The following is a 62139-nucleotide window of genomic DNA, read 5'->3' as shown; positions in this document are numbered from 1 at the left end:
AATTCTGTGAAAAAAAGTCAGAATCACGAGTTTATATCATGCAATTCTGTGAAAAAAAGTCAGAATCACGAGTTTATATCATGCAATTCTGTGAAAAAAAGTCAGAATCACGAGTTTATATCATGCAATTCTGTGAAAAAAAGTCAGAATCACGAGTTTATATCATGCAATTCTGAGAAAAAAAGTCAGAATCACGAGTTTATATCATGCAATTCTGTGAAAAAAGTCAGAATCACGAGTTTATATCATGCAATTCTGTGAAAAAAGTCAGAATCACGAGTTTATATCATGCAATTCTGAGAAAAAGTCAGAATCACGAGTTTATATCATGCAATTCTGTGAAAAAAGTCAGAATCACGAGTTTATATCATGCAATTCTGTGAAAAAAAGTCAGAATCACGAGTTTATATCATGCAATTCTGTGAAAAAAAGTCAGAATCACGAGTTTATATCATGCAATTCTGAGAAAAAAAGTCAGAATCACGAGTTTATATCATGCAATTCTGTGAAAAAAGTCAGAATCACGAGTTTATATCATGCAATTCTGAGAAAAAGTCAGAATCACGAGTTTATATCATGCAATTCTGAGAAAAAGTCAGAATCACGAGTTTATATCATGCAATTCTGTGAAAAAAGTCAGAATCACGAGTTTATATCATGCAATTCTGTGAAAAAAGTCAGAATCACGAGTTTATATCATGCAATTCTGTGAAAAAAGTCAGAATCACGAGTTTATATCATGCAATTCTGTGAAAAAAGTCAGAATCACGAGTTTATATCATGCAATTCTGTGAAAAAAGTCAGAATCACGAGTTTATATCTCACAATTCTGAGAAAAAGTCAGAATCACGAGTTTATATCTCACAATTCTGAGAAAAAGTCAGAATCACGAGTTTATATCTCACAATTCTGTGAAAAAAGTCAGAATCACGAGTTTATATCATGCAATTCTGAGAAAAAGTCAGAATCACGAGTTTATATCATGCAATTCTGTGAAAAAAGTCAGAATCACGAGTTTATATCATGCAATTCTGAGAAAAAGTCAGAATCACGAGTTTATATCTCACAATTCTGTGAAAAAAGTCAGAATCACGAGTTTATATCATGCAATTCTGAGAAAAAGTCAGAATCACGAGTTTATATCATGCAATTCTGTGAAAAAAGTCAGAATCACGAGTTTATATCATGCAATTCTGTGAAAAAAGTCAGAATCACGAGTTTATATCATGCAATTCTGAGAAAAAGTCAGAATCACGAGTTTATATCATGCAATTCTGTGAAAAAAGTCAGAATCACGAGTTTATATCATGCAATTCTGTGAAAAAAGTCAGAATCACGAGTTTATATCATGCAATTCTGAGAAAAAGTCAGAATCACGAGTTTATATCATGCAATTCTGAGAAAAAGTCAGAATCACGAGTTTATATCATGCAATTCTGAGAAAAAGTCAGAATCACGAGTTTATATCATGCAATTCTGTGAAAAAAGTCAGAATCACGAGTTTATATCATGCAATTCTGTGAAAAAAAGTCAGAATCACGAGTTTATATCATGCAATTCTGTGAAAAAAAGTCAGAATCACGAGTTTATATCATGCAATTCTGTGAAAAAAAGTCAGAATCACGAGTTTATATCATGCAATTCTGAGAAAAAAAGTCAGAATCACGAGTTTATATCATGCAATTCTGTGAAAAAAAGTCAGAATCACGAGTTTATATCATGCAATTCTGTGAAAAAAAGTCAGAATCACGAGTTTATATCATGCAATTCTGTGAAAAAAAGTCAGAATTGTGAGATAAAAAGTCGCAATAACCTTTTTTTATTTTTTATTCAGTGGCGGAAACAGGTTTCCATAGGGTAGTCTGCAAACACTAACAAAATGTTTTCATTCAACCTAGTTCTGCTACAGATTTGTAAAAGGTGAGAAATACAGGAAGGGCCAAAGAAACTGTTGAACTTGCTCCAGTACTCCAGTTTCTGATGGAGTCTCATCCTTCACTGTCATGACTCACAGCCTGACAAGATCACTGAAATCAGATCCTAGACGTGACTGACTGGTGTTGCACTGTTTCACACTTGCTCTCCGTGTATTGATTATCCACCGATTCCCCGAGGTCTTTGAGAAAGAACTGAACTGACATCTTTCCCTTTGGGATATGACCCTAATTCTCAATAGTGGTCCAAGCTTTCCATGCATATAATTGCAAATGCAGCTCATTAGTCAAATTGACTGCTTTTAAGAAAAATATATATATTCTTGCATGTAATCTCATGTAATTTCTCAAATATTTCAAAAAGGTCTTTATACTGTGAAATAGGGCATCTTGTCTGAGAAAAAAAGTCAGAATCACGAGTTTATATCTCACAATTCTGTGAAAAAAAGTCAGAATCACGAGTTTATATCATGCAATTCTGAGAAAAAAAGTCAGAATCACGAGTTTATATCATGCAATTCTGTGAAAAAAAGTCAGAATCACGAGTTTATATCATGCAATTCTGTGAAAAAAAGTCAGAATCACGAGTTTATATCATGCAATTCTGTGAAAAAAGTCAGAATCACGAGTTTATATCATGCAATTCTGTGAAAAAAGTCAGAATCACGAGTTTATATCATGCAATTCTGAGAAAAAGTCAGAATCACGAGTTTATATCATGCAATTCTGTGAAAAAAGTCAGAATCACGAGTTTATATCATGCAATTCTGTGAAAAAAAGTCAGAATCACGAGTTTATATCATGCAATTCTGTGAAAAAAAGTCAGAATTGTGAGATAAAAAGTCGCAATAACCTTTTTTTATTTTTTATTCAGTGGCGGAAACAGGTTTCCATAGGGTAGTCTGCAAACACTAACAAAATGTTTTCATTCAACCTAGTTCTGCTACAGATTTGTAAAGGTGAGAAATACAGGAAGGGCCAAAGAAACTGTTGAACTTGCTCCAGTACTCCAGTTTCTGATGGAGTCTCATCCTTCACTGTCATGACTCACAGCCTGACAAGATCACTGAAATCAGATCCTAGACGTGACTGACTGGTGTTGCACTGTTTCACACTTGCTCTCCGTGTATTGATTATCCACCGATTCCCCGAGGTCTTTGAGAAAGAACTGAACTGACATCTTTCCCTTTGGGATATGACCCTAATTCTCAATAGTGGTCCAAGCTTTCCATGCATATAATTGCAAATGCAGCTCATTAGTCAAATTGACTGCTTTTAAGAAAAATATATATATTCTTGCATGTAATCTCATGTAATTTCTCAAATATTTCAAAAAGGTCTTTATACTGTGAAATAGGGCATCTTGTCTGATCTTGTAAAAACACGGCTGAAGGTTATCCAAGATGTGGATGAGTTTGTTTCTTCAGGGGAACAGATTTGGAGAAATTTAGCATTAAATCCTTTGCTATGGATGCTCTGCAGTGAATGGGTGCCGTCAGAATGAGAGTCCAAACAGCTGATAAAAACATCACAATAATCCACACCACTCCAGAAGTTTTTAATTTCAAACCACTGCTTCCATCTAAAATATTACCCCTCAATCCATAATATTGCTTTCTCCAGAGACAATATTGGCTTGCATGAATGAGGAGAGAAGTATGCACATATCCAGCACCGTTTACATGTGGAAACACTGAAGGAAGTGTTATTATGCATTATGCTCTTAGATTTGGACATTTTAAATTGAAAACACCTTGATGATGGATTCGTTTCTTACAAAACACAGCTTTTTTGAATCACACAAAGTCGTGTGCAAGAGTCGAGTGAATTACTTGTGGCACACATTCACTGCAGAGGATCATTGGTGAGCAAGTGTTCTCTAAATTAATTTTAATTTCTCTAAATCTATGAATGTTTGGAAATGTAAACTGATATTCACACTACTGCAAAAGATAGAAATAACTGACTTAAAACCGTTTTTAGCTGCTTAAAATACTAGTGGCCTAATCATTTTGGCCACCACTGTATGTTGTTGTTATATTTGTAATTTGGGTCATGGTAATATGGGTATTTGTCATTTTTAAATAGGGGTGAGCGGGGAGATTTGAGCCTGCGGGGAAGTTGTTTCTAGACAACCTTAAACAAAATTGGTGAAGTTATCACATGTATTTGAAGAGTTGTCCATTTTACTCACGCTGTGGTTGAGAGGCCCATGGAATAATTGGTAACTACATTAATGTTCAAAACTGTTTTTTGCTGTTCAAAGTGATTTTAGTATGTCCAAGCTTCTTGTGTCTGAACAAATCTGAAATAATAGCACACTCATGTTAGTGCTTTAAGAAGTTATAATATGATAACGAAGCTATATTGTTAGCATGATGTTAGCTCTAAACTACTGGATGATACAAGTTTGTTGAAATGGTGGAAGTGGGGTAGTTTGAGTCAGAAGTCAATGGCTCACCCCTCCTTATGATTATAAAGTATTATTTTACTGTAATTCTACATTACACTGTATATCATTCATTTTAGTCCAAACCTTTTTTCTTTTTCTTTTATTTTGTTCTTTGTTTTGAACTTGATTTTGTTCAGAAATTTGAAATAGGCCTTGTTTATATGAAAATTGGCCTTTGAAGGTTTTATGAAATTGAAACATTTATGGGATGCCAGCCCAGTTCTGTCAATTGCAGTTATTATTATTATTTTAATTCTTCAATTTGAACTTTGTTTTTGTTCTGAAATTTTTAAATAATTAAAATGCCTTTTCATTCTTTTAATAAATCTTCAGCATAGTCAGTGGCACAGTTTAACTTAATTTTGCTTAATTTACTCTCTCCCTAGGCTCAATTTACCCCTCACTGGGGGTAAGTTGAGCCAAGAGACCACTTTAAACACACCGGCTCAACTCACTCCGCTCTCCCCTACATTTAAATAAACATTATATATATATATATACTATAAACATAAATCATTTAATGAGAAGAAAGATATTCTACTATACAATATCCTGACAATCTCATACTTTAGGATTTCACTATTTTCTATTATATTTGAATAGGCCTAATGCTTATAGCAGGTATTATGTTATCACATGAGTTTATGCATCCCAGGACATTTTGAAGGGAAATTTGTTTAAGAACATCTTAAATGAACATCGGAGGGAATTCTGGTTCATACTGGAAAAGAAATCACTGGAAGATCATGTTCAACGTATTGCATTGTGGGATACAGTACAATTGGTAATCAAAAAAGTTGCTAATGTTCTAAAGCATTCAGTATTTATTATAATATAGAATTATCTGTATGCAACCTTCCGAGAAAAAAAGGTACAAAAGCTGTCACCAGGGTGGGACAAGTTAGACACATATGCATAATATGCACAATATACTAAAATGTATTTTTTAGGGGTAAATACGGTACAAGTAGGCTACCTTTTGAAAGGGTGTACCCTCCCAGTGACAGTTTGTGTACCTCTTTTTTTCTGAGAGTGGAGAAATACTCAAATGACCTAATAATTTTGCTAAAACAACAGAAGCACACAATAAAAGCACGCAGTTCTTCCATTTTTGTTCTGACCAAAGAACAGATTTGTTTATTTTTCGAATTATTTTTCTACTTTTTTTTCTCATTATTTCACTATGTTTTGACAAAGTTAATACAGTTTACACAATATATGATTAAATGAAAAAAATTAGATAACCAGACACCATTTGCTGGATGTAACATGTGACATAAAAAAAATTTATGTGATGACATACTACTGTTTGATATGTTTATAGGCCACTGCAACTATTTCACATATATTTATTTTATTATTTATTTATTTTCTCCAATAACGCACGGTAAGCATTCGCTAGTACTACACTCCACACAGAGCCAGAGCTCCAGCTGCACTTTTGATTGGCGTTTAACGAGCGCTTCATATGATCCACAGAAGCACAAGCCCAATTATCACAAGAAGAGAGCTCTGCTTCTGCTCGATGTATTTAATTAGATGAAGCTTTATGACTAACACGACTAACAGGTGCTGTTCTGTTTCCTCTGACATGAGTCAGCAACCTGTGCTCTTGTTGAGAGTGCGTTTGGGAAGCTGATGAACGGCATCCAAGAATCCTGCATGAATATTTAATTGGAAAGTGGATGCGGCTTTAATTGTGTTTGCGGGTGACGGGCCGCATGACAATCCAAATACAGTCATCAGAGCAGAGCCACAGCAGGAGCCCCGACTGACTCACTGCTCCTCATTCACTCACACACACACACACACACACACTATAAAATGCCTTCGAGGAGAGGAATAGTTGGACTGGCACTTTTAGGTTCTCGCAGGCTGGAGACCAGTCCTCATTAGCTGATTAAACAACAAAGAGAAAACCAAAGATTTTTTTTTAAGAAGTAGCCTATTTCAAGTCGTCAAGATGCCCCCAGCGAATCCGCGTCTCAATCACACAGGTGAGAACTTTATGATATTAGTCATTTATAGCGTTATAAAATGACGGATAAAAGAAAATAGAAGTAAGGAATCTACATATGAGTAGTTCAGAATAAACATTGGACTGTGTCCTATATGATGTGACATAGCAACAATGTAGAAAAAAAACTTAACATACAAATAACATGAGAAAAATGTATCTTCATTCTTAGAGAAACAAATAGCACGAGAGGGGTTTATCTTGAGTGTTAGAGATTTGTATTATTTATTTTATTTTTTTTGGACATTTTTCCGTCACATCAACTACCCATATAATTTAATTTGTGAAATATATGCAATTAATTTAATAAAAAGAATATATCCTCCATCCAAAAATATGGGATATAAATATGCCATTAAAGCTTTTTGTTATATTATAATGATGCGCATAAATAAATATATATATTTTTATTTATTTATTTTTTTTTTAATCAATTTCCCTCCATGCTTCAAGACGTTTTGCAGATTCATGTCATTGTAAATTGCTGAGTGTGAACGGTGTTTGAAACAGGCAATACATATTCATTACGCGCTGGCGTCAGAGATCAATTAAATAACATTTACACGGCTCGGTGTCTCATTGTTTTCTTGCTCTCTGCTTGAGGTGTGAGAACAATAGGACACTGCGGACATGCAGTGAAGCTCAAACCAGAACTGCTGTCACCTCTTTGAACATTATCAATATCGTTAGTAGAAATACATTTTTTATAGTGAGTCTTCGTTTAAGACGCATCTGCTTTGGGTTGCACACATTTTTTTTTTTTTTTTTTTTTTGGCGTTTTTATGGCGTTTTATGCATATTTGAGTAAAAATCACGTTTTTATGAAGTGTCTTATATCTGATAACCACTTCCAGATTTTTCCACACACATTTTCATTCTTTACAGTACTTTATGATATCGTTTTGTAGAGAGAACTTTATCATGAATAAATGGACTGCCAAATTTTAAAATAACACAATGTTAAAAAATAATATAATGTTATGTTTTAAAAGAAATTAATAATTTTTGAGGTATGATGTGAGAATAGATAAACAAACGCCTCGGATGCAATAAATCAACGCTTTGTTGTGGAGAAAGTGGTCAGGCTTTTATTGCTGTCCCAGTGTCCATCCGCTGTGTGTGTGTGTGTGTGTGTACTTGTTTATGCTACATTGTCCCGACAAGGATAGTAAAACCTGAAATTTTTGACGAGGGAAAATAAATAAATAAATAAAAACAGTAAAGGATGTTTATCTGAAAGTGTAACAATACAAACAGTTTTTCTGTAAGGGGTAGGTTTAGGGTTAGGGGATAGAAAATATCGTTTGGTCTGTAAAAAAACAGTCATAAACGTAATAGAAGTCTATGCAAAGTCTCCACAATTCACAGAAACACACACAGTGTGTGCGTGTGTGTGTGTGTGTGTGCGTGTGTCAGCATGCTGAGGGTTTAAGAGGGGAGGGCATTTCCTATTCCCCAAGCTTTCATGTTCTCCAACTGCGATTGGCCCATTGGCGAATTTGGACCCTATCGCCACAGAAATGTGCAATTCATCAGCTCAGTAAAGTTAGACTTGACCTAAAGCTGAGGAGATGCTACAGTGACCCGTGTCCCATGATTCACTCAGGAATAAACACTGACCGCTGGTTTATGCTGTTTGGGGCCTCAATCAATGATCTTTCTTTGTGGTGTGAAGCAAGAAGAGGTTGAAGACATCCTGGAGACATGGCTGAAGGTGAGGTCGTGGGTGATCTTCCAGTGGGGGGGTCAGTGAAGAGAGAGAGAGGGATAAAGAGGAGGGGGTGGGACGGATCTCCTGCATTGTCTTTCAGATTTGGGGATCTTCACAAAGGGCTCTTCCCAGAAGCCCTGGAATTTGCGCGTCGTTACCGCTAAAATGTACCCAGAATCTTTTGTTGGTTCGTTTCTTCTGGCGTCGGTAAAGTAGTTTTTATTTGTTTGTTTTGGATGGAGTTTTGAGATGTGGAGGGAAATCTGAAGCTTTTTCAAAACTTGGGATTTATTCGGAGGTTGATGGGCGAGATGGGTGAAATGGGCTCAGTTTATGAGCAATATTACACAGGTGAGCGGGTGCGCATTTGTGCTTAATTACTGAGAAGGACGCGCACTGATAAATCAACTTTCATTTTTTTTTTACATTTTGTGCAATTTAATGCTAAAGTATAGCACTTTAAGGAAACGAAATTATATATTGATTTTAAAAAAATGATATCGTTTGATAGTCTTTTTTTTTTTTTTTCAACGTGATACAGCTAAATAGCCTATTGATCACCAGAGATTCACATGGGGGAAAATAGCATGGTTTCTCATGGTTTGACTGCGATATTCTCTGTTTTTGAATTTGCATTTCTCAGATATATTGGTGATTTAAGACATTAATGATATTTCCTGAGGGAAAAGGGTTAATTATTGCGTTTTTTCCTTTCGTTGCTGTCTACAAAATCTGCAAATAAATGAACTGAAAAGTTACCTGTTGAAGAATTGATATACAACCTCTGGACGGAATATGCATTTATTTGCGCTTTTACATAGGCTAAACAAACATTTTATTTTAGATTATGAAAGTACACATTTGGACAGTGTAAAATAAGCGCTGAACGAAAGCAAAGTATATGTTTGTAGGGAAATCCGTATCGCGTTTCATTCGCTAGTGTTTTGCGCGTAGCTCCTGTATTTTCAAGCCACGCGCGATGAATTCACTGCATGTAGAAACAGCAGCTTAAGAGCCCACACATTTTTTTTTTTTCCGTCCACTTTCGATAGCGTGATATTTTTGTTTGTAGAGTTAATTGAGACTGATTTTCTTGTGTGCTTTTTTCTAGGGGGCTGTGCAAAGACAGAGGAGGAGGAAGCCGCGAGCTCTGAGGAAGACTCGAGCTCGTTTCGTGGAAGTGGGGTCTGTAAATGGTTTAATGTGCGGATGGGCTTCGGCTTTCTGTCCATGACCCATCGGGAGGGCATCTGTCTGGACTCGCCCGTGGATGTGTTCGTTCATCAGGTGAGAGAGAGAGAGCTTGCCGTCGTTTTTAACGGACCGGACCGGACGTGTAAGGCCGTCTCTATCATCTCATTGCTTTATTTTCTCATGGCTCAGACGACGGGTTACTATGCTAAATTAAATATTTACAGTATCAGCAGGCCACATTTATAATTAGCCTATCTCCTACCATTTATGAAGCTATTATTTTGTGGTACGCCTAATTGTGAGGCTATCAAAACCTGCATTCTTAAAAATAAAGGGTTTTCAGTCGTTTAGCAAAGATACCTCTTTTATTTATTTATTTTTTTTCCCATCAGTCACCCTTTTTAGGCTTTATTCAAGGTTCTGGGCTGTATGGTGATTTGTTTTGGTCATGTGTTGGTTCTTGGGTTCTGTGGGCCTATTGAGAACGGTATTTCTTTCTTTCTTAAAGGTCTATGGCAATTTATTTTAGAGTTTTAAAAGCTTGTTTATTTCTAAAGCTAAGAGGGACCTTTATTTTATTTATTTTTTTTTTATCACATAATATATTGTCCTGTGGATTTTATTTTTGAATGATGTCAATATTTGTTTGGTTCTTTGGAAAATTCCACATTTCTGTTGGTGTTCATGGTAGAATGTTTTTGACTAGATTTATTTGAAGAGGCCAGAAATTTTTCATTTTTATTTAATACTTCTGAACTAATACTTCTCTATGTTCTGAACATTGTATGGAGTGTTAATTCATGGGTTTTTAATTTTGAAGTCCCCTCCCCCTCCCCCTCCCTTCAGTCTCAAATAGGGTGAATACAGGTACTGAGAATTTCGAGATATAGTATGGTAATATATAGTATATTATTTTAATTGCTGATATTTTAAATTATAATGCCAAATTAACTTTTTAATTAGCCATTATTTTTAAACAGCTATAGGGAAAATTAATAACATATTAAATACAACAACTGTAATATTTTAAATGCAACAGTGTAATATTTTGACTGTGGTCCCACTTTACCTTTATTCACTTGGTTTGGATGTATCTTTGGATTTGATTTTTAATTTTTATACACTAACATGCAGGTCTGTCTTTCCACATTCCTTGCAATGATTGGCCTTTAAAAAAAATGGCTTTTTAATTAATAATTTTTTTTTTTTTTTTGTGGAGTTGGGCGCACTGCTGTAGAACAAACTGTCCCAAAGAAAAGATGATATTTTCTGTCATGCATGTATGAACGGTCTCTCAGTGGGTTGTACACAGTCCGGTCTCAGCATGTCCTTGTTCCCTGTCTACTCTTTAATTCTGACTTCGATGTCTATGCCATACCGTCTTATAAATGAACAGTAAAGGCCAGAATATTACATTTGATGTCACTTTGTTCTGTAGTGATTGATACAAAGCGCTATATTTTAAAAATCGCATTGGGCAGTATCCTGTTTACAGTCGTGAACACTAACCTTCTCAATCAGCAATAATTCAACAAGCTATTGCCGCAGAACAACCAGCAAGTCGACAAACAGTGGATCGCCTATCACCCTGAGCCAAATGAGCTGCTGCCTCATGGCTTGAGGTCATTGTGTAAAATTACCCAGAGATTAGAGCATCTTACGGGCAGGCAGCCCTACACACGGTGTCAAGTGATCTCTCTGTCTCTCTCTAAGTAAGAGGTCTTTGGTTTCCTCCGGAGTGTCTGTCTGGGAGGATGAGCGGAGGGTGTTAGGGCTTAGCACGCTTTGACTTTAAGTCTCATTGACTGCACATTAGGGCGTAAAACCGAGATGGGAACATCAGCAGAGCATGGCGTGTTTAGTCTTCTTCCTCAACATCCAACTGATGACTGTGTGTGGTAAAGGGTTAGTCGTCCCAAACCTGTATGACTTTCTTTGTTGCCAATTGACTTCCAATGTATGGAGAAAAAGACATTTCTAAAAATATCAGAAAGTCTTACGGTTTTGGAACAAAATAATGGTGAACAAATGAATTAAACATTTACAAAATTGCTGAAAGTAATATATTAACTAATGCTGATTTACTTCAGTGACACTTTTTTTTTCCCACATCAAAAAAAAAAAAAAAAGAGAATCATGTGCATTGGTTTCACACGAATCAATAAACACAAGTTGTTCACACAACTTCAACATCAAGTTAAGCTATTTTTAAGTACTCTCCAAGTGATTTTGCATGGTTATCTGACAGGATTTAGTTCATTAAATGTGACCCTGGACCACAAAACCAGTCTTAAGTCGCGGGGTATGTTGTAGCAATAGCCAAAAATACATTGTATGGGTCAAAATTATCGATTGAATTATAATAATTAAAATTATTATTTTCTTTTATGCCAAAAATCATTAGGATATTAAGTAAAGATCATGTTCCATGAAGATATTTTGTCAATTTCTTACCGTAAATGTATCAAAACTTCATTTTTGATTAGTAATATGCATTGCTAAGAACTTCATTTGGACAACTTTAAAGGTCATTTTCTCAATATTTTGATATTTTTGCACCCTCAGATTCCGGATTTTCAAATAGTTGTATCTCGGCCAAATATTGTCAGATCCTAACAAACCATACATCAATAGACAGTGTATAAAATTGCAAAAAAAAGTGTATTTATTCAGCTTTCAGATGAAGTATAAATCTCAATTTTGAAAAATTGACACTTATGACTGGTTTTGTCGTCGAGGGTCACAAATTTGAGATATCACCGAATTATAAGGAATTACTAGTTAGCAAACAAACAGTTAGTGAGCAATAGCACATATTAGCATGCTAAATGCTAAGTCTGCTCCTTAAAGGGATAGTTCACACAATAATGAAAATTGTCATCATTTGTTCCAAACCTTCATTAATTGTTTCTTCTGCTGAACACAAATTAAGATATTTTGATGAATGTTGGTAACTAAACAGTTGTCGGTCCCCATTGACTTTCATGGTGTCGGAAAACAATAGAAGTCAATTGGGACCAACAACTGTTTAGTTACCAACATTTTTCTTAATATCTCAATTTGTGTTCAGCAGAAGAAAGGAATTTATACAGGTTTGGAACAACTTGAGGGTGAGTAAATGCTGACACAATTTAGATTTTTCAAAGGGATTTCGAAGTACCCCTTTAACCCTCTATGGCAGGGGTGTCAAACTCAATTCCTGGAGGGCCGGAGCCCTGCAGAGTTTAGATTCAACCCCAATTAAACACACCTGATCCAGCTAATCAAGTCCTTCATGCTTATTTGAAAACTACATTGTATGTGTGTTGGAGCAGGGTTGGAACTAAACTCTGCAGGGCTCCAGCCCTCCAGGAATTGAGTGTGACACCCCTGCTCTATGGCATAGTGCTGCCCTCAGGCAACAAACTACCTTTTAGGACCTCTCACCGCCCCTTTCATTTTTTTTAATAATAATAAAAAAAAAAATACATAGCCTATATAATATCACCTGGTCTAAAGTGAGTGTGGTCTTTTTTGGGGGTGTGGAGCCGTCCTTTTAGGAAGCAAAGCCACATGGGACACAGTGCCAAAAATTGGTATGATAAACATCAATTTTTAACCTGCTTAAATATAAATAACTTTATTAAAAAAAAAAAAAAAAAAAAAATATATATATATATATATATATATATATATGTGTGTGTGTGCATTAATATATATGATCGTTTTGTGGCTTGATATTTTTAACTGGTGTGTCTTATCATATTATTTTAATGTATTATCTTAATTATGAACCCTCACTGGTTTGTTGTGCAAACAGTTTTGCCGTTTACTGCACTTTGCTATTCTTCTCGTTATTTCCCTACAGCGGGTAATGCACATTTACAGAAAACGGCTTACGTCCACGTTGAAAAATAAGGGATAGTCTCTGCCTTCTTTTATCAAAAACACCAAAAATTACTTAATTTCAACATTTTTACTCTCCCTGTTAAGTTTCGGTCAGCATCAAAAATCATTTTCGATTACTTGATTGGTTCACATTCACCATACATAATTTAATCTAGTAGACTGCACATTGTAGAGAATTGCATTACTCGAAAGCAAAGAAATCATTTTGCTATGTAGATCACAAATGCGACTAGTAAATCGTATAATCTTTGTGTTTTTTTGTTTGTTTCTCGTCAGTGTAGTTTCCTCAACTGCTTATGTTCATATAAACCTCGCATCAAGGTTATCACTCATTGCTTATTTAAAAATGGCCAGACATCAAGTTAATTGGTTTGCCAGTGCTAGAAATCAATGCATGCATTCAGCACAACTCCTTAATGCTATTGATGTGTAAATGAAGGAATTTTCATTTTGGGGTCAACTATCCCTTTAAGATCTGTTCAACATTCAAATGTACGTTAACCCATTTGTAATGCTGCACAGTGAATTCGACCTTGGCTTGTTAGGAGGCAGATGTCTGGATGTTCTTGAGTAGTTTGGTTTTGATAACTAGCGCTCAAGCCTACCTGAGTCTCTGTGGATATATTGATAATTGTGGGACCTAAAAAGACAATGGCTGTCATTGTCAAACCCACAGGAGGAAATCCTGCCTTCCTTAGATTAGGGAATTACTGAATGAATGGTGATTGTGTGTGGAGATGACAAAAAAGAGAGGCAGATGGAGAGAGATTTCATAATTAATGGGGGAAAATATTTGAAAGACATGCTAAGTGAGAATGTTGGGAATGGAGACCAAGGAGATTGGAGAAAGGGGGGCAGGGAGGAAGGGAGGGAGTATTTGGGGGAGGGGGTCGTTAGCTGAACTCATTCATAAAAACCCTCTGTAGTAAAAGAGGAGGGCGAGTGGTAGAGAATGAGAAGGATGGAGCTGCGGATGGTTTCAGGAAGCCTTGGCGGGGGTTGGGAGGCGCTTTTGCCTGATTTCCAACGACCCACCCCCCTGCGGACTTCTCACCTGGTGTCGCTAGCAATGTTGGGGAAGCTACTTTGAAAAGATCAGCCTCTTGTGCCTCCGATTATATTTTTTAAAAACTCCAAAGATCTACCAGTGTAATTCACTTCAGATTAATTCTGGTGGCACTAGAACACCAAAAACACACATTATGATTGCAGGGCAGATTATTGGTTAGTGAAGACTTATTTTCATACATTTTCTAAACACTTACCATAGTGCATGATTTGTAAACTAATACATTTTTGAGGTTTACATGGCTTAATTGTCTCCATATACATTTCCTGACATGGTAAACTTGCTTCAGCATTTGTTGTGTGATAAGGATGCTGTGTGCTCTAGTGCGAATCCTGTGAAACGCAAGTCACAATGAAAGAGCTCAAAGCCTTGTAGAAACTAGCTAAATTGGCATGTTTGCTTTAGAAAATGAGTTTTAAACTCACATTTGCTTTTGTTAACACTTAAGTTGGGTTTAAGGTGGAGTTTAACGTAGGTGATTGTTTTCAAACACAATTTGCTTCAGATGAACCCCAATGCGTTTTATTGTGCTTTTTTTTTTTTTAATGAGTTTTACTATGAAAGTGTCACTAAACATGCAAGAAGTAATGTAATATGTCACAACAGTCATATATGTGACCCCGGACCACGAAACCAGTCATAAGGGTCAATTTTTGGGTGCAAAAAAAATCTAAATATTGAGAAAATCGCCTTTAAAGTTGTCCAAATGAAGTCCTTAGCAATGCATATTACTAATCAAAAATTAAGTTTTGATATATTTACGGTAGGAAATTTACAAAATATCTTCATGGAACATGATCTTTACTTAATATCCTAATGATTTTTGGCATAAAAGAAAAATGGATTATTTTGACCCATACAATGTATTTTTGGCTATTGCTACAAATATACCCCGGCGACTTGTGACTGCTTTTGTGGTCCAGGGTCACATATTTGCAATGAGCCTGAGCTGCAGTTATTTTAATGAAGCAGTTAGCTATAATACTATAAAATGTGTTTTATCTGGTATGACTTGTTTTCGTCGGTGGCACACAAGTGTATTTTTTTATTTTTTGTCCATTCAGTAAAAATCATTGGCGTTCAGTATTGTTTGGACCACAGTGTTCTTGAAAATATATTTTGTTTTATGCAGAAGAAAGAAATGCATTCAGGTTTTGAACGACTGAGTAAAAGATGGTACAATCTCCATCACTTCATTAAACAAGAAAAGCATTCCAGTGTTTTGCTCTCCGAGAGAATGTGTGGAATTTATTACAGACCATTAAGAGTTTAATGTGTAAAAGACTAAAAACATTCGCCCAAGGAATGTCTTGGTGAGAAGATAAGCAATCTTATTACAAGGGTTGATTTTAAGGTAGCAGACCAACACCACCAAAGCAGATTGCAGCTTGATGCATGATCTTACAAATATACCAACAAGCCCAATTTTTGGTCTCCAAGTAGTTGTTTGTTTGGAGTACAAGCAGAAGGTTGTTTTTAAAGGTAGATCCTTTCTCAAGCCCCATTTCCATGCGCCTATAGAGCAAGTATCTCAGGAATGTGAGCATCCCCCACCTTTTCCCACTGCAGACCCTCAGCACTGATGGCCCGGGTGAGGTTTAACCAGATGGCATTATTTTGGGGAAGCTCATCTCCCCATCCCATTCATGTGTTTTTTTTTTTTTTTTGTGTGTGTTTTGTTTTTTTGAGAAACAGTGCAAGTACAAATGCAATCAGATTGATCTCTTATTGTGACGTAGGCAAAATAACTTTTGGGGCTCCCTGCATATGTATTAGATGCTAAACTGGTCTTTTGTGATCTGGATGTAGAAAAAGTCATGCATCCTGAATGTGATGGTGGGCTGTTAGAGCATATAGGTCCGTCTGAATATATTGTTGCGTAACGTCATGTCTAAGATGCCATTGTCTGTTTGGATTTTGAAAGCAGCATAGATGTATCCTTCACTGCTTATGATATCTTGTAATGTTTTGTCTGTAGGCTGCTAGTTTGAGCCTTTAGTTTCAGATGCAGCCATTGATGGATGCAAATCTCCAGAGTTAATTGGTAGAGAGCCCAGATGAGAGAGCCATTTTGATCTGAGTGTTAAGTGAAGAGGCGGTTGTGAAGGCGATGTAGCAACAGAACTGGGGGCAGGGAAGATGCCATTTTTTGCAGATCGCATAGAGATTGCTCTTAATTAAATGCATTTTTGTGGAGAAGGCATGCACAAAGTGGGGATTTGGCTAAAATATGCAGTATACAACAGAGCACATTGCATTTTTTTGTTTGTTTGTTTTTGGATTATTTGACTATGCTGACAAAAAATTTCAAGGCTTTTTAATTTTTTAATTTTTATTTTTTAATGAAATTATTATTATTTGTTTATTTTATTTTGAGATGCCACTCAAATTCAACATGTGACCACAAAAATTCAAGTACTGTTTTACATGTTGTGGAAGCATAAGTAGATGTATAGTTGTATATATTTGTAGTTCTATCTATCTATCTATCTATCTATCTATCTATCTATCTATCTATCTATCTATCTATCTATCTATCGGCAAAAAGATCTACACCAACTGCATATTTGCATGACTATAATTTTATATTAAAACCTACACATTTCTAATGCCAAGAGAAATGGCTGGTAGTCATGAAAACATTTATATTCCTGCAAGTGTTTGTTTATGTTAGTGCTGTCAAACGATTAATCGCATCCAAAATAAAAGTTTTTGTTTACATAATATATGTGTGTGTACTGTGTACATTTATTATGCATATATAAAGGCACATACAGCATATATTTTGAAAATATTTACATGTATTTACATGTATATATTTCTATTCAAATAAATATATTTAATATATAAACATAACATTTTTCTTAAATGTATACATGCATGTGTGTGTATTTATATATACATAATAAATATACACAGGACACACACATATATTATGTAAACAAAAACTTGATCGTTTGACAGCACTAAATTATACATAGATGACAGTATAAGTGTGACCAAGGCGTCTAAAGCAGTGTTTCTACCTGATCTCTGCAGAGCAAGCTTCATATGGAGGGCTTCCGCAGTCTGAAGGAAGGAGAAGCTGTGGATTTCACCTTCAAAAGGTCCTCTAAGGGTCTGGAGTCCTTACGGGTGACGGGGCCAGGCGGGGTGCCATGCGTTGGCAGCGAGAAGAAACCCAAGGGTGTCCAAAAACGCCGTTCAAAAGGAGATCGGTGAGTGCTGTTCAGAACTACAACATTCTGTGCTCTTACTTTATTGATGATTGCTTCATCATCTGATTAACGTGGCCTGCATCCCAGTGTCCATCCTAAATAGTATTATGAGATTAGAATAAGTGCGTCCCAAAGCATAGTATGTTGAAAAGATTATGCCAAAAGTCTCCAGATGGTCTACTATTTCAGGTAGATTTTTGAAGTTTGGATCCGTGCACACTTTAATGGCTAATATTGCCCACAATCCATTGCGCTTTGACGAAGGATTCAGTTCAGAACTACAAACACAAATAAAAAGCATTAAAAAACGACAAACGTGGCAGATGTGCACGTTCGGCCTTTAACTTTTAAATGCAAAAATATGAGCAGAGTTCTCTGCATAAAGATCCACAGCTGGCAGATCAACACGCTGTGTGGTAGGGAGGTAAATGAATTGAAATGTGGAGGGTTCATAGAACTATGCGACAGAGCGAGCCATTAAAGACGCAATTGTATGACATGATACGTCTCAAAGTTTGCCCACTCTTCTACATGTAAAATAAACCATTATTTTAATGCGAGTTAAGGACATTTCCCTCACTTCAAAATGTTTTTTTGTTTGTTTTCTGAATTCATTTCTTGAAGATTATAGACTGTTTGGTAACACTTTATTTCGATAGTCCACTTTAGACATTAACAGTTAATAACTATGCAGCTACATGTCAACTAGCAGTCATTAGAGTATTAGTAGACTGTCTGCTTAATATCTTCTAACACTTTATTTTGATGGGTCCACAACACACAACATACTGACTGTGAGAGACTTTGCAAGTATTACTCTACTAACCCTAAACATACCCTACTGAGAGTTAGTACATACGTATTTGCAAATGAATGAGAATTAGTTGACATGTAGTTACTTATAATTAGTAGAATGTCTAAAGTGGACTATCAAAATAAAGTGTAACCGACTGTTTTCATGAGAGTTTTGCTTTTCTTGAGGTTTTCCTAAAATCCTGCATGCTTTATTGGGGTTGGTTTCGATGCTGAACTAAATTACCCTCGCATTTTCAATGTTGGAGTTCTCTCTAAATGTTTGAGAAGTTGCTTCTGGATTGTTTGACACAATATCTCAGGTTGTGACCAAACGAGGAGCGCTTCCTTCCCCCACCCCGTGCGCTGGTGACTTGACCTGCTGGATCAATAGGTTGTTTAAAATCTCAAAGCTCAGAGTCACCCGCCCCCCACAGCACAGCCGCAGGTTATCGATAACACCGTCCTCCCACAATCCTCCTCAGCTGCATCGAATCACGCAAGCCAGCGCAGCTTTCACAACTGTGCATGAATGACCGCGATGGGTTTTTGATGCATGTTCGCAGTAATAACAGCTCTGTGAGAGACATGTGCTTGCAACAAATAAAAGAACATGTGCTTTCTCCTGCTGTTTATCATTGATATTCCATCTCATGGATCTGTGATGGAGGATCAGATCCTGTCCATTTAATTAATAACAGATGTAGGTGCCTGAGAAAGGTCAGAGGTGAACGCTGCCATGGCAACCCTGAGGTGTGATGTATGTGAGCGGGGTGGGGGTGGGCAGGAGAGAGCAGGGATCAAAGTGCAAAGGTCAGGCTGCATATTGAAACAAAGAGCCACAGAGATGCCACACCTCCTTCCTCTGGCCGATCAATAACTCCCCCCACAATACAGAGAGCCGAGGGGCTTAAATGCACAGGAAGCTTTCATTTAAATGAATCGCTAACTAAAAATGGTAACATTTATTATATTTTTAAGTATTGTACTAAACTCCTCTTGGTGCACAAGTATATGAAGTGGAGTTTAATACAATATTATAAATATTTTTCACTTATATATTTATAAGTGATAGTGTCACTAATAATAATGATAATATTACATTATTATTATTATTGGTTCCATATACAGCTTGGAAAATAGCATAAATAATGTGAACTACTTTGTTTGTATTAGTATAAAATTCACAACTTATTCACAATTTACTTAAATACATTAAAGTGTGAATAAGTTGTGAATGTTATACTAAACTCAAATTTATATTACATTCTTATTTCATAACTCCACTATATATAATGTATATTTGAGTATATAAAGTAGATTTTAATACGGTACTTCAGTGTCAATTTAAATATAATAATAATAATACATGCATCCTCCTCCTCATTATTATTATTATTATTATTGAGGAGGAGGATGCATGTATTATTATTATTATTATTATTATTATTTCCACATGCTTGGAAAATAGCATAATGTGAACTACTTTGTGTTAATAACTACTTTGTGTTCTTATATTTCATAACGCCACTAAATACAAATGTATGTATATTCGAGTATATAATGTAGATTTAAATACAATACTGAATTGCACAAATTGTTATCACACTAAACTGGAATTCATTTGTTTTTGTTTTTTTTGGCGACTTGTACATAATTTGTGAATAACTTGTACTAAACTCATTCATTTTATTTATTTACATCATTTTTAGAGCTCAGTCACATTCATCACTGTTCACTCACCTTTTTTTTTTTTTTTTTTAGTAAATTCTAAGCATCATAAGAGTGAATAAAACATATTAGTGTGTGTTTGATCCTATAGTGCTGGAGATAAAGCTGCCATTCTCCTTTAAATCATTATTTAAATAATGACAATAACAATTACATTTTATAATCTGATCTCAGTGACTCTTACTGTTTAAAGGTTTGTGCGCCCTCTAGTGGTCTTTCCTGCAAATCACACATGTTTTCTTGCACCATTTACAGATGCTTCAACTGTGGAGGGCCGAATCATCACGCCAAAGAATGCCAGCTGCCCCCTCAGCCAAAAAAGTGCCATTTTTGCCAAAGCATCACCCACATGGTGGCCAACTGTCCAATCAAAGCACAGCAGTTGTCACCGGGATCTCAGGGAAAATCAACAGCCTCCACCACAGGAGAAGAAGAGGACTTGAGCCACACCCCCTTCCCTCCCGACAGCTCTGATTAGTCGGGGAAAGGTTGTCAGGGAAACACAAGCACCAATCAAAAAGTTTCAATGGAAAGCTGCTTTTGGAACTAACTCAGGTTTTTCTTTTTCAAACAGCAGAAATGAATGTGCTCACTTTTGTGCTTTAGTCAGGACATTAAAACCAGATTAAACTAATATTGAATGTTATATTTAGAAAAATATGATCACCATCATATCCATCAGTCAAATGTCTGAACCTCAGCTTTGCGATCTGCGAATTCACACAAATGGTTTTTCAGATGGATAATCACGAAATAGAGGGCAGACCTCACAAAAACATGTCCAAGTCAAAAATTCAGATATTATATTTCACTTAAATTAAAGCCTGTTTTAGGACTATTAAGCTTTTAACTTTTTTCATGACAATTAAGCACATTTCCTCAGTGTCTTTTAACACTTATCACAACGTGTGCATATATATATAAATATAGCTCGGAAGATAATCCTATATATATATATATATATATATATGTATACTGCATACATATATATATAATTTTAGTGCTGTCATACGATGTGTGTGTTCTGTGTATATTATACACACACATACAGTACATATTTTGAAAATATTTGCATGTATTTACATGTCTATATTTATATTCATATAATTTATATTATAAATAAATATATTTAATATATAAAAATAACATTTTTCTGAAATATATATACTTGAATGTGTGTGTATTTATATATAAATAATAAATATACACTGTACACATACATGTAATATGTAAACAAAAATACTTTGAATGCGATTAATCTCGATTAATATTTGACAGCACTAATAAAAAAAAACAAATATATATATATATATATATATATATATATATATATATATTCATTCTTATTCTTTTAATCTTAGGGTAAAATATCATAGTACATAACTGTGCTCGACAGGTTTTGTGAGATCTGCCCTGTGTGAAGCAAGTGTGTGAGAGAAAGACTTTTATTTTCTGCCTTAGCTAGCAGAGTGTCTTAGATTTGTACTGAAACAATCAAAAAGCATCATGTTTACATATTGCAATAAGCCTGGATGTTGGTGATACTGGTGAAATGCATCTCTCTCTTGCAGAGCTGTTATTCACCCGTACACTGGAGAAATCATACCGACTTTTTATTTTTATTTGTCTTGCTGATGTTGTTGGAGACTTCTTCTGATTGTGGTTTACACAGGCCAAGTGAATGTTAAAATGCTGTGTTTGCGCATATCTTACCTCAGCCTCTCTATATCATCAGTGGAAATATTTTGACATTAGTTAGTTACTATGAGAAAGACACAGTGGCTTTCTTAGATTATTTAATGCCGTGTAATTGTAAGGCTCGCTCTCATTTAACGTTTTGGGAAATTCTAGGCAAAGTCCAGAAGAAATCCACCATATTCCCAACCGGTACTTGAACACTAGAGCCAAGACGATAGCACATGTTTTTATGATGATCTTTTATCTCTTTCCTTATGTAAACGTCATGCGAGACACTAATGAGGTGTCAGGTTTGTCGAAGCTTATTCCATGAGGAGATCTCACTTTATTGTAAATAACAATTGTGAACTTTTTTTTAAACCAGTTATTTATTTGTAGCCACACAAACTGACCTCAAACTCTGTGATGTTGCGATGGACTCAGTTTGCTCTCAGTCACAACAAGAGCTGAATGCTTTTGATAATTAGTTCAATAATAGTTCAATCTGTAGTAGGGATTTGATTGGCAGCTGGTGACTAGTGTTTAAACTATGCTGAGAATGCACTAATTTTTTATTTATGGCCTAAAACAGTGATTTCAAAGCATTTTTTGTATGATTTATCCGCATGACTGCGTGAAGTTCAGGTTTGTTCTCGTTTTGACGGGGAGCAACTGAGCTGTCAGGCTTCACTGCGTTTGAGGAAAGCGTCTAGTCTTTGCCAAATGAAAGCATTATGAATCGTGTGTTTAGCTTTTTTGTATATTTGACATAGTCCTCAAACTTTCAGACACTCAGTGGAGAAAAAAATACCATTTCTTGCAGCAAAGCACAACCGGTTTGGTTTCAAGCATTGCATGTGTTTGAGCACAAGTTGAATGTTACCTCAAAACTAACGGTGCATCACTGCTCCACAAGAGTGTTTTGCTGTTTATTTGTCCCTCAGAATAACCTGAAATGGTTTTAGTATGTTATTGCATGGAAGTAGGTGTTAGAGTAGTTGGATATAGTGTTGGGTGGATGGGTCTCGCCTCAAACAACCTGTTGAAAACTTCAAGTTTTCAGTTTAAAGGATGTGAAGGTTTCTTTCTCATTGATAAGACTGTATTCTATCTTAGTTCATGTCATTATTGTATATTCCTTTATCATTTCAATATTTTATTGTATTGTTTCTTTTTTACCTTTATTTAAAGAACAAGATACATAACTTGTTTTGAATCTATACAAATCTACCTCAGGGTGTGTTGAAATGTATTAAATGGACATCGTTAACCAGAATACTGTCCATTTAAGAGAGAGTGTGTGTGTGTGTGTGTGTGAGATAAGTGAGAGTGTGCTTTAGTTTATTTTTCTAGGTAATGTATTTAAATTGGGACATGTGATCGTTTGCAATGTAACTGCACTGTTTAAACTCAGTTTTGGTCAAATGTGTGTGAATTTGTGGTTTACATTTAGACCAACTCGCAGGAGAAGTGCAACTGTAATATTGCTCCAGTACATTTTTTTTTTTTTTTACTGTAATGTACTCTGAGATTGTTAACTCAGGAATATGTTAATTATTTCTTGTTTGGTTTTAATTAATGAAGAGGATAATCAATGTTGGTGACCTTGATTGTTTTATTGTTATAAATATTCTCATTTTATGTTGCTCGCTGATGCTCAGGGCTCCAGTTGCTGCACAAATATGAAGCCCTGCTCATGTTCAGTTAGTGTGTCCTTCAGTCATCATGTGTTGTCATTCAGGTGTGATCAAGACTGTTTGTTCCACGTGTGTTTGATAAAGGCAAATACGTTTAGTGTTCCCATGACCAAAGAATGTAGCCACATTTAATATGGCAAACAAATAGCGTGGAGCTCGGTTTATGGAGTTTCCTCTGCTGTGATCCATGTTGACTGGTTTCAGAGAGAACACTTTCATGTTCAGATCATCACGACAAAGCATGCAAAGAACGATGTGCCCAAAAATGTGTTTTAGTGTTAACATTGACAACTGCTTTCTAGTGAATAAATATCTTTTTATGATTATGCTGGCATTGTGTTTCTTTCACACGTGGTGTGGAAAATTGATTAAAGGAAAAATGTGAAAATGTGCTAAAAATACAGTCATCTGTCACCCCCCATTTTTGAACATATACATGAAAGTGCACTATCCACACTTAAACTCTTATAATTCATGAATGCTTTGGAATACAGACATAAGGTTGGACTTTTTTTTAAGAAGACAATCAGCAGATTACTGCAAAAGTGGAATTATTTTAAAATATGAAAGTATCAAAAAGTTATTGAAGTTTAAATTTACTGTAAAGAAAATACAAAATATTATTTTTTATATATTTTATATAAAATAAATATTTTAAATAACAGGTTTTACTCTAAAATTGGCATAAAATTAAAGCCTTATGTCTCTATAAGTTATGTTCCAAATTTGAAGTTGATATGAGAAAAATTGAGGTTCCTGTGAGATTTTATTTAGGGCGTCATACCACAAACAGCCACCGGGTGCCATTCAAGTCCATTGAATTTTTTTTGATGCATTTTTCTGTCACAAATGTCTATATTTCTCTGTCAATATTACTCCGATCACAAAAAGACCACCAAATATGGAATCCTGAGAGGGATACAATATGTATTTTGTCAAGATTATAAAAAGTTTTGATTCTAAAAGACCGTAATATGACACTTGACACCACCCACTAAGGGGGAGGAGACCGCCAAACGATTTTAAAGTACAATTTCCATGGTAACGCAATGTCCGATTTCGAAATGGTTTTCACAGGATGAATTTTGAGGTTTTAAGCTTTCAAATGATATATAATTTATAATGATTACTCAAATATTTGATAGGGAAAAAAGACAACGAAAAAAAGAGCGCCAAGCATCCCACAGGTGGGACGGTGACAGTTAAGGGGTTAAGGTGTAGATGGGTTTGTTTCTTCATCAGATTTGGAGAAATGTAGCATTACATCTCTTTCTCACCAAGGGATCCTCTGCAGTGAATGGGTGCCGTCAGAATGAGCGTCCAAACAGCTAATAAAAACGTAATCCACACCACTCCAGTCCATCAGTTAATGTTTGAATTCAAACGAGTCTCAAGTGAAAAAGTTAACTTGTCTGAATCAGGAGAGAAATCTGCACAGATCAAACACCATTTACAAGCCAAAACAGTTGTCGGTGGACTTTGATGTGAGAGGACAACAGAAGATGGACAAGCAGGGAGAGTTATGAATTTATGGAAGCAGAGTGCGTAAAAAAAAAATAACGTTCCTCAACGTCAAATTGCAAAGGCTTTGCAAATCTCATCACCTACAGTGCATAACATCATCAAAAGATTCAGAGAAACTGGATAAATCTCTGTGCATAAGGGACTTTTGTTTTGTTTTGGACTTTTGCATTTGTTGGATACTCGACGACACTGCATCACTCATCGGCATGATTCTGTCATTGACATTACTAAATGGGCCCAGGAATACTTCCAGAAACCACTGTCAGTAAACACAATCCGCCGTGCCATCTGCAGATGCCAACTAAAGCTCTATCAGGCAAAAAGGAAGCCATACGTGAACATGGTTCAGAAGCTCCGTCGTGTCCTGTGGGCCAAGGCTGATTTAAAATGGATTGTTTCAAAGTGGAAAAGTGTTCTATGGTCAGACGAGTCCAAATTTGAGATTCTTGTTGGAAATCACGGACGCCGTGTCCTCCGGGCTAAAGAGGAGGGAGACCTTCCAGCGTGTAATTAGCATTCAGTTCAAAAGCCAGCATCTCTGATGGTATGGGGGTACATAAGTGCATACGGTATGGGCAGCTTGCATGTTTTGGAAGGCACTATGAATGCTGCAAGGTATATAAAGGTTTTAGAGCAACATATGCTCCCCTCCAGACGACATCTATTTCAGGGAAGGCCTTGTGTATTTCAGCAGGACAATGCAAAACCACTTACTGCAGCTATTATGTCACGGGTGACGAATCTCGTACAGGCAGGAACTTAAAATGGAGCCCGAGTTTCTGTAGGGGCCACTTTCGGTGGGGGGTCGAGGAGGCTGCCGGTTCCGGGTGTATGGGTAAATGACGGGATTGACGACTGGAATTACGATCAGGTGCGGGAGTGAGAGGAATAGAGTGGTGATTGGGGCGTGTGCTGGAGTAGGGGAGTATAAGAGGGCATTGCGACTCAGTTAAAAGAAACGGGGGAGAGGTGCGAGGAGTTTGGAAGGGCTTGAGGAGTTCGGAAGCGCTTGAGGCGCTCGGAGGCGGTCGAGTATTCGTGTGGGAGAAGAAGAGAGAGATTTGGATCTGGGCAAGGAGAAGGACGGGCTGAAGGAGAAAAGTGGCGTAGTCGGCAGGGTCTTTACCACCGTGAGTTGGAGCGGCCGTAGGTTCACAAATGGCGGACGACGAGGTACTAGCGGTTCGACCTCCAGTCATGCCAGTTTTTATGGGGGCCCTTTGGGTGGAGACATACGGGTTCTAGGGACTAGAACCTAAAAGTGTGGGAGGATGTCACGGGTGACGAATCTCGTACAGGCAGGAACTTAAAATGGAGCCCGAGTTTCTGTAGGGGCCACTTTCTGTAGGGGCCAGATTTGGATCTGGACAAGGAGAAGGACGGGTTGAAGGGGAAAGTGAGAGATTGAAGGAATTGTATGAGGATTGGAATTTCCAGTGGAGGTTTTATTACTGCATTGAGTGATTTGCGCCTCACAGCTGCCCTCCATCTAGCTTCACATCAAAGAGTGGTGGACGAGACCCCATGCCTGCGTCTTCTCTGTGAGTTGTGAGATTTGCAGTGCTTTATATATATTCACGTGTGATTACTTGTGTGGGTTGAAGTGAAACACTAGTATGGGATCGAATTGCGAAAGGCATCGGTGGTCCTAGCGAACGCACTCGTCTTTCTCTCTGTTTACATCCAGTAACCGAAGACGCCAAAAGCGGTGAACGCCCGCTGACGTGGTTGAAAATACTCCTCTTTCTCTCTGTTTACATCCAGTAACCGAAGACGCCAAAAGCGGTGAACGCCCGCTGATGTGGAGAAAATACTCCTCTTTCTCTCTGTTTGAATCCAGTTGCAGGAGACGCTAAAAGCGGGGAACGCCCGCTGACGTGGTTGAAAATACTCATCTTTCTCTCTGTTTACATCCAGTATGTATTTGTCCTTCATACAAAAAAAATCGGATCAGGTTCGAGTTTCTGCTTTTTTGCATCCGTAGCATGCTTTTTGATAGGAAAGGATGAGGAATACGAAAAATCGGAAAAACGCACGCAAAAATTTTGGACTCAGTGTGCAATGACCTTAACTGTTAACAAACAGTTTAAGTATGCTAAATAAGCCAAAGCAAAATATGAAATAACTTTAACTTAAGTAAATAAACACATAGATAGAACTTAGAAAATAGGTATGTCGCCTCAGGGCAGAGGTGCCAGATTTATTTGTCTTGTGCACATTTATGCAACTTACGAAGTTTAACTCTCTCCCATTTTTTTCAGTGACAATTGAGAATTGTTTCCAGATGTCTGACTCGCCTTGCTTTGCTTTTGTCATGTAAACAGCAGCTTTAATTTTATTCTCAACTTAGTGTGTTGACTCCATTTCTATTACACACCAAATCCCACCGTTCCCTGCGGGTCTCCCGCGAAAATTTCTGACAGCCCACTCCCGCCCGCAGCAAAGGTAAAACCGCCCGCTCCTGCGAGATTTGCGTTGGGTCCCGCGGGAGCCCAAACCCAATGCAGCCCTCTAGCCCAAGACGTCTTCAAACTGTTTTGAAAAGAAGAGGAGATGCTACACCATGATAAACATGCCCCCGTCCCAAATATTTTGAGACCTTGCTGCAGGCATCAAATTTGAAATGAGCTCATTTTGTGCATAAAATTTAAGATTTAAATTTAAGTTTAAACATTTGTTATGTTATCTATGTTCTATTGTGCATAAAATATTGGCTCATGTGATTTAAAATTATTTTAGTTTTCATTTTATTCTAATTTAAAAAACATTTCCGGAATTCGGGTTGTAGTAACGGAGGAATGTTAAGTTGCTTGTATTACTGTAGTAAAAGTGGTGTATTATATATAGTAGAGTATTATGAGAGAGAAATTGACTGAACGATCATGATTACCTGCATCTGATCCGGCGTTCATTCTTCAGATCAATCTCATATTTACAATTTGTTTGAATGTCCAATGGGCTTATATTATCCTTTCATTTTTTAAGGGTGATTTCTGTTGACAGCACTGGTCAGTGCATTTGTTGGCTGCTTACAAGCTGGTTTTGAAAGAAAAAAATAACTTCCTTGTTCAAAACTGTGCTTTAGAATTTAAGTATTACAAATGAGGACAATAGAAGCAGTCAAAACCAACAAAAGAGCAATAATATCCTCGAGAGCCAGCAAAACGGATGGAAGGCCTGGCCTGGAAACAGCTAGGAAAGACGGCTGACATTTGGGAAAGACCAAAACTGGGGTATAGAGGCTTGGCAGGCCAAAGCACAACCTCCATGAGGAGCCATTGCTAATCGCTATGGAAAGGTACATTAGAAGACACCCCCAGGGTTGAGCGAGAGCGGCGGACCATTGTTATGACCACTCATGATGGACAATCAACCATGGAACAGCTAAGCAATTTATCCCGGGGTCTGCAGATGTGGGAGGATATGTAAAAATGAGAGGGGTCTGAAGATACATCAGTCAAAGATGAAGGTGCTTGCAACCTGAACATAATGTACAACGGTGGTGGAGGGTACACAAGACATTACATGACCTGGACAGGATATATGTGTAGGAGTGGTCCGTAAGGAATCAGTGAACTGACCTGCGGCAGTGGCAAGGAAGGAGTGGGAGAGGTTTGGTCACGATGTGGACGAGGAGATGTGGGAAAGAAGCTCAAGGCTATGGCTTCCATTACATGGAGTATAGGCGCTGATCGCTTTGGAAAGAAAGAGCCGAAGGTCAAAACATACATCCACATACACGCATGAAGGAGATAGCAATCCTTAGAGGAGATCTGCGGAGGATGAGGAAGGCATTTCTTGAAGCAACAGGAGATGAGAGACCACCACTCATGGACATTTGTGACAACCTGAGGGAGCGCATGAAGACCTTGTGAAGAGCTGAATGTCACCGCAGGGACAGGAAGCGATGAACGAAGGAGCGGTTTCACCAAGAATCCTTTCAAATATCTGTTGAAACTTCTGGGCGATGTAAGATCAGGGCAGCTGAAAGCCACAAAGGAGGAGGTAGAGGAGCACCTTTGTCAGGTCCATAGTGACCCTAGAAGGGAGGACAGCCTGGAGGAGGTGGAGAAACTGATAAAACCAACAGAACAAGCTATTCCCTTCAGAGCTGAGGAACTGAGCTGGCAGGAGGTGAACACCTCAGGAAGGCCAGAGCAAAATCAGTCCTAGGGCTGAATGTCATTTCGTACAAGGTGTATAAAAATTGTGAAAGGCTCAGGAGAAGACTTTGGAAGCTACTGAGAGTGGCATGGAAGAAGGACTTCCTCGCTAACAGTTGGCTGGTCACTGAGGGATGCTTCATCGCTAAGGAAGAAAATTCTACAGGGATCAAGCAATTTCATACCATCTCACTCATCAACGTCGAAGGCAAGATTTTTCTTGGGATTCTGGCAAAGAGGCTGACCACCTTCATGATGGACAATGGATACATGGACACATGCATCCAAAGGGGGGGGGGGGGTTCCAGGGGTAGCAGGCTGTCTTGACCACATTAGCATAATCACTAAGGTCATCGAAGATGTGAAGAAGAACTGTGGTGACCTGGAAGTTTTGTGGCTGGATTTAACAAATGCGTATGGTACGATACCACTTAAGTTGGTGGATTTGACGTTGAAAACCTACCACGTCTCAGAGACTTTCTAGAAGTTCTTGCAGTACTACTATGACAACTTCAACATGCGTTTCACCTGTGGAGACCACCGAATGGCAGAGGCTAGAGGTGACCTTGTTTTCGGGAGTGATGAACCTTCTCGTTAAGTCGGCAGAGAAGTTGTGGCGGGGTGCAGTGTTGGCAAGTGGCATCCAGCAGGTACCCATAAGAGCATTTATGGATGATCTCCTGAGTATGTAGTAGGATAATCTCTGAGTTTAAACCTGAAAAGTCCAGAAGCCTGGTATTGAGGAAGGGGCACATTCAGGACCGGTTCCACTTCAGGATCAAAGATACCATCATCCCAACGGTCCAAGAGAGACTGGTGAAGAGTAGTACAGGGTCCCAAGGCTGCTCTGGCCTCAGCTTGCTTATGAAGTTCCTGTCTCTACCGTCGAGGGATTGGAGAGGAAGATTAACACCTATTTAAGGAGGTGGCTGGGCGTCTCAAGATACTTCTGCTCTATTGGCTTGTACGGCACAGGCAGCAAGTGACATCAGTGCTCGAGGAGTATAAAGCAATGAAGACTTGCTAGGCCATGATGTTGCAAAACAGCAAGGACGAAAGAGTGCGCCACGCAGGGATTGTGGTCAGAACAGGTCGTAAATGGTCAGCCAGCAGAGCACTGACGGAGGCTGAGGATCGACTGCAGCATGCTGACATCATTGGGACAGTAGCTCAGGGCAGGCTTGGACTGGGTTGCTTCACCAGAACGAGCTGGAACAAAGCTGACCCAAAGCAACGCCACAGCGTGGTACAGAGGGAGGTCTGCAAGGCTGATTTCGGCCAGAGTGGCTGGTATCTCAGCGATGATCCCAAGCCTGGTGGTCCTGGAGGACCCGACTCCAGTGGTCCCAAATCCGGTGGTCCTGGAGGACCTGACTGCAGTGGACCCAAGCCTGGTGGTCCTGGATGACCTAACTCCGGTGGTCCTGGAGAACCTAACTCTGGTGGTCTCAGAGGTCGCTACAGAGCTGCCTGATTTCACTGCTGAGCCATAATCAAGAAGGACGTCTTTGCCTTTAACCTCTGGGCTGTTCTGCATGCATGGGCCTCTTCAGAGTCCACTCAAGAATCCGCTCCAGTCTGGGAGTCCTCAGAGTCTACTCCAGAGCCTGTTCCAATCCAGGAGCATTCAGAGTCCAGTCCAGAGCTCGCTCCAGTCGGGAGCCCTCTGAGTCAACTCAAGAATCCGCTCCAGTCCGGGAGTCCTCAGAGTCCACTCCAGGGCCTGTTCCAGTCCAGGAGCATTCAGAGTCCAGTCCAGAGCTCGCTCCAGTCTGGGAGCCCGTGTACAATATGCGCATACTATTCTGATGATGAAATTTGCGTCACGTGCACTGTACGCTGTCCCTTGCATGCGCGTAAAAAGTGACGTATACTTTGGCCTTTAAAGCTGGTGTCATGTCACAGCTAGTCTCAGCCTCAGATGTCACGCCCATGGACCATTGGCTAAACGTCTGATGCATATGGCACACTTGGCTGGAAACACTTCAGGAGTTTTGAAGTCGTCATCGGATTGGTTAGATTATATAGGATTTCTGGGAGACGTGTGTGTCGCGTTCTTTAACGTACCACCTGGAAACAAAAATTCCGTGGCGACAAACCCCCTCTCGAAAGAAGAAAGCCGTCGTGTGTACAACTGACGACGACCGCTTGCCAGGATCAACTAAACGCTGGATTTTAAAAAGTATGTGAAACATTTAAAGTTTGCAGCATAGAATCTTTAAAATACATTCGAGAGTTTTACACACCGGTCTGTTATTGTGGCGACATTTCCCCGCAACGTAAACATGACGCGACACGAAACGTGATTTGTTGCTTTACCTGTCAGTCATGTGGCCTCTTGAGCGGGCCTTGGCCATTCAAAGCAGCCAAAGTTCGTCACAGTCTGAAGGTCTGGCTACGCGAGACTATGTCACAGCCAGCTGCTGGAGTGCCCATGTCAGCCATCAGAGGGCACTCCCTCTGGATCATTGTTTGTCTGTTTTGGACTTCGTTTCCCATAACTCTTGCACTGATTGTTTCATTACTGTCAGCTGTTTGTCATTCACGTATTAGCTCAACCTGATATATACCTTTCTTATTGTTTTTTGTTGTGTCAGTATTGCCTTCTGTTTCCTTGTGTTTTCTGTTGCTGCGGCTTCCTTTTTGTGTACAGGTGCTGGTCATATAATTAGAATATCATCAAAAAGTTGATTTATTTCACTAATTCCATTCAAAAAGTAAAACTTGTATATTATATTCATTCATTACACACAGACTGATATATTTCAAATGTTTCTTTTAATTTTGATGATTAGAGCTTACAGCTCATGAAAGTCAAAAATCAGTATCTCAAAATATTAGAATATTACTTAAGACCAATGCAAAGAAAGGATTTTTAGAAATCTTGGCCAACTGAAAAGTATGAAAATGAAAAGTATGAGCATGTACAGCACTCAATACTTAGTTGGGGCTCCTTTTGCCTGAATTACTGCAGCAATGCGGCGTGGCATGGAGTCGATCAGTCTGTGGCACTGCTCAGGTGTTATGAGAGCCCAGGTTGCTCTGATAGTGGCCTTCAGCTCATCTGCATTGTTGGGTCTGGTGTCTCTCATCTTCCTCTTCCTCTTGACAATACAGTCCAGTTCTTTTTCTCCACAGCCCAGTTAAGATGCTTCTGACGTTGTCTCTGGTTCAGAAGTGGCTTGGTAGCCCTTTTCCTGAAGACGTCTGAGCGTGGTGACTCTTGATGCACTGACTCCAGCTTCAGTTCTCTCCTTGTGAAGCTCTCACAAGTGTTTGAATCGGCTTTGCTTGACTGTATTCTCAAGCTTGTGGTCATCCCTGTTGCTTGTGCACCTTTTCCTACCCAAATTCTTCCTTCCAGTCAACTTTGCATTTAATATGCTTTGATACAGCACTCTGTAAACAGCCACACCTTTCAGTAATGACCTTCTGTGACTTACCCTCTTTGTGCAGGGTGTCGATGTTCGTCTTCTGGATCATTGCCAAGTCAGCAGTCTTCCCCATTATTGTGGTTTCAAAGAACAAGAGATACCCAGAATTTATACTGTAGGGATGGTCATTAATTGAAACTCAAATGTAAATATTCTAATATTTTGAGATACTGATTTTTGACTTTCATGAGCTGTAAGCTCTAATCATCAAAATTAAAAGAAATAAACATTTTAAATATATCAGTCTGTGTTTAATGAATGAATATCATATACAAGTTTCACTTTTTGAATGGAATTAGTGAAATAAATCAACTTTTTGATGATATTCTAATTATATGACCAGCACCTGTATTACCTTGTGCATGTTTTTTCTGCATTTTGCCCCGATGTGGATTACTGTTTTTGGACTTTTTAATAAAAGCTGCAATTTGATCTTGTTTGAGAGCACTTTGTGACGTGTGTGTGTGTACAATTGTTGTTGTCGGAAGTTTTTCCCCTGCCCTGTGTTCTTTATTTGCTAGTTTTAGCCTATATTACTGGCCTATATAGCCTTATGCAATATTGTCATTTCTGTAAAACCATCTTAACCATCAATATATGGGATCTACAGTGTAAGAAACATTCATAATTTTTCAGTCATTGTCTTTTTTTTTTTTGCATAACAGTAATGGCTAATACAAATTCCTATAACTGATGTAGCTGACTTAAAATGTGATTAGTAGCCTCTTACTGAAGCTGCAGTTACCATGGTAGATTTTGCTCGGCAGAACTCTGCTCATGTGTTATTGGAGAGAAAGAGGGCGGTGTTTCTCACTTTCCCTACGCTGCCCAATTTTATAAGACAGGCAAAGGGTGCGCGCAAAATGAATCTTCGACTCGGACTCGACGCTGAGCGCGAGTGCGCGCACGGGCACGCTCTCACGGGCACGCCGCCTGAGAGAAAAAGAGAAAGCGTGAGAGAGTCGAGGAGCGTGTGCGGCGGCCCCGCGCTTATAATGGCTGCCGGGAAAAGCAGAGTAGAGGAAAATCAGCTACATTGGGAATAACGTCGTGCACAGGTAAATGCTGTTCTCGTGCGTGCTTGCTTGTGTGTATCAGGACTCTTTGTCCGAGCATGTGTGTGTCGTGCTGCTGCGCAGGTGCATGCTGCCGCTGGGAGCGTTTTGTCAAGAAACACACCTTTAACTGTTACTGTCACAGCAACATATGAGCATCAATCATATCTGCTCTCGTGTGATGGGCTGCTGCAGCGTGTAAAATCACGCTTGTATACAGCTGGAGAGGAGAAAACAGCGGCGCTGTGGCAGAAAGAGACAAAACCGACAGGCCTTTTACACAACACAGGCACATGACTGCATTACAAACACATCACGCGATTGCGTTCTTGCGATTTCTGTTTCACTGTCCTCAGTCAGAGAGTTAAACAGTGAGTGTGTAATGCTAGCTTTGCCCTTTGATCTCTGTTTCCTCGTGTCAAGCTGCTTCCGCACACACACACACACACACACACACACACGTGTTGGCAGCGCTGTCGCGTTTGTTTACCATTTGCACTAACGACGTTTTAAAATGTTTCTGGTCTCTGGCGAGTGACTTTTCTAAAGCAACCTCTTTTAGAACAATTATCGCATTATTCCTGTATGTAGCGACTAATTTAGTGGAGCTTTCATTCACTGAATGATTTTCAATAACAATTCTAAACGCAAAAGTGGAGTTTTTGGCATCATCTTGAACTCGGATTTTTTTCTTCTTCTTTTCCAATCAACTGCCATCTAGGCAATGATAATGTCCTTTCCACTAACTTGTAATAAAATGTCATCTAAGTAGCAAGTCATGATTAACTATGGCTATTGGCAATTTAAAAGGGGCGTGGTCTTTCTATGTCCCTCCCTATTTTCTTGTTTCAGTTGGAAACAAGTCAACACAAGATAGTGTATTGCACTTTATAAGGACAAATAGTAACAAATGTAATCAAATATTTGTATTAGTTAAATTTGAAAATAAAATAATAGAACGCCCTATTTCCAAGCAAATAAGTAAAAAAAAAAAAAAATAATAATAATAATAAAAAAAAGATCAGATGGGTCATCCTGACCTTAATCCAAATGTTTTTATGGGTTCATTATTGTTAACGCCTAGTGCACAAATGAACTACAGAAAGAGTTTTCAGTTGAATGTGGAGTTGACCGACTAAGTACGTTAGAGACCGAGACGCTTGCAGATTTATTAATTTTTTTAAATTTTTAAAAGTATATTTTCATGGAGACAAATCTGCTCAAGCTGTTTCAAAAACCAAAGGCAATTACAATAACAAAACACAACATCCAATTATAAACGTTAAATGGATTCAAAGTTGACTTTTAAGTGATCTGAATGTGAACTCCTAACACTGCTGTTGCTCTAAAAGATGTTATTATGGATTGCATGACTTTCATATCTTTGGACACTTAAATATTTTCTGTTATTCAAAACAAGTTCTTGGAAACCTCTTTTAGACACACTGTTATGCAGCAGCAGATAAGTGAGATAAAGCCCACTCTTGTATTATCTTGAAGAGCCAGACTATTGACAGGTTGGTTTCATTATGTAGCGTCTGGCCAAACATCACCAACTAGACAGAAAGCAGCTGATATCTGACCCACGTGAAAAGCAAGCAACCACCGAAGTATTGCGTGGTCAGCCAATGCGAGTTGAATTGGCAGCTCTTGCCAAGAGTAGTGTATGTATCGGACGGTCTGTCTGAGACTGAGACTTATTGTTGTATAACAAGTGATATTAAGAGAAACCTGATACAACAGCTTGCTGCTCTAATGGGCCATGGCAGGTTTATTGTTTTCTGCTGTACAGTTGAAATCAAAATTGCAGATGATATTGATATCAGTGTCATGTCAGATGGATCCATATTAGTGAACTTAATAATTCTCTGCTTCCATTGTCTTCCCTGCTTTGGACTAAAAGTGCACTGATATTAAATACTGGCTGATACAAAAACGGCAATAATTATTGCAAAGTTGTCAAATTCTATACTGTTTTGTACTAGAAATATTGTGAATGTGTATTATATCCATGTGAATTTTGGAAGCACATCATTATAATGTACAGTATGAAAAATGGATAATCTAAACATTATAGTGTCCTTAAATTACTCGTATGCACATTTTCAGAAATTGAAATAAAATAAACATCAACTGAAGTAAGAAAAAATATAAATTACCTTATTTCAGTTAAAGTACTAAAACAATTAAAACTGAACTAATACAAATGACAAAAACGCACAACAAAAGTACTAAAACTTCATCCAAAATTTGAATGAAAATAGAAAATATAAAGCTTGGGTAGCACTTTATTTTAAGGTGTCCTTGTTACACGTTACATGTACATAGTATTATAATAACAATAAATTGTGCATAATTACATGCAATCAACCCTAAACCTAACCATATAGTAAGTACATGCAGTTAATTAATATCACTCACTTCTTAAATGTATAATTACACTGAAACAAGGACACCTTAAGTGTAACCAAAACTTGAATAACAAATGGTAATGAAAATAAATATTATATAATACTAAAATAAATCTATATTGAAATATATTAAAAATCTTTAGTTTCGATGAGTATGATACTAGGGTATTGTTGTGAATACTAAGTTCAAGCTTTAAATGGCATTTGTTGTCTACATTTGCTTAAAAAAAAAAAAAAAAAAAGCTGTTCTGGTGTTTCTGTTTGGTGATTAGTGGCACAAAAAAATACTTCAGTCACAAGTTAGGTTTTCATCGAAAGTGGCTTTAGAGTTCCCAACAAATTCTACAGCGACTCCAGTCATGGATTATTGTGTGTTTTGGCCACACAGGTGAGGAAGAAGAGGATGGTGAGCAGTCAAGCCAAGTACGAGCTGATCCAGGAGGTGGGCCGGGGCAGTTACGGAGTGGTTTACGAGGCGGCTGTACGGCAGACCGGTGCTCGTGTGGCTGTGAAGAAGATCCGCTGTCACTCCCCGGAGAACGTGGAGCTGGCCTTGAGGGAGTTCTGGGCCCTCAGCAGCATCCAGAGCCAGCATCCCAACGTCATCCACCTGGAGGAATGCATTCTCCAGAGAGACAGCCTCGCCCAGCGCATGAGCCACGGCTCCAGCTCCTCGCTCTATCTGGAAGTATGTGTCCAACCTGCAAGCACAGCCAACACAAAGCCCATCAGTTTAGCTTTACGGGAGCTTTACAGCAGAGAAATCAAAGAACTTGGGGGCAAATAGGGCTGCAAAACGATTAATCATGATTAACTGAATTAAAAAAAAAGTTTCTTTACACACTGTGTGTGCACTGTGTGTGTTTATTATGTATATATTAGTGCTGTCAAACAATCAATCACGATTAATTGCATCCAAAATAAAGTTTTTGTTTACATAATGTGTATTATGTATATATAAATACACATGCATGTATGCGTTTCAGAAAATGTTTTATTTTTATATATTAAATGTTTATTTATAATATAAATTATATGAATATAAATGTAGACATGTAAACACGTAAATATTTTCAAATTATATGCATGTGTGTGTTTATATACACATAATACATATACACAGTACACGCACATTATGTAAACAAACTTATTCTGGATGCGATTAATTGTTTGACAACACTTTATTTATTTTATTTATATATATAAACACACACATATATGTATATATTTAAAGTTTTGTATGTGTGTATATATATTTACACTTGTATATAAATATTTTATATATAGATCTAACATTATTTTTCCTTAACATTTACATGTTTATTTATATATATGTAATAAATATATACATTACACATGTTATTTAAACATAAACATTTATTTTGAATGCGATTAATCGTTAACAAGAGGACATGCAAATCACTACATTCATATAGTTACTACATACTAATCCTGATAGAACTCAGATCAATGAGTCAGATATTTCTGGACACTTTGGAAACAGTTGCTGATCGAAATGTGAATTAAATATCAATCATTTAGCCTAATGTCTGCACATTAGTGCTGTGCCTTCAATATCCAGTCAGGAAACAGGAAGTGGCTAAAGTAGGAAATGTCACATACAGTAGTTTTTGGTTTATTAATAGAGATGAGGAAATCATTGGTGGATTTAGGAGATGAGATTTTAAATCTTGAGCCCCATTTTGGAGGTGTTTTTAATAATTAAAAAAAAACCCTGACTGATTTAGTTTATCTTCATTGCTATATATATATATATATATAATTATTATTATTATTTTTTCCAGCAGATTATTAGAGACTATTTGAATGATTAACTTTGGGAGTTTTGTAGGGAAGTCTACATAGAAAATGAAACTAAATTACATTTACTCTGAAAACTTTTTGGGAAAACTGAATGATTTGGGGGAAAAACTTGACAAAAACCAAATCAAAACTCTTTCTGTAACTATAAAATGAACCGTTTAAAAGAAAATCTCTTTCCAAGTTTTCATACATTCCTGCTCTGTTATTCATTCAAAATAATAATGATTAATTATTTGCATTCTGATTATTACGTATAAACAAGAAATTGTAGTAATATTGTAAAATAAAAACAATAATTATTTAATAAAAATGATTTTATAGTACATCAAGCGTTAAACCACCAGGCTTTCATTTAGTCAGTTTTCCAGCAAATAAATAAATATATTTTGAGCTGCACACATGCAAATGAACACTGTGCCATGCATGTAATTAATTAAATAAATCACAGCTTTTGCAATTAGATAATCACACTAAGCCATGTTGTGATACCAGTTTTATTCTGGTATTTTGTGCAGCTCTGTTTTTTATACTGTTGATGAAGTATAAAGCTTCAGTTAGCATTGTCTTATCATTGTGCTTTTTTGCATGTGACAGCTACATTATCCATCATTCTTTCCCACATAATCATAAACTACATAAAGCATCAATTGCACCCCTAATGTGCATCCTTTGCACTTTATTAAGTTGCATTAGTGCCAAGCGTCTTGTCAGTAATTGGAAACGGAAAATGAAATTGTCCCTTGCACTCATTTTATTCTGAAAATTACACATTACATTGTAATTGCTACTTCTGTAGGAACTTCCCAGGAGGACCTAAAGGCAGCATTACGGCATCTCTGTATAATTTTGGGTTTAGGATTATGTCCACCAGACACTGACCAGGCATGTTTCTTAAGAATATATGGACTGTAAGCACAGCCCTTGAGTAGCGTAATTGACAGATTCAACAAGTAAATACCTGGTTATTGAATAAAACTATCATAGTCTTCACAAGCAGTGCGGATTCGACTTTTTCTGACAGTCTAATAGTGACTGTTAGCAAGGTGAAGTACAGCACGGTAAAAAAAACACTGTCACACATGTGTCCTGCTGAAAAAACGCCCCAAAAAATCACCTTCCTAATCGACTAGATTGGCGTTGGCTGGCTATTCTGATGATGAACATAAAAAAGCAGCAGGAATGCAAACTACTCTATTGTACAAGGCAGACGGCACTCTGTAATATAAGTGGGTGATTATAGTATTGCATGCCGTTTTGTGTCGGGTCAAGTTGCATGAAGACGTGAGGATGTTGCGACTGAGTGGAAGTGAGCCGGAGTGCAGAGCAGCACAGTAATGGCTTGTTATTCCTGGCCTTTGAGATGAGGTTGATTAGCACTCTCGCTGCTACAATTATGAGCCTGCAGAGGGCTGTTTGTCTGCTGACCTGTGTCTGTGCAAAGCCTTCAGCATCTTCTGTCAACAGATGACAAAGAGGAAACGTGCTTCGGATTTGTACAGAAATCCCCAAACTGCTTGTAAAGGTTCTTTGTTAATCACAGTGTGCTTAAACTTAGCTTAGCATCTTTTTAGATGGATCTGTTCGATCTTTATAGATGAGCAGGTTTTGCCACAGGTCACATTCTTTGTTTGCTGTGGTTTTCCAATCACTTTTTTTTAATCTTGCAAATATACAAATAACCCAGGGTTTGCAAATGTACATTAAACAGAATTAAATGACCCTGTTCTTACTATTTCAACCATAAAAAGCCTGTTTGTTTTGTTAGTTTAAATAGAATAATGCATTTGGTAAACTAACCTTAAGGGAATCTGCGTTAAGTCTGCAGTTTGGTTAATGATTTAGCTTAATCTAAAGAAAACAGTCTTATGTTTTGAGAGCTTTTTGGGAAAGCGGTGCTAATCTTGAAACTGGAATCCAATGCGGAGGGTATCGTGGGAAGGATGTGGTTATATGTTGCCAACACATGACGTGCAGCAGTAACACGCATCTCCTCTATGGACAGCGCTGTTGTTGCTGTGCTTCAGATGAGATCGACTTTAAGAGATGTACTCTGATTGGTTCCCTGTGCAGACAGATGGTTCAGTGTTCATAGGTTGGTGCTGTGTTTTGCAATAGCCTGTGATGGTGAGGTAAACACAAACCTGAAGCTGGTTGTGTAATTGAATAACTTGATAGGTGTAGTGTGGACTACCCTACCATTCAGTCAATATGATACTTTCAAACACACTGTGAAGTCAATCCTTTGTATAAGACACCTCTACTTTATAGCATGTATAAAGCTACTCTTAATACCATAGTGGTGATAAATTAATTATAAATACACTTGCACTTTAATTTAATGGTGCAAAATATAAAAATGGCTCAATCTAATGCAGTTTGGTAGTTTTTCCCATTATCTGTGTGTGCTTTTCTTTTTTTTTTTTTTTCTTTTTTTTGTGGGTACTACTGTGTTCCATCCGGTCACAATTTCCATATTCCTCCTAAAACCTAAAACTTTAATTACATAAAGATGCAATGCATGATGTCAGGCAGAAATGGTGACTCCAAGGAAAATATGCATGCACTGCAACGAACATTTACTTTTAAGCAAATAATTTGCATCATTGAGTCCAAGTTCCAAAATGACCTATTTAGTAACTGTTCACAGAGACAAAACACAGTAAATGATCCTCTCTGTCGATAATCATAGCATCATTTATCCACCACAGCTTGCTAGGAGGCAGTCAAACATGTACAAAGTCAACAGTAGCATAGGCTTTTTTTGTCATACATCAACTTAAGAGTGTGTGCAATGCGTCACTGCTGGATATATAGCAAATAGGAATATCCTATATCCAACTATGGCATTAGCATACCGTTAGCATAACATTCCAGCATCAAACTCAATAGCAGCAACTGTTGTTTCTCTATGTGATTGTGTTTTGATGGATGGTTGATGTGTGATTATAGTCTTTAGTGGCATGTGGGTTGTTGTGAGCCATTCTAAGATTTCAGCAACAGATTTTGGCTTCATTCCCAGAGCAACTTCTACTAAGTTTTCTCCTACTAAATTTTCCTAGAGTATCCCCAAGCAAGCAAATAATACTGGAACAAGATGAAATAACTGGATTTTCCATTTTGTGCTGCAGTCGTGTGAATGATTCCTTAAATCATGCAGTTAGTTGATGAGAAGTGTGCCATTACTTTTCTAAGCGATCTAACGATTTGACAATAAAGCAAGTGATGAAATTACATTGACTTAAATTATAGGAGCATGTACAAAGTCAACAGTAGCATAGGCTTTTTTGTCATACATCAACTTAAGAGTGTGTGCAATGCGTCACTGCTGGATATATAGCAAATAGGAATATCCTATATCCAACTATGGCATTAGCATACCGTTAGCATAACATTCAGCATCAAACTCAATAGCAGCAACTGTTGTTTCTGTGCTTCAGATGAGATCGACTTTAAGAGATGTACTCTGATTGGTTCCCTGTGCAGACAGATGGTTCAGTGTTCATAGGTTGGTGCTGTGTTTTGCAATAGCCTGTGATGGTGAGGTAAACACAAACCTGAAGCTGGTTGTGTAATTGAATAACTTGATAGGTGTAGTGTGGACTACCCTACCATTCAGTCAATATGATACTTTCAAACACACTGTGAAGTCAATCCTTTGTATAAGACACCTCTACTTTATAGCATGTATAAAGCTACTCTTAATAGCATAGTGGTGAGAAATTAATTATAAATACACTTGCACTTTAATTGAATGGTGCAAAGTATTAAAATGGCTCAATCTAATGCAGTTTGGTAGCTTTTCCCATTATCTGTGTGTGCTTTTATTTATTTTTTTTGTGGGTACTACTGTGTTCCATCCGGTCACAATTTCCATATTCCTCCTAAAACATAAAACTTTAATTACATAAAGATGCAATGCATGATGTCAGGCAGAAATGGTGACTCCAAGGAAAATATGCATGCACTGCAACGAACATTTACTTTTAAGCAAATAATTTGCATCATTGAGTCCAAGTTCCAAAATGACCTATTTAGTAACTGTTCACAGAGACAAAACGCAGTAAATGATCCTCTCTGTCGATAATCATAGCATCATTTATCCACCACAGCTTGCTAGGAGGCAGTCAAACATGTACAAAGTCAACAGTAGCATAGGCTTTTTTTTGCCATACATCAACTTAAGAGTGTGGATATATAGCAAATAGGAATATCCTATATCCAACTATGGCATTAGCATACCGTTAGCATAACATTCCAGCATCAAACTCAATAGCAGCAACTGTTGTTTCTCTATGTGATTGTGTTTTGATGGATGGTTGATGTGTGATTATAGTCTTTTAGTGGCATGTGGGTTGTTGTGAGCCATTCTAAGATTTCAGCAACAGATTTTGGCTTCATTCCCAGAGCAACTTCTACTAAGTTTTCTCCTACTAAATTTTCCCTAGAGTATCCCCAAGCAAGCAAATAATACTGGAACATGATGAAATAACTGGATTTTCCATTTTGTGCTGCAGTCGTGTGAATGATTCCTTAAATCATGCAGTTAGTTGATGAGAAGTGTGCCATTACTTTTCTAAGCGATCTAACGATTTGCCCGGGGGACAATAAAGCAAGTGATGAAATTACATTGACTTAAATTATAGGAGAGACCAAATCCCAAGCAGTACCCTAACAACCACCCTGAACCTCTCACTCAGCAACCTTGTGCTGAGCCCCCAATTACAACACCTTAGCAGCTGTGTAGCTACACCTTGGTAGACCACACGACACCTTGGCATCAAGGTGCCAAGTTTTGCACAGGCAGGCTTTCCTGTAGCTCAAACAGTAGAGCATGGTGCTAGCAATGGCAAGGTCATGGGTTTGATTCTCAGAGAACTGAACTGATCAAATGTGTACCTTAAATGCAGTAATAAGTTGCGTTTGGATAAAAGCGTTGACCAAATGTGTAAATGTAAATTCATTACTCAGGAAATGTTGAATCCTGCAATGTCTTGCAAAACTTTGCATGCATTCAAATTTCACTAATTTACTTTTCTTATTGTCAACTTGAGTATGTTCTTGAGCTCACGAGAAGCATGCAAGGACTTTTCCCAGCCCTTCTGAAATGCTCCGATAACTGACGTCTCTGACTTCACCTCTGAGTCACGAGTTAATTCTGTTGTTCTGTAGCCAAAGTGAAATTACCCTGCAGTGTGTGATATTATCCCATTGTTGAACTGTAAAAATATATATTTTTTTCAAAATGAGTTTTCATAATACTTTAGATTACTAGCTGATTAAGAAAAGGGGGCCTGACATATAGTGGCTTTTCCATAATGAAACGTTAGCTAAGTAAGTGGACGTTGCACAATTTATGTTAACGCATTTCTTAAATTGAGAAACTTCTGTAAAATAAAACAATCAAATTGTATTTGTCAACCATCAGCCACTCTAATATCTGGATGATGATAGTAGAATTGGCCATTAAAAATCCTGCAGAAGTTGACCACAATTATCAGTGCGTAAATCTATACAAAATGTGAGTCTTTATGCCAGGGCTCTTTGAATCCAACCCTCAAGGGCCAGTGTCCTGCTGAGTTTAGCTCTTACCTAACCAAACACACCTGAACAAGCTAATCTAAGATCATTTGAGAACAACATACAATTTACAGACAGGTGTGTTAAACTGGGAATGGTACTAAAGTACCAAACAAGTCTGCAGGACACTAGTCCTCCAGGACTGAAGTTAAAGAGTCCCGTTTAAACAATTGTTTGTAACTTTTTTTTTTTTCTTTTTTTGTGGGTACTACTGTGTTCCATCCGGTCACAATTTCCATATTCCTCCTAAAACCTAAAACTTTAATTACATAAAGATGCAATGCATGATGTCAGGCAGAAATGGTGACTCCAAGGAAAATATGCATGCACTGCAACGAACATTTACTTTTAAGCAAATAATTTGCATCATTGAGTCCAAGTTCCAAAATGACCTATTTAGTAACTGTTCACAGAGACAAAACGCAGTAAATGATCCTCTCTGTCATTAGCATACCGTTAGCATAACATTCCAGCATCAAACTCAATAGCAGCAACTGTTGTTTCTCTATGTGATTGTGTTTTGATGGATGGTTGATGTGTGATTATAGTCTTTTAGTGGCATGTGGGTTGTTGTGAGCCATTCTAAGATTTCAGCAACAGATTTTGGCTTCATTCCCAGAGCAACTTCTACTAAGTTTTCTCCTACTAAATTTTCCCTAGAGTATCCCCAAGCAAGCAAATAATACTGGAACATGATGAAATAACTGGATTTTCCATTTTGTGCTGCAGTCGTGTGAATGATTCCTTAAATCATGCAGTTAGTTGATGAGAAGTGTGCCATTACTTTTCTAAGCGATCTAACGATTTGCCCGGGGGACAATAAAGCAAGTGATGAAATTACATTGACTTAAATTATAGGAGAGACCAAATCCCAAGCAGTACCCTAACAACCACCCTGAACCTCTCACTCAGCAACCTTGTGCTGAGCCCCCAATTACAACACCTTAGCAGCTGTGTAGCTACACCTTGGTAGACCACACGACACCTTGGCATCAAGGTGCCAAGTTTTGCACAGGCAGGCTTTCCTGTAGCTCAAACAGTAGAGCATGGTGCTAGCAATGGCAAGGTCATGGGTTTGATTCTCAGAGAACTGAACTGATCAAATGTGTACCTTAAATGCAGTAATAAGTTGCGTTTGGATAAAAGCGTTGACCAAATGTGTAAATGTAAATTCATTACTCAGGAAATGTTGAATCCTGCAATGTCTTGCAAAACTTTGCATGCATTCAAATTTCACTAATTTACTTTTCTTATTGTCAACTTGAGTATGTTCTTGAGCTCACGAGAAGCATGCAAGGACTTTTCCCAGCCCTTCTGAAATGCTCCGATAACTGACGTCTCTGACTTCACCTCTGAGTCACGAGTTAATTCTGTTGTTCTGTAGCCAAAGTGAAATTACCCTGCAGTGTGTGATATTATCCCATTGTTGAACTGTAAAAATATATATTTTTTTCAAAATGAGTTTTCATAATACTTTAGATTACTAGCTGATTAAGAAAAGGGGGCCTGACATATAGTGGCTTTTCCATAATGAAACGTTAGCTAAGTAAGTGGACGTTGCACAATTTATGTTAACGCATTTCTTAAATTGAGAAACTTCTGTAAAATAAAAACAATCAAATTGTATTTGTCAACCATCAGCCACTCTAATATCTGGATGATGATAGTAGAATTGGCCATTAAAAATCCTGCAGAAGTTGACCACAATTATCAGTGCGTAAATCTATACAAAATGTGAGTCTTTATGCCAGGGCTCTTTGAATCCAACCCTCAAGGGCCAGTGTCCTGCTGAGTTTAGCTCTTACCCTAACCAAACACACCTGAACAAGCTAATCTAAGATCATTTTGAGAACAACATACAATTTACAGACAGGTGTGTTAAACTGGGAATGGTACTAAAGTACCAAACAAGTCTGCAGGACACTAGTCCTCCAGGACTGAAGTTAAAGAGTCCCGTTTTAAACAATTGTTTGTAACTTTTTTTTTTTTTTGTATTTATTTATATACACTCAGTTGGTGGAGACCTCCCTGAAAGGTGAGATCACATTTGACCCCCACTGCGCCTACTACCTGTGGTTCGTCATGGACTTCTGCGATGGTGGAGACATGAACGCCTATCTCTTGTCCCGCAAACCCAGCCGCAAGACCAACACCAGCTTCATGCTGCAACTGGGCAGCGCTCTTGCCTTCCTGCATCGCAACCAGATCATCCACCGAGACCTCAAACCCGACAACATTCTCATCTCGCAGGGCAGAACCCCTGCCGGGTCCCCCGAACCCACCCTGAAGGTGGCCGACTTTGGCCTCAGCAAGGTCTGCTCCTGTTCGGGCTTGAACCCTGAAGAACCGGCAAGCGTCAACAAGTGTTTCTTGTCCACAGCTTGTGGGACGGACTTCTACATGGCCCCCGAGGTCTGGGAGGGCCACTACACCGCAAAGGCTGATATTTTTGCTTTGGGGGTCATCATATGGGCCATGGTGGAACGGATTACATTTGTGGATGTAGAGACTCAGAAGGAGCTCTTAGGGAGCTACGTACAGCAGGGGGAGGATATAGTCCCATTGGGGGAGGCTCTGCTGGAGAACCCCAAGATGGAGCTCCACATCCCGGCTCGGAAGAAGAGCATGAACGCTGGCATGAAGCAGCTGATTCGAGAGATGCTGTCCGCCAATCCACAGGAGCGACCCGACGCTGTTGAGCTGGAGCTCAGGTTGGTTCGGATCGCATGCAGGGAACTCGATTGGGATACGTGAAAGGACAACATCTTGGAGATTGGGTAAACTTCTAGGACAATGGGCTTGGAGCTTGAAGTGAGAACACATTGTTTGGCCTTGTCCCAAATGGCATTGACCCAATGGTCTTGTGGTCTTCCTTTGGGATTGTCTGTGAAATCCATAAGACCGTAGGAGAGGGTTCTCGAACCCTGCTCCTGGAGAGATACCATCCTGCAGACTTCATCCCCAAGCCTGCTCCCACACACCTACCTGTAATTTTTAAGTAACCCTGAACACTTTGAGTAGCTGGTTCTGGTGCGTTCGATTGGGGTTGGAGCTCTGCAGGACGGTAGCTCTGGGGTTGGAGATATTTGCCAGAGGGTTTCCCAGTGGGGAATTCAGTTTAGGCTCCATTTGCTGATCCCACAATTACCTGTGCTACAAAGTATAGACTTTGTTGAGGGATACCGCATAGGCTGGTGGTGCCGTTTGGGACAGGGCCTTTGGATTGGGTTTTTAGTGGGTGTTTGCACTGGTCCTTGTTTTTTTTTTCATGATATTCTTACAGTTTATTACAACTGATTCATTGATGATAAACAGCCATTTAACATGTTAAATGCTTATTACTGTCTCACCTGTTCACAAGCACATTGGGACTTTCATCAGCAAGAGTCCAGATGGGCTTCAGGGGGTTTCATTGATTGGGGGGGGGGGGGCATCAGGTATCCACCTTCCATTGACCATAAACCACATCGACCCAGATAAACACACAGGTCCACAGAATTACCAGAACATTCCAGCACCAAGACGTCAGATAGCATGTAGATTAGGGCTGGGCTAAAAATATACATTTGTAAAATATTTTGGCTAAATGAAAAATGTTTTTACTTTGGTGTCTGATTTACTTTCTTTGCTCATGAATTGGAAGAAAGCATGCAAAAGTGATCTACTGGCATGACTTTAATGGCTAGAAAAACGGCGTTAAGACTCGATATTCATCATGTTTTATGTCACTAACAACATAATAATGAATATATTGTATATATTCAAGTTAACGCCCAGCCCTGATGTAGTTTTAATGCAGCACAGCAAAAAGACTCATGGCTTTCATCTTTCTTGGGAACTCTTTAGTTCTCTATGAGAGCTACTCTCATCACACTCCTGGTGCTAATTCAACTTGTAATGCAAAGTGGAAAACATGCAGCAAATAATGGCTTTTTTTTTTTTTTTTTTTACAGCCACCTAGATTTTTTTTCAGTCAATTTAGGAGCTTTTTACAACAGGATTCATTTTTTTTTTTTTTTTCTGTGCTTCACACACAAAAGGGCTTCAGGGAGTTGTATTTCTATCACTCAATTTAAAAAAAAAAAATACTTTTCTACAAAAACCATCAAGGCAATAGTTTATATTTTGACAAGATATTCGGTCAATTACTCTGTAATAATGTCATCCTGCTGAACAGGTGAAATTTGAATAATCAGTGAATAGTACGTGTTTTAATAAAAAAAACATGAGTGCATTGCAGATTAAGTTTCAAGGCACTTCAGACAGTATCTCATAAACAGACATATTCTGTCTTTACCTCTTGCTGGACACTGATTTTGGCACTAAAGTCTGCTGTGTGTGTGTATGTGTGAACTATGTGTGTCCATTTCGGAGCACCAGGTGTAAAGAGATTCGACAAACGAAAGCCTTGATTTGAGGAGCTGAGTTTTCTTCTCTCTGGATTGTGGCTTAATTAAATCCTATCAGATTCAAAAAGAGGCAAGCTGGCACTTTCAACAAAGAGAGTGTAAAATGCAACCTAGGCTCGTTGGAAATGCGTGCCTCTACATACATTTCTGCAAAACTGAAAAAAAAAAAAACGTACCTATATGTACGATTCACTGCAGTTTCCAGTTAAAATGAACACTAGAGGCAGTAAAACTCAGACAACTTTTATTCCTTTTCACACAAAGTATGATTTACAGGTACAGTTTATTAATAAAGGCTAATTTTCACACAATTACTTGCTGAATGTTATGTAATGACATCCTGCACGATTTGAAAACTGATATTTTTGAACGTTCAACAAAACAGCTCAAATCTGCATAACGAAGTTAAAATAGCATGACTGCATCAGCGAATACGCATTTAACACTATCAGGTAGGTTTGGGTTTGGTGTAGGGGATATTTCCAACATGATAGTATTAATCTTTAGCGACGCTCACTGGATATTTGAATTCTGAACGAACGCAAAACATACCTCAAGCAGCATAATAAAAGCGCTGCAATCCGTGCCTGAACCAACGTAATAAAAACGTGTCACGGTCACGTATTAAACGTGTGTTTAAGCGCCACTCTCTGGACATTTCACTTTGAAACTGCCGCGAAACGTGCAGTAAGGTACATAATTACGGTGTTGCAGAAATGTATGTAGAGGCACATATTTCCAATGAGCCTGGGTTGGTAAAATGGGAATGAACAATTACGGTCCTTTTTTTGTAATGTACATTTTTATTATTGTTGCAATTTTTGCAATCCCCTTACCAAAATTCTGGACATGCCAAACAGGTTAAACCTTGATCAACAGGTTTGAATGGTTAATTGAATGCAGTAAACACTGCGATTTGTGTAAATAATTGAGAAAATGGAATGGGATTTACTTTCTGCCATGCTGGCAAACTTTAACTTCTTTTGATGAATTTTGAAAGAAAATATTTTGAAGAATGTGGGTATTTAAGTAATTCATGGTCCCCATTGACTTGACTTGCATAGTATTTTTTTCCATGTTATCAAAGTCAATGGGGACCAACAACTGTTTGGTTACCAACTTTCTTCAAAATCTCTTTTTTTTTGTTTGTTCAGCAGAAGAACGAAATTCATCGAGGTTTGGAACAAAGTGGGGAGTAAATGTTGGAATTTTCATTTTTGGGTGAACTGTCCATTTAAGAGTGTTTTAATAATTGTTTGAAACAAAGTAACATCATTTGTACCTGTTTGTTGAAAGTACCAGCTGCTCTTTCAGACAGCACAATGACTCCATCTTTAGCTTTATAGCTTTATAACTTTGACTGACTGATCGAAGAATTCACTTAAACATTGATTTGAATTCATATGGAATAGAGATGCTTTACACCTAATGATCCTCATATGAATGCTCAGAACAACTAGCCTCGATTAAACACACGAAACCTCACGTATTAGCACAGAGAGAGTTACTTACGCACTACAACAAACGCCAGTGTACTAATGCATGCAACACCTCTCACCTTCAGGGAAAAGTGTACAGGGAGTGTGAACGGATAAAAACGTTGATGCTAACACACACACACACACAACCGTAAGCCTCTGTGAGTCGGGGATCTCACGTCTTTGACACACGATACCAGCGAGCCGAATTTGATCTCCACTTCACTGTATCATTTTTGCCTGGAATCCCAGAGTGCCGAATCTTACCGGTAATCCCTTCCGCCACGCTCTCTCGACAGACTAACGCTAAGCCTGTTACGTTCCCGAGGAATTAGGCGAAGAAAGCATTCTCTGGGACAGAAACGGCCATTCAGGTCAACGTTTTGTACGATTTTACAGGCACTTCAGACATGAGCCCTCGTGGCAGCAGTACCTCTGTCCCTTTAAACGCAGCACACGTCTTTTTCCTAAGCGACAAGCGAAGGCATTAATATTTAATGCTGTGTGTATCCATACTTTTTTTCACCTTGTCAAGTGGGGCATGCTGTAAATGCCAGAACCAGCAAGATTTAATTCTAAGCAATGGCTTAAATCATCCGTCTCAAAGATTTTTTTCCCCCTTTTGTGGAAGCTTCTCTACCAACTGTGGTATTATGCTATAATCCACATTATCGCAAGAATAAAGGATAAAAGGATTATTTTCAAACAGCCACTACTTCCTAATCGCCCAAATATTGTTTAATCTTCCTTTCCTTTTAGATTAACATAATTTATGCCTTATTTTTAAATCCTATTGCCCTCATGAGCACTTGATCGGGCCGTGTGTTTCCTGAAGTTCTCAAAGGACAGAGCTATGTTTGCCTGACAAGCACTTGGTTGTGATGGTTAGAGATGATTCTGTATCATAATTGTTGCTGTTTGTCAGTATTAATAAGCGAACTTCATGGATGGGGTCTATGTGTTGTCAACTTGAGTACTGAATTGTGAAGCCGACATGCAGATGAATGTCATTGGAATGTAAGACCGTGGCCCGATGGAAACATTGTGGGGAGAAAAGCTACGTTCACATCGCAGTTGCACGTGTCCCAAACCTGATTTGAGACCGATTCTGTTTTTGGATGAGTGTGAACGGCAAAAATCCCATTGAGTCAAAAATGTTTGGACACAAGTCACAGCTAATGTATTTAATATTACTGTATTAGAGACAAAAGGCAAGTCTGTGTGTATGTATGTGTGTGTGTGTGTGTGTGTGTGTGTATATATATGTATGTGCGCGCATTTTTTAATTTGATTTTTTTCTTTTTTTTTTTTACAAAATGAGATTGAAGACATTATACAGTAAATGAGAAGGTGTCCTTTTATTAGGCTATTGCTGCACGTTTCTCTGAAATTGAAATATAACAAAACTAAATAGAAAATTTACAACAAACCCCGAATCAAATAAGCAAGTTACACAAAATAAAATAAATCTCTTCATATAAACAAACTAAGGCTTTGTTTGTTCACTTTCAGGAGCCACTGCATTTTAATCGTCATCCAAACAAAGATGCAGCATGAGCAGTTAATCTAAATTAGATTGAATAATTTCACATTTTGAAGCAAAAACAGAATGGTGTGACTTTAGTTTTGTGAAACAATACTACATGATACTGAATGAGACGCAGGTTCACTCTCTGCCAGCAGGTGGCGCTTATGAACAGCAATGATAGTGTTTCCTAGGCTACTGCTGTAAACAAAGCAGCACTTATGAACACTACTTCATTATGCATCGTTCAGAGGCAAGATGAAAAGAAAATACCACGTAAACTTTTCTAAAGACAATCCGTTCCCCTCAGAGATGCATTCATGTGTAATTTCATAAAATAATTGAATACGATGCCACATTTTATTAAAAAGCTCTGGCAACCATCTGATTTCAGCAGAAAGTTGTGTTTGGGCGCTGTATCTTGCAATGTGAACGGGCTTATTTAAAAGAACGAACAACCCAAATGTGTTTTATAGATGTACCTACTTGAACTTGACTTGAGTTTTCCCTTCCTGACTAATAAAAGCTGACCCAAAATAATGGTTTCTCTCAGCAAGCGTCTTTGCTCTTCTGTACATACTGTACATGAACGACTTCTGGTGGTCTGGATGATTGCTGGGTTTGTGTCGTGTGCTGGGCTGATGTTGTAAGTGTGCTGACATGATTACAGCCCTCTGTGTGTTTCTGTGCTGTTTCAGTGTGTCTCATACGATGATCTGATATACTGATATGAAAGGTGAACGTCTTGTGTGTGTGTGTGTGTGTGTGTTGAAATTGGGAGCACAACTGTATTTGAATTTTGTAACAAAGAAAATCTGGTTTCAAAGAAGCACTATGAAATATTTCCCACAGTGCCGTGCTCACAGATCCCCCTCTGACAGCCTGACCTGATTTCCGATCAACTGCTGGGAACTTGGTGGTGATGCACTGTGACTTGAAAAGTGCTTTTTATTTGACTTCTTTTTTTTTTCACAGATGCTTTGTGTTCTTGTAAAGTATTTTGAGATGAACAGAATTTCATGAGAGGGGATCTTCTAAGTGAATGTGTAATTTATTGTTGGGGGTTGGCTTTATTAATAAAACTTTTACTTGAATCATGTTTTATTGATGTATTTATTTATTGAGAAATGCAGAGCAAGTCTCTGTGCTGGCCAAGGTTGCGTTTCAATTCGCCGTTTATAAAGTGGAAGGTCGGCCGTTAGCTTTTTGCCATTTGAGAACAGAAATTATAGTCTCTTTATAGAGCCATTAATACAGTAAAGGTGCTGTGGTGTGCATTACTGAATATTTTTTACCACTAGATTCTTTAAATACAGTATCACAGATATAACCATGTTCTTCAATTGTAAATACTATATATATATATATATATATTAATTCTTATATTTATCAAATGGAATCTATTTGGGATAAATTTTGCCGTATGGTAACTCTGTGCTGCAGCAAAAACCTGAATATTAAGTATTTTGATCAATATTTATGTGATGCATTCTAATACGTGCAATGCATTTATTTATGTTATTATAAACATTTCTAAACAAATTCTGACTTCTGTAATTGGTGCCACTATCCATACAGTTATCAGTAAGAAAATCAATATTGCAACTACGTTTTGGTGCAAAGTGCCAATAGTTTTCCCTTTAAATTTGCTATAAAATATATTTAACTTCTATACATTAAGCTTCTTAAAGGGACAGTTCACCCAAAAATGAAAATTCATCATGTTGTTCCAAACCTTTAAACTCACTAGAAGATATTAAGATATTAGGCTCTAGTGACATAATTTTATGTTGAGTGGTGTGAAAGTAGGCCTTGCAGTCTTGTAAAGGGACCCCAAAGGTGCCCATAAAATGCCTAAAATAATTACAAATTAACTCAGAGGAATGAAAAGGCCATTTATTTTTTGCATTCAGTCAAGATGCCATGTCAGTATCAGTGGAATGGAAGGTCTGTTCTACAAAACTGAATAGACTGGCTGCCAATATAGAGGTGAGTTAACAGAGGTTGTTGAGACAGAGTCAAAAGTGTCTTTACTAAAACCTATTTCTTACAGATAATACCATAACGCGGTCACTGCATTTATAAATTATCCTCTTGGTATAGGACGTTATTTTAAAAACGAAAAAAAAAAAAAACTGAATCAGTCACCAAGTCCATAAGCTACATTAGGTGTCAAACGAGCGAACTACAATTCCCACAATCCTCAGCGAAATCTGGTAATGTTTACCCAGCATTCTCCGCGACTGTGCAAAATGGCGGCGAATGCAAGCACAGACACAGCTGTCTTCGACTGCCCGTCATGGTGAGATGAGAAATTAAGTGCATCATTATTGCAATTAAAATAAAAGCCCTGCATGCGCGTGTGTGGAGCGGATGCGTGGATTATGAGTGCCATGAATAAAAACAGTGCAACTCAGTCCTGTACGAGGCGCACACAGTAACTCAACACACAGCAGCAGATCAATCCACTCTGCATGCCTGCATTCATAACCTGACTTATTATTATTCTCTTGGATGTCTGATGTATATTATAGCCCTATATACATTTGGGGATGTGATAAAGCGATTCCTGTGGTTAGTGTTGAATGAAGTTATAGCTTTCATAAAAGATAAAGACTAATCTGCTTTTATTCAATTTAAATATTAGCATTTATTATGATCTATATACAGCTCTAGTCAATCTTTTAAAAAAACAATGCACACGTGCATTTGTGCATGAAGTATATAGAAATTACACTTGACACAAGGTTTAGGAGACTGAAGGGTGAATGAATGAATTTTGTCACATTGATTGTTAATTTAATTTAATCTCAGGGCAGGAAAACCTCCACCTGGACTCCATCTGGACGTGGTTAAAGGAGACAAATTAATAGAGGTAAGACTGCGCTAAATGAGCAGTAATGGAAATATAATGATGATTCGTGAACTTTGACCTGGTGCACTTGTTCCCTTTTATATAAAATATATATATTCTGAGACATTGCAAGTGTTGGAGAATAAACAAGGGTCCATCGAGAATAGGAAAACATGGAAATATTTAATAACTAGTGCTATTTCCAAGGCCTGTAATAGTTATAGAAAGAAATAATGTATTGATAAATAATATTTTTATAAGATTTTAATTCGAATGAAATCGTTAAACATTTATGATCAGCGCTACAATATTCCATCACCAAAAAAAAAAAATCACATTTGTACATGCAATCTTTAATAATAAAAAAAAAAAAAAAAATGGAAGTCACGATAATTGATTGTTTAAAATGTGTGGAAAATGGGTTAAATGTCTTCTTAAAGGGATCGTTCACCCAAAATGAAAATGTCATTCAACAGCAGTAAAACTGACTTCTTTTCTGTGGACTATAAAAGAAGATATTTTGAAAAATGTATATATATATATATATATATATATATATATATAGTGCACAGCATAAATGAGTACACCCCCTCTGAATTAATATAAAAGATGTATTTTCTTAATGATTACTAATATAATTAATGGAAAGATGGCAAAATTGAAATGTTTTAAACATACTTAATAAAAACAACAAAATATATGCCAATATTTTCTGTAAGATAAGTAAATTAGCCAATTTTGTTTAAATGAAGGATTGCAGAAATGAGTACACCCTAGATTTAATTCAGCAAATGTATAATATTCTAGTACTTAGTATGTCCTCCAGAACTTTAAGTATACTGCTCTGACCCTCTTGGCACTGAGTGTACAGGTTCATGACACACTGTCACATCTGTCCTGTTTAACTCCTGGAGGATGACCTCCTTGAATGCTCTGGGCTTTAATGGGGAGTTTTGCTCAGCTCGTCTCTACAGAATCCCCCACAGCTGCTCAAGAGTGTTAAGATTGAGTGAAATACATGTCCACTGAAGTTATTTTCACCTTGGGAGAATTAATATCTTCATCGTAATGCTGAAAAAATGCTCAATGATGCAGGGAATGAGGGGAGGGTTTTTGTATTCCATCACACAGTGGTGTGTGAATTCATGACAGTGTTGATAAAGCACAACTCCCTCACACCTTCAGCACTCACTCATCCCTGTATAAGAGCTTTACTACCACTGAACATCACTGTGGGAACCAAGCACTTCTCACTGTACTCCTGCTCTAGCAACACCACAACATTTTGGATGCTTTTGGATCTGAAATGATTGACTTGGTATCTTGAGAGCAGAGTATGGATTGCCAGAAGTCTCTTGTTTTGTAAATATGTGCCTTGGAAGAGGTTAAATGAGTTTATTTTGCTTTGGCTAATTCTAGTGGTGACACCAACCATGCATGCTACTTCTGCAGGCTGCGTCATGCTCTGGGAGATAAAGTGTCACTCTTTCATAGATTTTGCCGGCTCTGAGACGCTTGCATGTTATTTCTCCTGCTCGTTTTCTAGCAAAAATTCACTCGTCACTAAATGAAAACTTAAAGTGAAAGACCTGATTATTTCAGGAGCCTTGTCACAAGTCCATTGCTTTTGAATGTCGCTGCTACTTCTGCTATATTTTCACACTTAAAACAATAATTTGGTATTCCTCTTGTCCACTTTTATGCTAAGAAATAAGTCACCTGGCAGTTCTCTCCCGAGTGTTTCCACTGCTGCCAGCATTAAGTCTGAGTGTGATTCAGTGGGCTATATAACACTTTTAATTGTCAGGAAATTACTTGTCTTTAAAAGTTTTGGTTCAATATACTTACCCGTTGATCAAAAATAGCCTTAAATCTACACACCTTTTTTTTAATTTTTTTTTTATTTAGTAACTTTCAGGAGGGTGTACTCATTTTTGCAACACAACATTTTATCACTTTGATAAGACGATCTTATTTTGCTGAATAATTTTGACATTGTTCTTTGGTAATTGATCAAGCAGGCTTGATGGAAAATTATATCTCCAAAGAACCATAACATGCCATATAAGTAAAGAGTAATTGCTGAATTTGTTAAGTTTTAGAGGGGGAGTACTTATTTATGCTGTGCACTGTGTGTATATATATATATTATTTATTTATTTATTTTTCCCCATGGGCACCAAAACTGTTGTTTGCCAACATTCTTCAAAATACGTATGTATGTACACTGTAAAAAATTAAAACTTGTGAAAACTTATAAGTTTAAGGCAACCAGCTTCAGGAGATTTTTGAGTTCCCTCAACTTTTTGTTCTTTAAACTGAAAACAAGAAGTTGAGAAAACTCAAAAATCTCCTGAAGCTGGTTGCCTTAAACTTTTAAGTTTTCTCAACTTTTGATTTCTGTTTTGATTTGATTATTTATTTATTTGTTTGTGTTCTACAGAAGGAAGCCAGTCAGTTGGGTTTGTAAATGATGAATAAATGATGACATGATTTAATTTTTGGGTGAACTAACGGCCATCTTTGAAATTGGATTTACTATTCGTTTTAAAACTTACTTGATGATTAATGAACATCAGCCCCATTATAACAGTATAAAAAGATCAGTATTGTGTGTCGTAGTCAATAAAGCCTCTAGTTGTCTCCTGCAGAAGCTGATCATCGATGAGAAGAAGTTCTATCTGTTCGGGAGGAACCCTGACCTCTGTGACTTCACGATAGACCACCAGTCGTGCTCGCGAGTGCATGCGGCGCTGGTCTACCACAGACACCTCAAGAGAGTGTTCCTCATCGACCTCAACAGCAGTGAGTGCTCAACAGATCACATCCAACACGCGCTGATCCCAGTCGTTCCCACCTCATGCTGATTTGTCCTTGTTTAGCCCATGGCACATTTCTGGGCAGAATCCGGCTCGAGCCCCACAAACCTCAGCAGGTGCCGATCGACTCGACCATGTCTTTCGGAGCGTCCACACGCGTCTACACGCTGAGGGAGAAACCGCAGACACAGAGCAGCTCCAGCACAGGAGACAGTAAAGGAGTGGAGGACGAGGAACTGAAGGGGCTGCTGGGACTGCCGGAGGAAGAGACCGAGCTCGAGGTGTGTGTGTGTGCATACAAGCCTTATACAACTCTGTTGCCAAAAGTATTGGGACACCAATGAACAGGTTTGACTACTTTAGTAATTTCCATGAGTGCAAATCTTAGTGTTTAAGCATATAATGATATTTTCGGGAATTGTGTGCTTTTGATTTTATAGCAACAGTTTGGACAGGACCCTTTTCTATTCTAACATGACAATGCCTCTGTGTATAAGGCAAGGTTCAAAAAGAAAATATTGATTGAGTCAGTGTGGAAGAACTTGACTGGTCTGCAGAAACCCAGCTGAACACATCTGCTGTGACTTTAAATGCAGACCTCGAGCCAAAAACTCATCACCAAATAACAATGACATATGGGTACAGTCATTTTAGACACTTCTAAAACTGTTGCAACAGAGATGGAAATACAATTTTTGAAATTATGTTTCCATCTTTGTTGCCACAGTTTTGGAAGTGTCTTTTTCTGTTCTAAAGAAGGGGGTGTGTCTCAATACGTTTGGGACCATAAACCTCTGGTTTCACAGACAAGGCTTAAGGCTAGTCCCAGACGAAAATGCATGTTTGAGCAGTCTCAACTAAAAATATCTTGCTCTGGCATATCTTAAAATCTGTCTCAAGATGCACACCTGTAATGTTTTCTTCTAAGGCATTTTTATAAAAGCTGCTTAAATATCTTAATTTAACCAAGGCCTAGTCCTGGCTTAAACTAAGCCCCGTCTGTGAAACCGGGCCTTAGTGCATGTACAAGTCGTTAGTGACCCTGGACGACAAGACTAGTCTTAAGTGTCAATTATCATAATCTGAAAGCTGAGTAAATGATCTTTCCATTGATGTATGGTTTTTTAGGATTGGACAATATTTGGTCGAGATACAACTATGTGAAAATCTGGAATCTGAGGGTGCAAAAAAATCAAAATATTGAGAAAGTCGCCTTTAAAGTTGTCCAAATGAAGTTCTAGCTATGCATATTACTAATCAAAAATGAAGTTTTGATACATTTACGGTAAGAAATTTACAAAATATCTTCATGGAACATGGTCTTTATTTAATATCCTAATGAGTTTTGGCATAAAAAAAAAGGATAATTTTGACCCATACAATGTATTGTTGGCTATTGCTACAAATATACCCCAGCGACTTAAGACTGCTTTTGTGGTCCAGGGTCGCATTAGTGTTTGGAGATGAGTTTTTGGCTCAAGGTCTGCATTTAAAATCACAGCAGAGGTCAAGTTCTTCCACTCTGACTCAATCAATCATTTCTTTTTGAACCTTGCCTTATACACAGAGGCACTGTCATGTTAGAGCAGCCGTAACTCATACTACACACTGTATGTAGAAGATTTTTATGAATCAAAATATGAATTAAGTATAATCACTGTGAATATAGCCATTTGTGTATCAAGTTGTTCTACTATTATTATCGAAAAAAAGCCCTCTAACACTTCTGTTCGTTTTCTAACTGCATGTTTTCTTAAAAAAAAGGCCTCTATCACTAGCTTTCTCTGTTCTTTTTCTATTATATCTACTTTTATTTTTATTTATTATAAAAAATACTACATGATTGTCATAGCACTTGCATATCATTGCTCTTTTGTTGGTTTTGATTGCTTCTATTGTCCTCATTTGTAAGTCTCTTTGGATAAAAGTGTCTGCTGAATGTAAATGCATATAACTGTCACTCAAGAGTTTCATGTGCATCATTTCTGGTTTTCTGATGCCTTTTTTTTTTTCTTTCCCCAGAACCTGACAGAGTTCAACACGGCTCATAACAAACGCATTTCTACACTCACCATTGAGGAGGGAAACCTGGAAATCCAGAGACCCAAGAGGAAGAGGAGAAGCTCACGAGTTTCCTTCAGTGAAGAAGAGGAGATCATAAACCCAGGTACACACAAGATGTGCATATACAGTATATATGTACTCTACTGTTCAAAGGTTTGGACTCAGAAATGATTGTTTTTATTCAGCAAGGATGCATTAAATTGATCAAAAGTGTGACAGTAAAGACATTTATAGTGTTACATAATATTTCTATTTCAAATAGATGCTGTTCTTTCGAACTTTCACAGAATCCTGGAAAATATAATGTATCATGATTTCCACAAAAATGTGAAGCTGTTTTCAACATTGATAATAATCAGCATATTAGAATGATTTCTGAAGGATCGTGTGACACTGAAGACTGCAGTAATGATGCTGAAAATTCAGCTTTACGTTACAGGAATAAATTACATTTTAAAATACATTCACATAGAAAACACTTATTTTAAAAAGCAATAATATTTCACAATATTACTGTTTTTAGTGCATTTTTAATCAAATAAATGCAGCTGTGGTGAGCAACTGAGACTTATTCAAAAGCATCAATAAAGTCTTTCTGACATTGATTCATTTAGCAGACGCTTTTATCCAAAGCGACTTATAATTGGTGCTTGCAATACAAAGTTAGACCGAGAGAGGTTAAGGAAAGAGAAAGCAAGTTTTTTTTCTTTTTTTTCTTTTTTTAAGATAAAGTCAGATGGTGACGGAAGAGATGAGGTTGCATTTTGAATCAATTGTAAAAGTTTGATTGTGCATGATGGAAGTCCAGCCAGAAGAGCACTGCTGTAGTCCAGCTTAGAAATGACGAGGGACTGGACAAGAAGTCATGCTCCGTTAGGAAGTGTGTGCAGTATTCGATGCACTAATCCTCCACTCTCACTGTTTTCAGTTTCTCTGGAACGACTCGGCCTTCACACACTCTCTTCTCTCATTCTTTGTTTGTGTTTTGACTTTTGTTGCACGTCTTTTCTCTTCTCGCAGAGGACGTGGACCCGTCTGTAGGACGCTTCAGAAACATGGTGCAGACGGCTGTGGTTCCTATTAAGGTACGATCATTGGACTGCTCTTGTCTGCTGTCTGCTTGGTTGTTTTAGCGTGTCGTCATTGATTTTAATGGATTTGAGAATAGCTGTTCTCTCAATACAGTTTAAGTTGTTTGTTGCATGGCTTGTGAACAGGAAATTGTATAATGCGTGAGTAATGGCTTCTAAAAGGCCTCCTCGTCATCTGGATGTAAAGGAGCTTAGATGTACTCTGTCTTTTGCAGTAGTCTTGATACCTACAGTCAAACCAAACATTATTCAGACATCAGATATCATTTTTAATATTGGGTGCAGGACACTATGGTTCATTTATGTAAGTAAGGACAGCAAAATAAAGTAAACATATTGACCTGATGATGTTTTGCTTAAGTGTTTTTTCTTTAATTACTAATGCGATCTTTTTACACCACAGACTGAACAAAATTAAGCATTGCTTGGGTAATTGGTTGACTTAAATTGGTATAATCTAATTGTGTATTTAAATTTAACAGCTGAATAATTTTTGGTTGATTGTAATCCATTACATACCTTTCTGTCAAAGTTATCTGACATTATCAAGATGAATGGCGACGCTGGAGCAAAAAATCAAGTCATCAGGGTCAATTTTTCAAATTTGAGATTTATCTGAATAAATTTAGCTGTTAGGATCAGACAATATTTGGCTGAGATACAACTATTTGAAAATCTGGAGTCTGAAAAAAACAAAAAACAAAAAAAAAACAAAATCGCCTTTAAAGTTGTCCAAATGAAGTTCTTAGCAATGCATATTACTAATCAAAAATTAAGTTTTGATATATTTATGGTAGGAAATTTACAAAATATCTTCATGGAACATGATCTTTACTTAATATCCTAATGATTTTTGGCATAAAAGAAAAATCGATCATTTTGACTCACACGATGTATTGTTGGATATTGCTGTAAATATACCTGTGCTGCTTATGACTGCTTTTGTGCTCCAGGGTCACAATTCGATTTTTTTGCATCCTCAGATTCCAGATTTTCAAATAGTTGTATCTCGATATTGTCCTATCCTAACAAACCATACATCAAAAGAAAGCTTATTTATTATTTATTTTTAAAAAATTGACCCTCATGACTAGTTTTGTGGTCCAGAGTCACAATTTGTTCTGACACAGTCCTTGTCATATTTTATTACTATTTTCTAAACTATAGCGAATAACCTGAGAAATGAGAAGGTGTCTGATAAAGCAGTAAGCCCCAAGAAGCCGTGGTTGATAACAGCTAAGGGCCGTTGTTAGGAAGCTTCACGGGGCTTATTGCTTTTTATATAACGGTTATTCCATATATGTAGCAAGGTTTCACAAAATAAAACAAAGCAAATAAAATGTAATGATATTAATAAAAACATTATTCTTCTGCCAAACAATGTAGTTCCTCTGAAACGGTTGTAGTTGGAACGAAGTGGTTGCGAGCAACACACAAACGTAAACAAAGGTGTATGATTGTAGAGTAATTTACAATGGCTTCGAACGCGGCTCAACCAATCAGAATCAAGGACATTTATAAATAAATTTTGGTTTGACTGTAGGACATGCATTCAATCTTTGAAACGTCTGTCCCACAGAAGAAGAAGCTGGAAGGTCACGGCACGCTGGGATTGGAGGAAAGCGTAGCGCGCCGGTTACAGAGCTTCCCGCTGAGCGCCGGGCTGTACGGAGACCTGCCGCCCGCCAGCCACGAGGCCGCAGGACAGGGCGGCTCGTCTGCCATCACCGGCGGGATGCCCCTGCCCTTCCCCAACCCCGCCCCGGAGGTGGACCTCTCGCCCACGACGGCGCAGCCGCCCGCTGTGCTGAACCCCACTCCCGCTCCCGGACCCTACTCGGCCGAGCCGCTCAACGAGCCGCGCAAGAAGAAGTACGCCAAGGAGGCGTGGCCTGGCAAAAAGCCCACCCCCTCCCTGCTGATTTAACATGGGACACACAAACTGTGACAGATCTGAAGATTACATCTTGGAGTTCGTTTGAAGTTATTGGTTCCAAACGGAACTTTTCTGATACATACTTCATTAGTGCTGTCAAACGATTAATCGCGATAAAAGATTTTGTTTACATATGACGTGTGTGTATTGTGTGTATTTATTATGTATACACTGCCGCTCAAAAGTTGGGGATCAGTAAGATTTTTAATGTTTTTTAAAGAAGTTTCTTCTGCTCATAAAGGCTGTATCTATTTGATCAAAAATGCAGAATAAAAACTTATTTTGTGAAATATTATTGCAATTTAAAATAACAGTTTTCCATTTTAATATACTTTAAAATATAATTTATTTCTGTGATGTGCAGCTGAATTTTCAGCATCATTACTCCAGTCTTCAGTGTCACGTGATCCTTCAGAAATCATTCTAATATGCTGATTTATCATCAATGTTGGAAACCGTTGTGCTGCTTCATAATTTTTTTTTTTGTACATCTTTTCTTTCTTTTTTCAGCACTTGAATAAAAGAAAAAAGAAAAAAGACTTGTATTGTTAGAAAAGATTTCTATTTTGAACAAATGCTGCTCTTTTTAACTTTA

General features: G+C 37.8%; 3 protein-coding genes across 5 annotated transcripts; all 3 read left to right on the top strand.

The window, feature by feature from the left end:
• The first annotated feature begins 8054 nt into the window (after nucleotides 1-8054).
• Nucleotides 8055-20857, top strand: lin28ab (lin-28 homolog Ab). The gene is made up of 4 exons (XM_058753579.1): nucleotides 8055-8117; nucleotides 9069-9401; nucleotides 17305-17483; nucleotides 20262-20857. Exons 1-4 carry the CDS (start codon nucleotides 8055-8057, stop codon nucleotides 20482-20484), a joined length of 798 nt encoding a protein of 265 aa, XP_058609562.1. The 3' UTR covers nucleotides 20485-20857.
• Nucleotides 20858-33369: 12512 nt separating this feature from the next.
• On the top strand, nucleotides 33370-56384 carry pdik1l (PDLIM1 interacting kinase 1 like). Of its 3 annotated transcripts, XR_009267272.1 has the most exons (5): nucleotides 33370-33559; nucleotides 36356-36655; nucleotides 45382-46145; nucleotides 53595-53655; nucleotides 56273-56384. XR_009267272.1 is itself a non-coding variant. In XM_058753565.1 (4 exons), the coding sequence occupies exons 2-3, from the start codon at nucleotides 36371-36373 to the stop codon at nucleotides 46120-46122; spliced, it is 1026 nt and encodes a 341-aa protein (XP_058609548.1). In that variant the 5' UTR covers nucleotides 33370-33559; nucleotides 36356-36370; the 3' UTR covers nucleotides 46123-46145; nucleotides 51633-51874. The 3 variants fall into 3 exon arrangements, 2 of the variants coding, with proteins under 2 accessions (XP_058609548.1, XP_058609547.1); XM_058753565.1 differs by lacking the exons at nucleotides 53595-53655; nucleotides 56273-56384 and adding an exon at nucleotides 51633-51874; XM_058753564.1 differs by lacking the exons at nucleotides 53595-53655; nucleotides 56273-56384 and having other exon boundaries at nucleotides 45382-51874.
• On the top strand, nucleotides 52344-61886 carry ppp1r8a (protein phosphatase 1, regulatory subunit 8a). The gene is made up of 7 exons (XM_058753563.1): nucleotides 52344-53082; nucleotides 53595-53655; nucleotides 56286-56439; nucleotides 56517-56734; nucleotides 58476-58620; nucleotides 59538-59602; nucleotides 61188-61886. Exons 1-7 carry the CDS (start codon nucleotides 53000-53002, stop codon nucleotides 61533-61535), a joined length of 1074 nt encoding a protein of 357 aa, XP_058609546.1. The 5' UTR covers nucleotides 52344-52999; the 3' UTR covers nucleotides 61536-61886.
• Nucleotides 61887-62139: the final 253 nt, after the last annotated feature.

The sequence above is a fragment of the Onychostoma macrolepis genome, chromosome 19 (assembly GCF_012432095.1).
Source record: "Onychostoma macrolepis isolate SWU-2019 chromosome 19, ASM1243209v1, whole genome shotgun sequence".
Taxonomy (NCBI): Eukaryota; Metazoa; Chordata; class Actinopteri; order Cypriniformes; family Cyprinidae; genus Onychostoma; species Onychostoma macrolepis.
The sequence above is the reverse complement of the archived record's forward strand: the minus strand, read 5'-3'. Positions and strand labels throughout refer to the sequence as shown.

Excerpts from the sequence above, each read along its gene's own strand:
- lin28ab (XM_058753579.1), top strand. The coding sequence starts at position 8,055 with ATGATCTTTCTTTGTGGTGTGAAGCAAGAAGAGGTTGAAGACATCCTG. Across the intron at positions 8,118-9,068 it reads TCCTGGAGACATGGCTGAAG|CTCCTGTATTTTCAAGCCAC; the intron begins GTGAGGTCGTGG and ends TTTTGCGCGTAG. Across the intron at positions 9,402-17,304 it reads TGGATGTGTTCGTTCATCAG|AGCAAGCTTCATATGGAGGG; the intron begins GTGAGAGAGAGA and ends TGATCTCTGCAG.
- pdik1l (XM_058753565.1), top strand. The coding sequence starts at position 36,371 with ATGGTGAGCAGTCAAGCCAAGTACGAGCTGATCCAGGAGGTGGGCCGG. Across the intron at positions 36,656-45,381 it reads GCTCCTCGCTCTATCTGGAA|TTGGTGGAGACCTCCCTGAA; the intron begins GTATGTGTCCAA and ends ATATACACTCAG.
- ppp1r8a (XM_058753563.1), top strand. The coding sequence starts at position 53,000 with ATGTTTACCCAGCATTCTCCGCGACTGTGCAAAATGGCGGCGAATGCA. Across the intron at positions 53,656-56,285 it reads AAGGAGACAAATTAATAGAG|AAGCTGATCATCGATGAGAA; the intron begins GTAAGACTGCGC and ends TGTCTCCTGCAG. Across the intron at positions 56,735-58,475 it reads AGGAAGAGACCGAGCTCGAG|AACCTGACAGAGTTCAACAC; the intron begins GTGTGTGTGTGT and ends TTCTTTCCCCAG.